General features: G+C 36.0%; 1 protein-coding gene across 3 annotated transcripts; it reads left to right on the top strand.

Moving 5' to 3' along the window:
- The first annotated feature begins 29,862 nt into the window (after nt 1-29,862).
- Nucleotides 29,863-58,622, top strand: LOC110605997 (uncharacterized protein At2g38710). 3 transcript variants are annotated; one of them, XR_006349437.1, is made up of 7 exons: nt 29,863-30,246; nt 34,478-34,611; nt 36,046-36,165; nt 37,989-38,103; nt 54,821-54,928; nt 55,326-55,464; nt 56,263-56,356. XR_006349437.1 is itself a non-coding variant. In XM_043953387.1 (7 exons), exons 2-7 carry the CDS (start codon nt 34,508-34,510, stop codon nt 58,313-58,315), a joined length of 747 nt encoding a protein of 248 aa, XP_043809322.1. In that variant the 5' UTR covers nt 29,868-30,246; nt 34,478-34,507; the 3' UTR covers nt 58,316-58,622. The 3 variants fall into 3 exon arrangements, 2 of the variants coding, with proteins under 2 accessions (XP_043809322.1, XP_021600395.1); XM_043953387.1 differs by lacking the exon at nt 55,326-55,464 and adding an exon at nt 58,110-58,622 and having other exon boundaries at nt 29,868-30,246; XM_021744703.2 differs by lacking the exons at nt 54,821-54,928; nt 55,326-55,464 and adding an exon at nt 58,110-58,622 and having other exon boundaries at nt 29,873-30,246.
- The last annotated feature ends 13,467 nt before the right edge of the window (nt 58,623-72,089 follow it).

Genomic DNA, 72,089 nt, shown 5'->3' with positions numbered 1-72,089 from the left:
AAATATTAAATAAACCAAAAATAACAATGTATGTTCACAAAACAACTAAAGTTTCAACCAAAACCAAAAAAATAAAAGAAAAGAAGAAGAGATGAAGAACCGAAGATGGAGAGCTTGGAGAAGGAATGCCGGCCGAACTTGAAGAGAAGGAGTGGGGAGAGAGGTTGCCGGTCCTTGAAGTGGTCTTTATATAGATTTTAGGTGCTGCCCAAGTTGAAGTCTTGGCTGCCCATATGCTGCCCATGCCGCCCATATCTTGCATTAATGAGGTGGAGCCACTCTTTTGAATTTTGAATTTTGAATGTGCAAGATTTGAGGTGGCATGTGTGTCTTCTTTGGCTTCTTTGACAAGCTGAATTTGAATTTCAAAATCTGAATGTGCATCTTGAAGATTTGGCTTCTTAAATAAGGAAGAGGATTCTTGAAGATCCTGAATTTCAAACTGCTTTGTTGACTGCATTTTCCTTATTTGCCACTTTCCTTATTCAGCACTTTCCTTAATAAGCTGAATCTTGATTTTGAATTTTGAATTCTCTTAAGGATTTGAAATTTGAATTTCAAATTGCTTTCCTTATTTGGCTCCTTTCAAGTTGCACTTGGCATGCTTGCTCTCCTTTGTTCCATTTAAGGCAGTTTTATGGGCATTTTCACCAAATTGTCTCTTTACACCATTTTCTGCAAAATAAGATCAAAACCACAAAATTAGGCAGAAAAAGTATAAATTCACATCAATAACGTCATGATAAAATGGTCTAAATTATGCTCTATCAAGGTTCTATGGTACGGACCCCTTCAGCTACAGGGAATACGTTCAATGGGGTATTGAGACCCCTCTGTTGCATTATCTGCCCTAGCCAGTGGGCAGTGTTTTGTAGCTGAAGCACCATGGTTTGGAGTTCTTGGCTGGATATGGTGGTTCTGGGTGCGTTCACTACCGAGCTCGGTGAGGGGTTAAGCAACATTGGTGGTTGGTCGGTAGGGGTTGTAAGACTAGAGAAAGAGAACTGCTACCCCTCTTGAGCAGAGCTCAGGTCGTTTGGGGTGTTAATGGTGTGATTTTTGTTATGGTTTGCCATTATGGATCTCAGTGAGTGTTTGCTAGAATGGAACTCCGATGACGAAAAGATCTCATTTGGTTTCCACAGATAGTGCTAATTGATGTTCTGAGATCTAGAAAGTAGGGTTTACAGTAAGAGTGTAAGCTTAGATGGAGAGGAAGACCCTCCTCCCCCTTTATTACTTCTCCTTTTGTCTGCTAGTGACGTCTAACGGCCTCTCTGCTACGGTGCCACCTGTCTCTGTCACTCAGGTCCGTATGTATGGGTGGGTCAGAGCCTCTCTCCACGACAGCCAGCCATTTAATTCTCCCGCGCGCGCATGTGGGCAGGGCTGCAAATTGATTGCGCCTACTACTCTTCCCATGTCACATCACTGGGCTGGATTGCTTCCCAGTGGACCTGGGCTCGCGAACGATCCAGCCTGCCCAGCGTGTTTGGACCGAGGCTTGAGATGTTGGACTGGTCAGTTGAAGAGAGACTTCATGGGCTTTGGGCCAGGATTATTCTCTTGGGCCCAGCCTTGCGCAGGGTAGGTGAGGCCTAGCAGTCATCACAGCGCTAGGGTTCATATTGACTTAAGGTCATCGGAGCCCTAGCAAGCCTACTATACATCCTGTTACACCTGATATTATAATCTCATATATGATCACATGAACAACAAAAATATAATCGTTACATAAATCCAAGACTCGACCTGTGCATGCATCATAACTGAAAACATAAAACCCACACTAGAGCCCTCATCAAATGCTCCTGTATGGTCAACATAACATGCCTCAAGCAAGAATCAAACATATCTTATACTTAAAAACTTTTACGTAAAATCCAAAAATTAATATATGTCCATAGTTATACTATTACAACAGACTATACCAGCAACTCAGCCGACTTCTTGAGCTAACTCTAATCCTGCAAACCTGGGGTTAGATGAAAGGGATAAGCTACAAGAGTCTAGTGAGCAAAACATAAAAAAACAGTTCAATAAAATATATGATCGTATGAATGCGTCACAATACAGATTCCAATAGTGCCCTGCACACGACGAGTGCTCCTCAGGACTTCCTCTTAAACATAATATAACATGATACGGATCCAATAGGGCAAATTTCTAACAATAGTGTGGAGCAAACTTATGTCATTTAAATGGATCTAAAAGGAGTTCAAAATCATATTCATATTATCCATATATATTTGGGGCGTGCTTCAACTCATATGGGACAGATTTGGTGCAACACTTGCAATCATAGGCTTAGTGATGCGGAACCCCAGCCTATTAGAGACTGAAACGACACATACCCTAGTAAAAAGAACTTAATTCAGAAAATAATTTCCCAATCTAAAGCACCCTTAATTAACATGCAATTAAGAACACTTATAATGGATTGATTTTAAGAGCAGCAAGAATAAGAAACATACAAGTTAGTATCAAACCTTATTCGTGATGCAATGTCAATAACCAAGATCTCTCTTAAGCTCTCAAAGAAGAATCGCATAAAGCAATTGTATTGAATAATTGATAATCTGTGTGTACAATAGAAAAAGAGATGCTTTATATAGCCTAAATTAAGACCCATGATCTTTGCCACTTCCCACTACTATACATGGACCCATGATCTTTGCCACTTCCCACAACTATGCATGGACCCATGATCTATGCCACTATCCACTACTAGATAACTACCCACTACTGGTTAACTACTAACTACTAAATGACTACCCACTATAAATACAAAATTTGAATTGTCAATAAGGACATATTTGGCCTAATTGACTTGGAATGGCCAGATTGTTCTTCAACTTCAAAATGAACTTGCAAAGCTTCAACATATTCCTTTATGAATCCTTGAAGTGCTTCCTTCAACCTCTTGGATCTCAGCCTTGTAATTGGTCCTTGAGGCAATGCTAGCTCATCATTTTTGGTGTTGTTAGTCGTGCTTACATCATCCCCTCCCTCTTGAAAAGGATTCGTCCTCGAATCTGTACCAAAATCAAAAGGAGACAAATCAGAAACATTAAAGGTAGCACTTACACCAAACTCACCTGGCAGATCAATTATGTATGCATTGTCATTGATTCGTTTCAGCACTTGATATGGTCCATCCCCTCGTGCATCGAGTTTTGATTTCCTTTGAGTTGGAAACCTTGCCTTTCGCATATGGATCCAAACCCAATCACCTGGTTTGAATACAACTTTCTTGCGACCCTTATTGGCCTGTTTCTCATACATTTTGTTGCACTTCTCAATATGCTCACGCGCTTTCACGTGTATTGATTTAACCATTTCAGCCTTCGCTTTTCCATCTAAATTAGACAACTCGTTCAAAGGTAAAGGCATTAAATCTAGTAGAGTTAATGGATTAAAACCATACACAACCTTAAAAGGTGAATAACCAGTAGAAGAATGGACTGCTCGATTATAAGCAAATTCAACATATGGCAAACATTCCTCCCAAGTTTTTAAGTTCCTAACCCACAATAGCACGAAGCATAGTTCCGAAAGTCCTATTAACAACTTCAGTTTGGCCATCTGTTTGTGGATGACAAGTAGTAGAAAATAAAAGTTTAGTACCCAATTTCCCCTACAAAACACGCTAGAAATGACTAAGGAACTTAGAATCTCTATCAGAAACAATAGTCCTAGGTATACCATGCAAACGGACTACTTTCCTGAAAAACAAATCAGCTATGTTCGTTGCATCATCAGTTTTATGACATGGAATAAAATGTGCCATCTTGCTAAAGCGATCTACAACAACAAACACTGAATCTCTACCTCTTTTTGTCCTAGGTAAACCTATTACAAAATCCATAGATATATCAGTCCAAGGTTCAGTAGGTACAGGTAAAGGAGTATACAACCCATGTGGCAAGGACTTAGATTTAGCCTGTTTACATGCAAAGCATTGAGCATAAATTTTCTCTACATATTTTCGCATGTTAGGCCAATAAAAGTGTTCATTCAACATGTCTAAAGTCTTTTGCACACCAAAATGTCCCATTAATCCTCCTGAATGTGATTCTCTAACAAGCAACTCACGCACTGAACATTAAGGTATGCATATTTGTTTCCCCCTAAAAAGAAACCCATCATGCAAATAAAACTTTTTAAATGCCCCATGTTCACATGCCTTAAATACATCAGAAAAATCAGTATCATTCTCATACATATCTTTCAAACAAATCCTAACAACTTAGAACTAAGCATGGAAGTCAATGCATAACGTCTAGATAATGCATCGGCAATCACATTCTCTTTACCTGGCTTGTATTTAATCACATAAGGAAAGATTTCGAGATATTCAACCCACTTACCATGCTGCTTATTCAACTTCCCTTGTCCCTTCAAGTGTTTGAGAGACTGATGGTCGGTATGAATCACAAACTCATTAGGCAGCAAGTAGTGTTCCCAAACTTCAAGAGCCCTAATCAGTGCATAGAACTCTTTGTCACAGGTGGAATAGTTCAATTGTGCGCCACCTAACTTTTCACTAAAATATGCTATGGGTCGGCCTTCCTGCATAAGAACAGCATCAATACCAATCCCAGAAGCATCAAATTCAATTTCAAAGGTTTTAGAAAAATCAGGTAACCTTAAAACAAAAGCAGTAGTAAGTTTTTCTTTCAATGTGTTAAATGCAAGTTCCTGTTCTTTACCCCACTTAAACCCAACAGCCTTTTTAATTATCTCATTTAGAGGTGCAGCAATAGTGCTGAAATCTCTAACAAACCTCCTATAGAAGCTTGCTAATCCATGGAAGGATCTCACCTCATTAGCATTCTTAGGTGTAGGCCATTCTTGGATAGCCTTAACCTTTTCAGTATCTACCTCAACTGCACGTGAACTAATAATAAATCCTAGGAATATGACACTATCACTACAAAATGTGCATTTCTTAAGATTAGCATACAGTTCATGTTCACGCAACTTCTGTAAAACAAGTTCAACATGCCTAATGTGGTCATCCATGTTTCGGCTATAAATCAATATATCATCAAAATACACAACCACAAACTTACCTAGGTAATCACACAAAACATGGTTCATCAATCTCATAAATGTGCTAGGTGCATTAGTTAAGCCAAAAGGCATGACTAACCATTCATATAAACCATATTTTGTCTTAAAGGCAGTTTTCCACTCATCACCTAACTTCATCCTAATTTGATGATAACCGCTTTTCAAATCAATTTTTGTAAAGAAAACAGCACCACATAATTCTTCAAGCATATCATCTAATCTAGGAATAGGATGGCGATACTTTACAGTGATTTTGTTGATCGCACGACAATCAACACACATGCGCATTGTTCCATCTTTCTTTGGAACCAACAAAACAGGTACTGCGCATGGACTAAGGCTCTCCCTAATATGTCCCTTAGCTAGCAACTCATCAACTTGCTTTTGCAATTCCTTCGTCTCCTCAGGATTGCTACGGTAAGCTGGACGGTTTGGAATCTGAGCTCCAGGAACAAAATCGATTTGATGTTCTATTCCCCTAATGGGTGGCAACCCAAATGGCACCTCCTCAGGAAATACATCCGCAAACTCCTGCAATAACTTAGAAAAAGAACTAGGCAATTCAACAGTAGGGTTAGTCTCAATCATAAAATTGGAACTAAAACGCAATATAATCAAAGCACTTTTCCCTAAGTATGCTTTCTTCAGGTCTCTAATGAAATACCACCTTTAGAAGATTGTTCTGATGTAGAGATAGAAGAGTATCCTGTTCAGGGAGAGTCTTTAGTAATATTGCGTACGTTAAATGTTTCTATTAAAGAAGAAGGACTTGAACAGCGTGAAAACATCTTTCACACTCGTTGTTTGGTAGGTGGTAAAGTCTGTAGAATGATAATAGATTCGGGTAGTCAAGTTAATTGTGCTAGTACTATTTTAGTTGATAAATTAGGACTAGAAACTATTAAACACCCTAATCCTTATAGACTTCAGCGGTTGAATGATAGTGGCGAAGCAAAGGTAACCAAGCAATGTAAAGTTTCATTTTCTATTGGCAAGTATGTAGATGAGGTTACTTGTGATATTGTACCCATGCAGGTTGGACATATTTTGTTGGGTAGACCATGGCAATTTGATAGGCGTGTCATTCATGATGGGTATAGTAATAGGTTTTCTTTTATGTTCCTTGGTGTAAAAAATATACTTGTACCATTATCTCCTAAAGATGTATATGCAGATCAAGTGAAATTACAACAATCTGCTAAATTGGGTAAGGGAGGTGAGACAAGTAAAAAGAATGAGAGAAAAGAGGCCAGTAGTGAAAAGAAGGTTTTCAATGGCCCAAAGGACAGTGACTGCACAGGAAAGGATAAAAATGAGAGATGTGCAGGAGAGAAAACGTTAGTGAGTGTGGAGGTAAAAAGAGAGCTGAGTGAGAAGAGTGAAGAATTCAGCAAGTCTTCCTTTTATTGTAAAGAGAGAGAGTTGAAGAAAGCATACTTAGGGAAGAGAGCTTTGATTATATTGCGTTTTAGTTCCAATTTTATGATTGAGACTAACCCTACTGTTGAATTGCCTAGTTTTTTTTCTAAGTTATTGCAGGACTTTGCGGATGTATTTCCTGAGGAGGTGCCATCTTGCCACCCATTAGGGGAATAGAACATCAAATCGATTTTGTTCCTGGAGCTCAGATTCCAAACCGTCCAGCTTACCGTAGCAATCCTGAGGAGACGAAGGAATTGCAAAAGCAAGTTGATGCGTTGCTAGCTAAGGGACATATCAGGGAGAACACCTGTTTTGTTGGTTCCAAAGAAAGACGGAACAATGCGCATGTGTGTTGATTGTCGTGCGATCAACAAAATCACTGTAAAGTATCGCCATCCTATTCCTAGATTAGATGATATGCTTGAAGAATTATGTGGTGCTGTTTTCTTTACAAAAATTGATTTGAAAAGCGGTTATCATCAAATTAGGATGAAGTTAGGTGATGAGTGGAAAACTGCCTTTAAGACAAAATATGGTTTATATGAATGGTTAGTCATGCCTTTTGGCTTAACTAATGCACCTAGCACATTTATGAGATTGATGAACCATGTTTTGCGTGATTACCTAGTTAAGTTTGTGGTTGTGTATTTTGATGATATATTGATTTATAGCCGAAACCTGGATGATCATATTAGGCAAGTTGAACTTGTTCTACAGAAGTTGCGTCAACATGAATTGTATGCTAATCTTAAGAAATGCACATTTTGTACTAATAGTGTCATATTTCTAGGATTTATTATTAGTTCACTTGGTGTGGAGGTAGATACGGAAAAGGTTAAGGCTATCCAAGAATGGCCTACACCTAAGAATGCTAATGAGGTGAGATCCTTTCATGGATTAGCAAGCTTCTATAGGAGGTTTGTTAGAGAATTTAGTACTATTGCTGAACCTCTAAATGAGATCATTAAAAAGGCTGTAGGATTTAAATGGGGTAAAGAACAGGAACTTGCATTTAACACATTAAAAGAAAAACTTACTAAAACCTTTGAAATCGAATGTGATGCTTGTGGGATTGGTATTGGTGCTGTTCTTATGCAGGAAGGCCGACCCATAGCATATTTTAGTGAGAAACTAGGTGGCGCACATTTGAACTATTCCACCTATGACAAAGAGTTCTACGCACTGATTAGGGCTCTTGAAGTTTGGGAACTCTACTTGCTGCCTAATGAGTTCGTGATTCATACCGACCATCAGTCTCTCAAACACTTGAAGGGACAAGGTAAGTTGAACAAGCGGCATGGTAAGTGGGTTGAATATCTCGAAATCTTTCCTTATGTGATTAAATACAAGCAAGGTAAAGAGAATGATGTTGTCGATGCATTATCTAGACGTTATGCATTGACTTCCATACTTAGTTCTAAGTTGTTAGGATTTGAGCATTTGAAAGATATGTATGAGAATGATACTGATTTTTCTGATGTATTTAAGGCATGTGAACATGGGGCATTTAAAAAGTTTTATTTGCATGATTGGTTTCTTCTTAGGGGGAAACAAATATGCATACCTAATTGTTCAGTGCGTGAGTTGCTTGTTAGAGAATCACATTCAGGAAGATTAATGGGACATTTTGGTTTGCAAAAGACTTTAGACATGTTGAATGAACACTTTTATTGGCCTAATATGAGAAAATATGTAGAGAAAATTTATGCTCAATGCTTTGCATGTAAACAGGCTAAATCTAAGTCCTTGCCACATGGGTTGTATACTCCTTTGCCTGTACCTACTGAAACTTGGACTGATATATCTATGGATTTTGTGATAGTTTTACCTAGGACAAAAAGAGGTATAGATTTTGTGTTTGTTGTTGTAGATCGCTTTAGTAAGATGGCACATTTTATTCCATCTCATAAAACTGATGATGCAACGAACATAGCTGATTTCTTTTTCAAGGAAGTAGTCCGTTTGCATTGTATACCTAGGACTATTATTTCTAATAGAGATTCTAAGTTCCTTAGTCATTTCTGGCGTGTTTTGTGGGGGAAATTGGGTACTAAACTTTTATTTTCTACTACTTGTCATCCACAAACAGATGGCTAAACTGAAGTTGTTAATAGGACTTTAGGAACTATGCTTCGTGCTATTGTAGGTAGGAAATTAAAAACTTGGGAAGAATGTTTGCCATATGTTGAATTTGCTTATAATCACGATGTCCATTCTTCTACTGGTTATTCACCTTTTGAGATTGTGTATGGTTTTAATCCATCAACTGTATTAGATTTAATGCCTTTACCTTTGAACGAGCTGTCTAATTTAGATGGAAAAGCGAAGGCTGAAATGGTTAAATCAATACACTTGAAAGCGCGTGAGCATATTGAGAAGCGCAACAAAATGTATGAGAAACAGGCCAATAAGGGTCGCAAGAAAGTTGTATTCAGACCAGGTGATTGGGTTTGGATCCATATGCGAAAGGAGAGGTTTCTGAATCAAAGGAAATCAAAACATGATGCACGAGGGGATGGACCATATCAAGTGCTGAAACGGATCAATGATAACGCATACATAATTGATCTGCCAGGTGAGTTTGGTGTAAGTGCTATCTTTAATGTTTCTGCTTTGTCTCCTTTTGATTTTGGTACAGATTCGAGGACGAATCCTTTTCAAGAGGATGGGGATGATGTAAGCACGACCAACAATACCAAAAATGATGAGCTAGCATTGGCTCAAGGACCAATTACAAGGCTGAGATCCAAGAGGTTGAAGGAAGCACTTCAAGGATTCATGAAGGAATATGTTGAAGCTTTACAAGTTGATTTTGAAGTTGAAGAACAATCTGGCCATTCCAAGTCAATTAGGCCAAATGTGTCCTTATTGACTGACGCGGAACCCTATGCCACAAGCCTCAAACCCACACGCACAAGTAGATACGGAATCCAAAGATCTGATAAACCCACCTCCTATGGCACCCCAAACTTAGAGAAGCTGAAACACTAATGATCGAAGGATTTAGATGAGAATCTGACAAACGCCACAACGAATAGTTGATAAGTTAGCCAAGATTCCTGGTGCAATTGATGAAAGCAAATCCTCACTCTCACTCAAAGCAATACACGCCAAAGGCATGAAAGAAATTCTGAAAAGTTTGATTAAAAGCTCCCTCTTACAATTGTTTCTTATCCTTATATAGTAAGGAGAAAAAGAAATAAAACCCTAAAACACTCTTCTTGGGCCTGACTTAAACACATAAGACCCAAGCCCAATCACACACTAAAATAACATATAAGTATTAAAATATAAGCCCACAACATGGCCCAACACTCTAAAACTTAAAAGATAGAATATGGCCAGAATACAAGCCCAAACAAAACTAAAATAAAACAAGTGTTTAAATAATAAAACTAGCAAGCCCATCATAACAAAGTTGAATCTTCACAAAAGCCTTACTTGATCTTCACTTTAGGCTTTCCTTTATGTAGTTTTAGCCCATAGGTTTGATTAGGCTCCCTCAGCCTATGATTGCAAATGTTGCACCAAATCTGTCCCATATGAGTTAAAGCACGCCCTAAATATATATAGATTATATGAATATGATTTTGAACTACTCTTGGATCCATTGGAATGATATAAGTTTGCTCCACACCATTGTTAGAAATTTGTCCTATTGGATCCGTATCATTGACAATACAAATTTTGTATTTATAGTGGGTAGTTATTTGGTAGTGGGTAGTTATCTAGTAGTGGATAGTGGCATAGATCATGGGTCCATGCATAGTTGTGGGAAGTGGCAAAGATCATGGGTCCATGTATAGTAGTAGGAAGTGGCATAGATCATGGGTCCATGTATAGTAGTGGAAAGTGGCAAAGATCATGGGTCTTAATTTAGGCTATATAAAGCATCTCTTTTTCTATATTGTACACACAGATTATCAATTATTCAATACAATTGCTTTATGCGATTCTTCTTTGAGAGCTTAAGAGAGATCTTGGTTCTTGACATTGCATCACGAATAAGGTTTGATACTAACTTTGTATGTTTGTTATTCTTGCTACTCTTAAAATCAATCCATTATAAGTGTTCTTAATTGCATGTTAATTAAGGGTGCTTTAGATTTGGGAATTATTTTCTGAATTAAGTTCTTTTTACTAGGGTATGTGTCGTTTCAGTCTCTAATAGGCTGGGGTTCCGCATCAATCTGACAAACGCCACAACGAATAGTTGATAAGTAATACACGCCAAGATTCCTGGTGCAATTGATGAAAGCAAATCCTCACTCTCACTCAAAGCAATACACACCAAAGGCATGAGAAGAATTCTGAAGTTTTGATTAAAAGCTGGCTCTTACATTTGTTTCTTATCCTTATATAGTAAAGAGAAAAACAAATAAAACCCTAAACACTCTTCTTGGGTCTGACTTAAACACCTAAGGCCCAAGCCCAATCACACACTAAAATAATGCATAAGCCCATCATATCAATGCTGAATAAATTAGACAGCGCTATCTCCAATACACACCTTAAGCAAGGTGAGTAGCTTAGGTGTGTCTTCAAGCTTCACGAGACATTAGCCAAAGGCAAGCTCAGTCAATTCTTGTGTTACTTGTTCTTGAATGTGTAAGTTCATAGCTACTTCAAGCTTCTTAGCTTTGCTCCTTGTCACTGGTCCAATAGGGAGCACCAATGGATCCTTGCTTCCTTGATTCTCATGTGATTGGATTTGCTGGTTCGTATCATTCCCTCCTTCCTCGAAAAGATTTGTCCTCAAATCTGGAACATAGTCAAAAGGAGACAAGTCAGACACATTAAAGGTAGCACTAACCCCATACTAACCTGGCAATTCTATTTCATAAGCATTGTCATTGATTCATTGATTCGCTCTAAGACTTAAAATGGACCATCACCACGAGCATCCAGCTTATTCTTCCTCTGATTTGGAAATCGTTCCTTTCGGAAGTGCACCCAAACCCAATCACCAGGAACAAACACCACTTTCTTCCGTCTCCTATTTGCCCTGTCAGCATACACCTTGTTCCTCTTTTCTATGTTAGACCTAGCCTTCGCTTGTAAGGACTTCACCAATTCTGCCTTTTTAGCACCATCTAAACTAGCAAGCTCATGTAAAGGTAAAGGAACAAGATCAAGTACAGTCAGTGGGTTAAAACCGTAAACAAGCTCAAATGGAGAAAACCCCGTAGAAGAATGTATGCTAAGGTTATATGCAAACTCAATGAAAGGCAAGCAATCTTCCCAAGTGTTCAAATTCTTACCCACTATAGCTCTGAGTAAGGTACCAAGAGTTCTATTCACCACCTCTGTTTGGCCATCTGTCTGTGGATGACAAGTAGTAGAATATAAGAGTTTAGTACCCAACTTACCCCACCATAATACTTTCCAAAAATGCGAAAGGTACTTTGTATCTCTATCTGACACAATTGTCCTTGGCACTCCATGAAGTCGAACCACTTCCCGGAAGAACAAGTCAGCGACATTGATGGCGTCATCAGTTTTATGGCAAGGAATGAAGTGAGCCATCTTGCTAAACCTGTCGACAACAACAAATATGCTATCTCTACCACGGTGAACTAGGAACAGGTAGAGGCATATAAAGACCATGAGGCATAGACTTAGACTTTGCCTGTCTACATGCAATACAAGAAGCACACACTTTCTCAACGTCTTTGCGCATAGAAGGCCAATAAAAATGCTCAAATAAGGTGTCATAATTCTTATGTACTCCAACATGCCCCATCAAACGACCGCAATGAGATTCAAGCACAAGCAAATCACGCATAGAGCATCTAGGTACACACAATTTCTTACCCTTAAACAAGTAACCATCACGCCTATAAAAAGAGTTAAAAGCGCCATGCTCACAAGCCACCAACACATTGCCGAAATCAACATCATTAATGTACAAGTCTTTAACATGCGCAAAACCAAGCAATTTAGAACTCACAGCATTAATTAAAGCATACCTCCTAGACAAAGCATCTGCAACCACATTGTCTTTCCCATGCTTATACTTAATCACATATGGAAATTGTTCAATAAACTCAACCCACTTACCATGCCTCTTATTGAACTTGGCTTGTCCATTCAAGTGTTTTAAGGACTCATGATCCGTATGTATCACAAACTCTTTGGGCAGGAGATAGTGTTGCCACACGTCCAGTGCTCTCACGAAGGCATACAACTCCTTTTCATAGGTTGAATAATTGAGATGTGCTCCGTTCAACTTCTCGCTGAAATAGGCTATTGGTTTCTTCTCTTGCATCAACACAGCCCCAATACCTACACCAGAAGCATCACACTCAATTTCAAAAGTTTTATCAAAGTTAGGTAAAGATAATATAGGAGCGGATATTAACTTCCCTTTTAAGCAGTCAAAAGCTTTCTGTTGCTCCTCTCCCCATTTGAACCCAACTTCCTTCTTAATAATTCCTGTGAGTGGTGCTGCAATCGTAGAGAAATCGTGCACAAACCTCCTGTAAAAGCTTGCAAGGCCATGAAAGCTCCTCACATCTGAAATAGATTTAAGAATGGGCCACACCTTTATAGCTTTCACCTTCTCTTCATCTACCTCAATTCCCTGTGCACTCACAACAAAACCAAGGAAAACAAGTCTATCTATACAAAATGTGCACTTCTTAAGTTTAGCATACAAGCTCTCTTGCCTCAAAACCTATAGAACCAACCTAACATGCTCAATATGTTCGTCGAGAGACCTGCTATAGATCAAGATATCATCAAAGTAAACAACTACAAATTTTCCTAAGTATGCACGCAACACATGATTCATTAGCCTCATAAACGTACTAGGTGCATTTAACAAACCAAAAGGCATAACTAACCATTCATACATACCATACTTTGTCTTAAATGCAGTTTTCCATTCATCACCAGGTTTAAGATCAATTTTTGTAAAGTACCTGGCACCGTGAAGCTCATCCAACATGTCATCTAGCCGAGGTATAGGATGCCTATACTTCACTATGATCTTGTTAACTGCTCTACAATCAACACACATTCGCCATGTGCCATCCTTCTTTGGAACAAGCAGCACAGGAACAGCACATGGACTTAAACTTTCTCTCACCAATCCCTTCTCCATAAGCTCGTCAATTTGCCTTTGCATTTCCTTTGTTTCCATTGGATTGCTTAGGTAAGCTGGTCTATTTGGAATGCTAGAACTAGGTATGAAATCTATATGATACTCAATCCCCCTTAACGGTGGGAATCCACTAGGTAGCTCATCCGGAAAGACATCAGTGAATTCCTGCATCATAGACTTAAAACTAGAACGCAAAGAAGAAAGGTTAATATCAGTGTCAGCAAATAAAATTTCCTTGTATCTTATAAGCAACATGGGCTGCCCTAAAGATATAGCACTCTTAGCCTCTCTCGCTCTCACATAAAATATCTGTTTTGCCTTTCCCTCTTACATCTTTTCTCTCACCAATGGGCCATTTATTGGTCTTGATTCTTTTCCAGCCTCTTTACCCTCAGACTCACACTTTTCTTTCATTTTTACCGCATAACTCAAGCTCTCACTCCCCTTTGTAGCCAAGGCCGAAGCCTCCCTCTCTCTCTCCAGCATCTTTATTTGATCAGCATATACCTCGAGGTGATAAAGGAGCGAGTATAACCTTCTGTCCTTCATAAGTAAAGGAGTACTTGTTATTGAACCCATCATGTTACACTTTTCTATCATATTGCCACGGTCTACCCAACAACATATGGCTTGCCTGCATAGGTACCACATCACACAAGATCTCATCCTTGTACCTACCAATAGAAAATGGTATAAGCACTTGGCGTGTAACCCTAACCTCACCACATTAAACCATTGCAATCTGTATGGCTTAGGGTGTTTAATAGAAGCCAAACCCAATTTCTCCACCATATACACACTAGCCACATTTGTTCAACTACCCCCATCAATAATGAGAGTACACACTTTTCCATTAACCAAACACCTAGTGTGAAATATGTTTTCCCGTTGTTCTAGGCTTTTTTCCTTAACCTGGATATTCAAAGCACGCCTAGCAACAAGCATCTCACCACGTTCAGCAAGCAACACATTATCAACAAACACATCCGAATCATCACAGTCATTATGAGCATCAATCAATTCAGTCATATTAGTATATATCTCATCATCACTATGATCAGAATCAGACACTACACCCCCCATCAGCAGTTGCTATCATAACTCTTTTATTAGGACATTGAGATGCAATATGTCCTTTTCCCAAACATTTAAAACATTTTATCTCTCTATTAGGGTTAGAAGAGTTAGAAGTACCGAACTGTTCCTTGTTATTCCCTTGAGAAGGTCCTTTGTTATTGGGGACCAAATCTTTGCCCCCTTGGATTGGGCTTTTGTAATCTTTCTTTTCTCCACTTCTATAGCCTGGAAATCCACCACCACTATTTGAGGACTTGTATGTGAGTTTAAGATTATTTCTGCCCTTGTGTCGCCTTTCTATTTTCATTGCTTTATCTACCATATGCTCCATGGTATTGTATTGGTATATGTCAAGTTCTTCAGCAATGTAGTGGTTAAGACCACCTAGAAATCTGGACATCAACATTTGCTCATCCTCCTCAATATGAGCCCTAGCCATCATCATCTCCATCTCCTTGTGGTATTCTTACACAGTCTTTCCTCCTTGCACCAGTCTTGCCAACCTGTTGTACAAATCTCTATAATAGTGCGAAGGAATAAATCTTTGGCGCATCAACTCTTTCAAGTAGTCCCATGGTGGAACTGCCCTTAAGCCCTGATTCCTCCGAGTGGATTTAAATTGATCCCACCAAAAAGAGGCATAACCCGTGAACTCAACGGCGGCGATATGAGACTTCTTCTCCTCGGTATAGTTATGACACTCAAATATTTGCTCAGTTTTTCTCTCCCATTCAATGTATTCTTCAGCATTGTTATTCCCTTTAAATTCAGGAACTTTCAGCTTTATGGAGCTCAAGTCACCATCAATTGTGTTGGTTTGTTATGTCTCGGTGTCATCATCATTTCTGCCAAGTCTAGCATCTCCACCTCTATTCCACCCTACGCCAGCTCAAGTCACCATCAATTCTTTTTCTTTTTTTTTTCTTCTTTTTGGTATTTTTTTTTATATGGATTAAAGTAAAACACTGGAAATACTATTCTAAGAGTGTTAGAATAGGAGCATACGAATTAGGGCAGAAAGCCCAAACCAAACCACTGAAGATAGTAATTCTGCCTAAACAAGGATTTAGGGCAAAATACGATTTGAAGAGCAACTAAACAATGTATTCGACTCTGATAGGTATTCCAAACGGAAAGATCATGAAAAATTGAAGAAAAGACACAAAGGATAGTTAAGAAATTATTACTAAGCCTAGCTCTGATACCAATTGACGTGGAACCCCAGACTATTAGAGACTGAAACGACACATACCCTAGTAAAAAGAACTTAGTTCAGAAAACAACTCCCCAATCTAAAGCACCCTTAATTAACATGCAATTAAGAACACTTATAACTGATTGATTTTAAAAGCAGCAAGAATAAGAAACATACAAGTTAGTATCAAACCTTATTCGTGATGCAATGTCAAGAACCAAGATCTCTCTTAAGCTCTCAAAAAAGAATCGCATAAAGCAATTGTATTGAATAATTTGATAATCTGTCTACAATATGGAAAAAGAGATGCTTTATATAACATAAATAAAGACTCATGACCTTTGCCACTTCCCACTACTATGCATGGACCCATGATCTATGCCACTACTCTGCATGGATCCATGATCTATGCCACTATCCACTACTGGATAACTACCCACTACTGTTTAACTACCCACTACTGGTTAACATCTAACTACTAAATAACTTCCCAATATAAATACAAAATTTGAATTATCAATAAGGACACATTTGGCCTAATTGACTTTGAATGGCCAGATTGTTCTTCAACTTCAAAATGAACTTGCAAAGATTCAACATATTCCTACATGAATCCTTGAAGCGCTTCCTTCAATCTCTTGGATCTAAACCTTGTAATTGGTCCTTGAGGCAATGCTAGCTCATCATTTTTGGTGTTGTTGGTCGTGCTTACATCATCCCCTCCCTCTTGAAAAGGATTCGTCCTCGAATCTGTACCAAAATCAAAAGGAGACAAATCAGAAACATTAAAGGTAGCACTTACACCAAACTCACCTGGCAGATCAATTATGTATGCATTGTCATTGATCCGTTTCAGCACTTGATATGGTCCATCCCCTCGTGCATCGAGTTTTGATTTCCTTTGAGTTGGAAACCTTTCCTTTCGCATATGGATCCAAACCCAATCACCTGGTTTGAATACAACTTTCTTGCGACCCTTATTGGCCTGTTTCTCATATATGCTGTTACGCTTCTCAATATGCTCACGCGCTTTCACGTGTATTGATTTAACCATTTCAGCCTTCGCTTTTCCATCTAAATTAGACAACTCGTTCAAAGGTAAAGGCATTAAATCTAGTACAGTTAATGGATTAAAACCATACACAACCTCAAAAGGTGAATAACCAGTAGAAGAATGGACTGCTCGATTATAAGCAAATTCAACATATGGCAAACATTCTTCCCAAGTTTTCAAGTTCCTACCCACAATAGCACGAAGCATAGTTCCTAAAGTCCTATTAACAACTTCAGTTTGGCCATCTGTTTGTGGATGACAAGTAGTAGAAAATAAAAGTTTAGTACCCAATTTCCCCCACAAAACACGCCAGAAATGACTAAGGAACTTAGAATCTCTATCAGAAACAATAGTCCTAGGTATACCATGCAAACGGACTACTTCCCTGAAAAACAAATCAGCTATGTTCGTTGCATCATCAGTTTTATGACATGGAATAAAATGTGCCATCTTGCTAAAGCGATCTACAACAACAAACACTGAATCTCTACCTCTTTTTGTCCTAGGTAAACCTATCACAAAATCCATAGATATATCAGTCCAAGGTTCAGTAGGTACAGGCAAAGGAGTATACAACCCATGTGGCAAGCACTTAGATTTAGCCTGTTTACATGCAAAGCATTGAGCACAAATTTTCTCTACATATTTTCGCATGTTAGGCCAATAAAAGTGTTCATTCAACATGTCTAAAGTTTTTTGCACACCAAAATATCCCATTAATCCTCCGGAATGTGATTCTCTAACAAGCAACTCACGCACTGAACAATTAGGTATGCATATTTGTTTCCCCCTAAAAAGAAACCCATCGTGCAAATAAAACTTTTTAAATGCCCCATGTTCACATGCCTTAAATACATCAGAAAAATTAGTATCATTCTCATACATATCTTTCAAATGCTCAAATCCTAAAAACTTAGAACTAAGCATGGAAGTCAATGCATAACGTCTAGATAATGCATCGGCAACCACATTCTCTTTACCTTGCTTGTATTTAATCACATAAGGAAAGATTTCGAGATATTCAACCCACTTACCATGCCGCTTGTTCAACTTACCTTGTCCCTTCAAGTGTTTGAGAGACTGATGGTCGGTATGAATCCCGAACTCATTAGGCAGCAAGTAGTGTTCCCAAACTTCAAGAGCCCGTAGAACTCTTTGTCATTGGTGGAATAGTTCAAATGTGCACCACCTAGCTTCTCACTGAAATATGCTATGGGTCGGCCTTTCTGCATAAGAACAGCACCAATACCAATCCCACAAGCATCACATTCGATTTCAAAGGTTTTAGAAAAATCAGATAACCTTAAAACAGGAGCAGTAGTAAGTTTTTCTTTTAATGTATTAAATGCAAGTTCTTGTTCTTTATCCTATTTAAATCCTACAGCCTTTTTAATGATCTCATTTAGAGGTGCAGCAATAGTGCTAAAATCTCTAACAAACCTCCTATAGAAGTTTGCTAATCCATGAAAGGATCTCACCTCATTAGCATTCTTAGGTGTAGGCTATTCTTGGATAGCCTTAACCTTTTCAGTATCTACCTCAACTCCACGTGAACTAATAATAAATCCTAGGAATATGACACTATCAGTACAAAATGTGCATTTCTTAAGATTAGCATACAGTTCATGTTCACGCAATTTCTGTAAAACAAGTTCAACATGCCTAATGTGGTCATCCATGTTTCGGCTATAAATCAATATATCATCAAAATACACAACCACAAACATACCTAGTTAATCACGCAAAACATAGTTCATCAATCTCATAAATGTGCTAGGTGCATTAGTTAAGCCAAAAGGCATCACTAACCGTTCATATAAACCATATTTTGTCTTAAAGGCAGTTTTCCACTCATCACCTAACTTCATCCTAATTTGATGATAACCGCTTTTCAAATCAATTTTTGTAAAGAAAACAGCACCACGTAATTCTTCAAGCATATCATCTAATCTAGGAATAGGATGGCGATACTTTACAGTGATTTTGTTGATCGCACGACAATCAATCTACATGCGCATTGTTCCGTCTTTCTTTGGAACCAACAAAACAGGTACTGCGCATGGACTAAGGCTCTCCCTGATATGTCCCTTAGCTAGCAACTCATCAACTTGCTTTTGCAATTCCTTCGTCTCCTTAGGATTGCTACGGTAAGCTGGACGGTTTGGAATCTGAGCTCCAGGAAAAAAATCGATTTGATGTTCTATTCCCCTAATGGGTGGCAACCCAGATAGCACCTCCTCAGGCAATACATCCGCAAAGTCCTGCAATAACTTAGAAAAAGAACTAGGCAATTCAACAGTAGGGTTAGTCTCAATCATAAAATTGGACCTAAACGCAATATAATCAAAGCTCTCTTCCCTAAGTATGCTTTCTTCAACTCTCTCTCTTTACAATAAAAGGAAGACTTGCTGAATTCCTAACTCTTCTCACTCAGCTCTCCTTTTACCTCCACACTTACTAACGTTTTCTCTCCTGCACATCTCTCATTTTTATCCTTTCCTGTGCAGTCACTCTCCTTTGGGCCATTCGAAACTTTCTTTTTACTACTGGCCTCTTTTCCCTCATTCTTTTTACTTATCTCACCTCCGTTACCCAATATAGCAGATTGTTGTAATTTCACTTGATCTGCATATACATCTTTAGGAGATAATGGTACAAGTACATGTTTTACACCGAGGAACATAAAAGAAAACCTATTACTATACCCATCATGAAGGACACGCCTATCAAATTGCCATGGTCTACCCAACAAAATATGTCCAGCCTGCATGGGTACAATATCACAAGTAACCTCATCTACATACTTGCCAATAGAAAATGAAACTTTACATTGCTTGGTTACCTTTGCTTCGCCACTATCATTCAACCACTGAAGTCTGTAAGGATTAGGGTGTTTAATAGTTTCTAGTCCTAATTTATCAACTAAAATAGTACTAGCACAATTAACTTGACTACCCGAATCTATTATCATGCTACAGACTTTACCACCTACCAAACAACAAGTGTGAAAGATGTTTTCACGCTGTTCAAGTCCTTCTTCTTTAATAGAAACATTTAGAGTACGCAATATTACTAAGGACTCTCCCTGAATAGGATACTCTTCTATCTCTACATCAGAACAATCTTCTAAAGGTGGTATTTCATCAGAATCAGAATCAGTTTCGGAGACTATCTCATCTCCCCTCACTATCATGGCACGTTTATTAACACACTCATTAGCATAATGCCCACACCCTTTACATTTAAAGCACTGAATATCTCTAGTTCTATTTGATTTAAGGGCTGATTCATTTTTACCATGAGAGTTGGATGTCTCTTTGGAAGGTAACATGCCTTTTTGAGTTAAAAATTTATCAAACCTTTTAGGATCAGGCTTGGTGTTCCATTTGGAACCCCATTTGCTGTTGAAGTTTTGAGCAGCCCTGTTGCTCCCCCATCTATTTCGGCCTCTTTGTCTTTCCACCTTAATTGCAATGTTCGCCAAGTCTTCCAAATCAACATATGGTTGCAAATCAACCACATCAGCAATCTCCTTGTTAAGACCACCAAAGAAACGAGCCATAGTCTGGTCTTCCTCCTCCACTATGTTTGCTTTGATCAGGAGCAACTCCATCTCCTTATGATACTCATCAACGGACTTTGATCCCTGAGTTAATCTTTGCAACTGATGATGGAGATCTCTATGGTAATAAGTAGGCACATATTTCTTCCTCATGATTCGCTTCATCTCGTCCCAACTAGCAATGGGTAACTCTCCATTCCTTCTCCTAGATTTCACAAGCTCATCCCACCATATTAGTGCATAATCTGAAAACTCAAGGGCAGCAAGTTTTACCTTTTTATCGTCGGAATAGTTTTGACAGTTAAAAACCATCTCCACTTTACGCTCCCACTCTAAATAGGCATCAACATCAGCCTTACCATTGAAGCTTGGAATCTTCATCTTTATGGAGTTCATACTGTTATCTACATATGGTACACAATCATTGAACCTTCTGGCTTGGAAAGGGGCTGATTGTGCCTCATTTTCCTCTTCATAGGATGGATCGTGTGCATCATCATCCCTTTGAATGGACTTGCCCTTTGAAGATCTAAGGTTGTCCTCAAGGTTATCCATTTTAGAATTTAGCTTCTGAAAGCTATCCATGAAAGCTTTATATATATCTTTAACATCAAATGTAGGATCAGAAGTATCACCAGTATTATGCCCAGACATTATAGAAAAAAATTCACAATTCTCTCAACTCACGTCTTTAATTTTCAAGCACTCACTTGGTATCTCAAAAGTGCAATTCAGAATAAAGACTCAATAAGCCAAGTTTGTATGATTCAAATAATAAGGAAAGCAAGGAAAGATCTAAGAAGAAAAGATAGGAAACAACACTAGATGCAAACTGACCAAAATGAACAATTAGATTGATTTAGCACACAAAAGTTAAATTTCGTGTACTAAGTGTAATTAGATGTTCAACAATGTGCAATTTGTCAAACTAAATGTAAGGAACCAACAGACAGAAAGACACCAAATTGACAAACTAAGAATCAAAAATTGACAAGACGGATGTGCTTAACACGAAGTTTTTCATAAGCATGCAATCCTAGGTTAACTGATATTAATATTGACTCAACAAAAACAATTCAAAGCAAGCAAACAAAATAGACACTTAAAACAGCAAGTATTAAGTACAACTGTTTTGTGAAAATACTACCCAAATTTGCCCTAAACCTACCCCAAACATGAAAAATTGAAGAAAAGACACAAAGGATAGTTAAGAAATTATTACTAAGCCTAGCTCTGATACCAATTGACGTGGAACCCCAGACTATTAGAGACTGAAACGACACATACCGTAGTAAAAAGAACTTAGTTCGGAAAACAACTCCCCAATCTAAAGCACCCTTAATTAACATGCAATTAAGAACACTTATAACTGATTGATTTTAAAAGCAGCAAGAATAAGAAACATACAAGTTAGTATCAAACCTTATTCGTGATGTAATGTCAAGAACCAAGATCTCTCTTAAGCTCTCAAAGAAGAATCGCATAAAGCAATTGTATTGAATAATTGATAATCTGTCTACAATATGGAAAAAGAGATGCTTCATATAACATAAATAAAGACCCATGACCTTTGCCACTTCCCACTTGATACGGATCGAATAGGACAAATTTCTAACAATGGTGTGGAGCAAACTTATATCATTCCAATGGATCCAAGAGTAGTTCAAAATCATATTCATATAATCCATCTATATTTAAGGCGTGCTTTAACTCATATGGGACAGATTTGGTGCAACATTTGCAATCATAGGCTGAGGGAGCCTAATCAAACCTATGGGCTAAAACTACATAAAGGAAAGCCTAAAGTGAAGATCAAGTAAGGCTTTTGTGAAGATTCAACTTTGTTATGATGGGCTTGCTAGTTTGATTATTTAAACACTTGTTTTATTTTAGTTTTGTTTGGGCTTGTATGCTGTCCATATTTTATCTTTTAAGTTTTAGAGTGTTGGGCCATGTTGTGGGCTTATATTTTAATACTTATATGTTATTTTAGTGTGTGATTGGGCTTGGGTCTTATGTGTTTAAGTCAGTGATACGAACCAGCAAGCACAAGCACATGAGAATCAAGGAAGCAAGGATCCATTGGTGCTCCCTAGTGGACCAGTGACAAGAAGCAAAGCTAAGAAGCTTGAAGCAGCTATGAACTTACACATTCAAGAACAAGTAACACAAGAATTGACTGAGCTCGCCTTTGGCAAATGTCTCGTGAAGCTTGAAGACACACCTAAGCTGCTCACCTTGCTTAAGGTGTGTAATGGAGATAGCGCTGTCCAATTTATTCAGCATTGATATGATGGGCTTGCTATATTTTTATGATTTAACACTTGTTTTATTTTAGTCTTGTTTGGGCTTGTATTCTGGCCATATTTTATGTTTTAAGTTTTAGAGTGTTGGGCCATGTTTTGGGCTTATGTTTTTATACTTATGTGTTATTTTAGTGTGTGATTGGGCTTGGGCCTTATGTGTTTAAGTCAGGCCCAAGAAGAGTGTCTTAGGGTTTTATTTCTTTTTCTCCTTACTATATAAGGATAAGAAATAATTGTAAGAGGAGCTTTTAATCAAACTTTTCAGAATTTCTTTCATGCCTTTGGCGTGTATTGCTTTGAGAGAGAGTGAGGATTTGCTTTCATCAATTGCACCAGGAATCTTGGCTAACTTATCAACTATTCGTTGTGGCGTTTGTCGGATTCTCATCTAAATCCTTCGATCATTGGTGTTTCAGCTTCTCTAAGTTTGGGGTGCCATAGGAGGTGGGTTTATCAGATCTTTGGATTCCGTACCTACTTGTGCGTGTGAGTTGAGGCTTGTGCCATAGGGTTCCGCGTTAGTCAGGCCCAAGAAGAGTGTCTTAGGGTTTTATTTCTTTTTCTCCTTACTATATAAGGATAAGAAACAATTGTAAGAGGCAGCTTTTAATCAAAATTTCAGAATTCTTTTCATGCCTTTGGCGTGTATTGCTTTGAGTGAGAGTGAGGATTTGCTTTCATCAATTGCACCAGGAATCTTGGCTAACTTATCAACTATTCGTTGTGGCGTTTGTCAGATTCTCATCTAAATCCTTCGATCATTGGTGTTTCAGCTTCTCTAAGTTTGGGGTGCCATAGGAGGTGGGTTTATCAAATCTTTGAATTCCATATCTACTTGTGCGTGTGGGTTTGAGGCTTGTGCCATAGGGTTCCGCGTCAGTTGGTATCAGAGCCAAAGTGAGGTAAATTCTTATTTATCTTAGGATCTAGGGGTTTTTGAGTTTTCCTTGTCTTTCTTGTTCTTTTCGGTGAAAGCTTGTGTGTCCATGGCTGCATCTTCTTGATTATTAGTTATAAAAAAAAAATCGAAATCCAAAAAAAAAAAAATCAAAAATCAAAAATCGTCTTTACCTTATTTATCTTGATCTGGCCGAAATTGTGGTATGTTTCCTTTTTCGTCCATATTGCCTTACCTATCTCAATTGATTGCTGTAATTTATGGGAATCAATTTTGAATTTTGAATTTGGTTGAATCCAGATTAGGAGATAAAAGAATTTCTGCCTATTTCCTAAAGTGCACATTTAAGGAAATTGCATCTAAATTGATTTGATGTCAAATCCTTCTTTTAACACCAGAATTTTCGTCCATGTTTCTGATCTGAAGAAATTTATATTTTTTTTCTGATTCTATTTGTGGTGTTTTGATAATTGCCTTTTTGGGTAGATTTAAGCAGATCCATATTTAATTTGCGTTGAAGTGAATTAAATTCAAACTTTTGTCCAGATTCGTCTTTATTTCAATTCAAAGTTTCTTTTTGGTTTAAGCTTGCTTTTACTTCCTTGACATTGCTGGAGTATTGTTTGCTTATATCTATACTCTAGGTAATATTTTTCAAGTAGCACAAAACCTAGTTCATGTGTTACTTTCCAAATTGTCAGTGTCTTCTTTCTAGTTTTTGCGCGCATCGTTCTTTCTTTAGGTTTTTTTTTTTGTTTCATTAAACGCACCTTGTGGTTAGTTGGTTGACCTTAGTTTCTGAAGTGCAATTGAAGAATCAGCAAAAGAGTGGTAAGTGTGCAAACACTTGAGTTCTTTCTTTTCTAACACAATATTTGCTAGTTCTCTTTGTTCTTTGTTGATTTAAGGTAGGATGAGTAAAGATCAGAATGTCTCACCAGCGTCCACTTCTACAAGAATACCTCAAAGAACTCATAATTGCAATAATGACTGTGATGATTCGGATGTGTTTGTTAATAATGTGTTGCTTGCTGCACATTATGAGATGCTTGTTGCTAGGCGTGCTCTGAATATGCAGGTTAAGGAAGAAAGCCTGAAACAACGGGAAAACATATTTCACACTAGGTGTTTGGTTAATGGAAAAGTGTGTACTGTCATTATTGATGGAGGTAGTTGTGCAAATGTGGCTAGTGTGTATATGGTGGAGAAATTGAGCTTGGCTTCTATTAAACACCCTAAGCCATACAGATTGCAATGGTTGAACGATTGTGGTGAGGTCAGAGTTACACGCCAGGTGGTTATACCATTTTCTATTGGTAGGTATAAGGATGAGATCTTGTGCGATGTGGTACCTATGCAGGCAAGTCATATATTGTTGGGTAGGCCGTGGCAATATGATAGAAAGGTGCAACATGATGGGCTCAATAACAAGTACTCCTTCACTCATGAAGGACAGAAGCTTATACTCGCTCCTTTATCACCTCAAGAGGTATATGCCGATCACATAAAAATGCTGGAGAGGGAGAGGGAGGCTTCGGCCTTGGCTACAAAGGAGAGTGAGAGCTTGAGTTCTGTGGAAAAAATGAGAGAAAAGAGTGAGTTTGAGGGTAACGAGGCTGGAAAAGAATCAAGACTACTTCAAGGAGGGAAGATGGAGAAAGAAAAGGAGAAAGAAGAGGCTAAAGTTCCAATCTCAACTTCCATAGAGATTGAAATTGAAAATTCCATTAATGAACTTATAGAAGAGGTTGTGAATGATGGTGGACATGGGGAGCACATGATTGATGAGGTGAAGGAGGTGAATAAGACTGTTTTGGAAGTTGTAGAGGAGAATGGGTCACATCCACATGATCTTTCTATGACTAATATTTTTATGTCTAGTTCATTTGTTCTTGATGTGCAGGTTGTTGATGAAAACATCCATGATGAAAGTTTTATACTATTTCCACCTATTCAAAAGGAGGTCTTTGAAGATACATGGGTGCCTAAAGCTTTCCTTCTTGACATAAATATCAGCAAGATTCGAGGACGAATCTTTTCTAAAGAAAGAGGGAATGATACGGATCCAATAGGACAAATTTCTAACAATGGTGTGGAGCAAACTTATATCATTCCAATGGATCCAAGAGTAGTTCAAAATCATATTCATATAATCCATATATATTTAGGGCGTGCTTTAACTCATATGGGACAGATTTGGTGCAACATTTGCAATCATAGGCTGAGGGAGCCTAATCAAACCTATGGGCTAAAACTACATAAAGGAAAGCCTAAAGTGAAGATCAAGTAAGGCTTTTGTGAAGATTCAACTTTGTTATGATGGGCTTGCTAGTTTTATTATTTAAACACTTGTTTTATTTTAGTTTTGTTTGGGCTTGTATTCTGGCCATATTTTATCTTTTAAGTTTTAGAGTGTTGGGCCATGTTGTGGGCTTATATTTTAATACTTATATGTTATTTTAGTGTGTGATTGGGCTTGGGTCTTATGTGTTTAATTCAGGCCCAAGAAGAGTGTCTTAGGGTTTTATTTCTTTTTCTCCTTACTATATAAGGATAAGAAACAATTGTAAGAGGGAGCTTTTAATCAAACTTTTCAGAATTTCTTTCATGCCTTTGGCGTGTATTGCTTTGAGTGAGAGTGAGGATTTGCTTTCATCAATTGCACCAGGAATCTTGGCTAACTTATCAACTATTCGTTGTGGCGTTTGTCGGATTCTCATCTAAATCCTTCGATCATTGGTGTTTCAGCTTCTCTAAGTTTGGGGTGCCATAGGAGGTGGGTTTATCAGATCTTTGGATTCCGTTATCTACTTGTGCGTGTGGGTTTGAGGCTTGTGCCATAGGGTTCCGCGTCACATAGGAGGTGGGTTTATCAAATTTTTGGATTCAGTATCTACTTGTGCGTGTGGGTTTGAGGCTTGTGCCATAGGGTTCGCGTCAGTTGGTATCAGAGCCAAAGTTAGGTAAATTCTGATTTATCTCAGGATCTAGAGTTTTTTTTTTTTTTAGTTTTCCTTTTCTTCCTTATTGATTTCAGTGAAAGCTTGCGTATTTATGACTGCACCTTCTTGATAAATTATCACATAATCTCTTTTGGAAGAAAAATTTGAAATCCAAAAAAAAAAAAATCGCCTTTGCAATATTTATCTTGATCTGGCCGAAATTGTGATATACTTCCTTTTTCATCTATATTTCCTTACCTATCTCAATTGATTGCTGTAGTTTATGGGAATCTATTTTGATTTTTGAATTGGGTTGAATCCAGATTAGAAGACAAAAGAAATCTGCCTATTCCTTAATGTGCACATTTAAGGCAACTGCATCTAAATCAATTTGGTGTCAAATCCTTCTTTTAATGCCCATTTTCGTCCATGATGCTGCACTGAGTGAAATTTAATTTTTTTATTTATTTATTCTATTTGTGGGTTTTGATACTTGCCTTTTTGGGTAGATTTAAATAGATCCATATTTAATTTGCGTCGAAGTGAATTAAATTCAAACTTTTGTCCAGGTTCGTTTTTATTTGAATTCAAAGTTTCCTTTTTGGTTTAAGCTTGCTTTTACTTCCTTGACATTGCTGGAGTATTGCTTGCTTGTGTCCATACTCTAGGTGATATTTTTTCAAAGTAGCATAAAACCTAGTTCGTGTGTTACTTTCCAAATTGTCAGTGTCTTCTTTCTAGTTTTTGCGCGCTTCCTCCTTTCTTTAGGTTTTCTTCTTTGTTTCATTAGACGCACCTTGTGGTTAGTTGGTTGACCTTAGTTTCTAAAGTGCAATTGAAGAATCAGCAAAAGAGTGGTAAGAGTGCAGACACTTGAGTGCTTTCTTTGCTAACACAATATTTGCTAGTTCTCTTTGTTCTTTGCTGTTTTAAGGTAGGATGAGTAAAGACAAGAATGTGGTGGATCATACTGATGGAAGTGAATCGAATATGGGTAACGATTATAAGCTCTTTAAGAAGTCAGTCAGTGGTGAGTTACAAAGGCTCAATAAGACCCTTGAGAGGTTGACAGAAACTATGGAGAGTTTGAATATCTCACAAGCTTCCACTTCTACAAGAATACCTCAAAAAACTCCTAATTGCAATAATGACTGTGATGATTCGGATGTGTTGGTTAATAATGTGTTGCTTGTTGCACATTGTGAGATGTTTGTTGCTTGGCGTGCTATGAATATGCAGGTTAAGGAAGAAAGCCTAGTACAACGGGAAAACATATTTCACACTAGGTGTTTGGTTAATGGAAAAGTGTATACTCTCATTATTGATGGAGGTAGTTGCACAAATGTGGCTAGTGTGTATATGGTGGAAAAATTGGGCTTGGCTTCTATTAAACACCCTAAGCCATATAGATTGCAATGGTTGAATGATTGTGGTGAGGTTAGGGTTACACGCCAGGTGGTTATACCATTTTCTATTGTTAGGTACAAGGATGAAATCTTATGTGATGTGGTACCTATGCAGGCAAGCCATATGTTGTTGGGTAGACCGTGGCAACATGATAGAAAGGTGCAACATGATGGGTTCAATAACAAGTACTCCTTCACTCATGAAGGACATAAACTTATACTCGCTCCTTTATCACCTCAAGAGGTATATGTTGATCAAATAAAGATGCTGGAGAGGGAGAGGGAGGCTTCGGCCTTGGCTATAAAGGGGAGTGAGAGCTTGAATGCTGCGAAAAATATGAGAGAAAAGGGTGAGTTTGAGGGTAAAAAGGCTGGAAAAGAATCAAGACTAGTTCAAGGAGGGAAGGTGGAGAGAGAAAAGGAGAAAGAAGAGGCTAAAGTTCCAATCTCAACTTCCATAGAGATTGAAATTGAAGAGGAAGTTGTAATGCATGAATCTAATGTAGTTGTTGTTGAGAATTCCATTAATGAACTTATAGAAGAGGTTGTGAATGATGAGGGACATGGGAAGCACGTGATTGATGAGGTGGAGGAGGCAAATGATACTGTTTTGGAAGTTGTAGAAGAGAATGGGTCACATCCACAAGATCTTTCTATGACTAATATTTTTATGCCTAGTTCATTTGTTCTTGATGTGCAGGTTGTTGAAGATTCAGCTCATAGGTTCGATTAGGCTTCCTAAGCCTATAATTGTAAGTGTTGCACCAAATTTATCCCATATGAGTTGAAGCACGCCACAAATATATAAAGATCATATGAATATGATTTTGAACTCCTTTTATATCCATTTTAATGACATAAGTTTGCTCCACTCCATTGTTAGAAATTTGCCCTATTGGATCCGTATTAGCTTTTACTCAAAACTTTTCAGAATTTCTTTCATGCCTTTGGCGTGTATTGCTTTGAGTGAGAGTGAGGATTTGCTTCCATCAATTGCACCATGAATCTTGTTATCAACTATTCGTTGTGGCGTTTGTCGGATTCTCATCTAAATACTTTGATCATTGGTGTTTCAGTTTCTCTAAGTTTGGGGTGCCATAGGAGGTGGGTTTATCAAATCTTTAGATTCCGTATCTACTTGTGCGTGTGGGTTTGAAACTTGTGCCATAGGGTTCCGCGTCAGCTTTGTGTAGTTTTAGCCCATAGGTTTGATTAGGATCCCTAAGCCTATGATTGCAAGTGTTGCACCAAATCTGTCCCATATGAGTTGAAGCACGCCCCAAATATATATGGATCATATGAATATGATTTTGAACTCCTTTTATATCCATTTGAATGACATAAGTTTGTTTCACACTATTATTAGAAATTTGCCCTATTTAATCCGTATCAAAAGTAGAATATATATAAAGTTCAAAATAAATATTTTTATATACCCTTCTTAATTTCAAGTAATTTTACTTACACTCGGTACTATTTGATAAGTTATTAATTAAAACGTTAAGTGATTGTCCATAAATATCAATCACTTTACTTTTTTTTTTTTTATCATTTTTTCAGAATGATAAATTATTTTTAGCCACGTCAACAACATATGCATATAGATAGTTGACTGCAAAAAAAAATATATGCAATGAAACAAAATATATAATATCTGTTAAAAAAATGACAGTGGACAAAGCGACGAATTAGCGATGAAAACTATATTGGCATTATTTCCAACCGGTGTATAATTAATTAATGACGGACTAAGTTGCTAATTAGCCACGGATTCTATTCCGTCATTACTGCATCGGAAAATATGTTTAAATTACCCCTTGAAATAGTACAGAACCCTAGATACCCTCTTTTATGTTTGCAGCCATCGTTCACAAGTCTCTCCCTACAACCACTCTATTCCAAGAAAACCCCATAGCCCCTCTCCTCCAACCACAGGCGACCCCCAGCAGCAGCGGCTACCTGTGACGAGCAACTCATCTAGCAACGCGACCAGGCTTGACCAGGCGCGAGCAGCCAGCGAGAGAGCAGCTTATCGCGCGACCAGACCAGCGAGGGAGCAGCTCATCACGAGACTAGGCGCAACCAGGTGATCCGTGCGATCAGGCGCGACCAAGCTCCTCCAGGCGCTCAACTTCCGACCAGCGACTAGGCGTTCCGATTGGCAACACGCGCGACCAACTCCTTCCACCTGCTACCAACAAAGGTTTCTTGCATTTTCAGATCTGAAATTTTTTATTGATAATGTTATAATTCTGGTTATTTAAAATGTGATGATAAATCAGATTTTTTAATTATTGATGATAAATATGTATGCTTTAGTTGATTATGGTTATATATGTTAATGGATTTTATAAGTTGATTATGATTATAAATCTGAAAATTTTTAAAATTTTATTATATAATGAATTTGTTAATGAATTCGTTAATGAATTCTTTAGTTCATTATATAATGATTATGTTATGAATTTTTTTGGGCTTTTGGTTCCACAGCAAAAGCAGTGGAGAATCAGTCAGATGTACCAACAGGCGACTTAGTTTCATGCTTTGCTAATTTGGAGCAGGGTTTTGATTATTGGGAAATTGGCTTTAGGTTAATTAAATGATTTACTTATAAAGTTAACCACATGATTAGACTTGTAATGGAATAACATTATTTCCTGCTTTTGCTTACCCTGCAAGTAGGAGAGAAAGCCTAATGATGATGCTTAATCATTTGAATTAGTTATTTTTCATGATCTCCTATTAGTTATGGTGTGCAAGCTTTCCATCTGTGATAAATGACTCAGTTGAATACTGAAGTTAAAATGTGCAACGTGTCTCAATTTGAAGTGGTAATTATAGGTTTTAGGGAAGTAGGCTGAAATGAAAATTTTTTTTCAATTTGTTTCAATCTGCATATTAGATGTTTTTCTTGGACGAGTTATATTTGTCGGGTAGTGAAGCCATTTTACTTACTGGACATGAGCTTGCTATCTTGGTAATTATTTAGGTCAACGTTACAATCATCTGTATCTAAGGTTTTTAATATAATACATGTATGAAAGTTTGAGTTTTGCTAAGCTAATTGGGAGTGTGGTCCCTGCTGTGGGGTATTTTCCTAGGTTTTAAAATTGGAGTTCGTGTGCTGCTGATGTTAGGAACTGATGCTAGGGGTTTAACTTTCTTTTTATATCAGCAGAAACCTTTAATTTGATATCTGTTTTTGACAAATGACAATATTAACTAAGAAGTTCAATGGAGTTATTGCTTTTAACAATTAATTTTCATTTATACGCAGCAAAATGCTCTTTCCCAAGAATAAAAGGCTTTAGCTTAACAAGACTTTTATGTGGTTGGTTGAGGTCTTGCAATAAACTTGGGTTGCATTGCTATCTTTTTCCTTTGTCCATGTGTTTAAAATATGTGTACATTTCTAATAGTTAACAGATTCGCAATTAGGTACTATCAATTTTGCCGGTGCCCTACTTGTTGCCATTCCTATTTCCTCGGATAAAAGGAAGAGTTATCAATTCTGTAATCATCATCCTTGTTTTCTTTTTAAACTTCCTAACTACTTCCGTCATTCACTCATTGAAAAGGCTTTTTACCACTATAATTGGTTTTGTTAATTTTCATAGCCTTCTTCATTCTTTTGGCAGAAAGATCATACCTGATAACATCCTTGCTTTATTTTAGAACCTTCAAAGTATCTTGTTATGCGTTGAGATGTTTTGCTCCAACTCTTTAATTTGTCGCATCATCTGGGCTGCAGTCATTGCTAAAGTTTGTTCTGGATTTATAACACTAGTCCCATTGCCATTAGTGTTGCCACTCACATTCAATGTAGTGACCGCAACTTATTCAGCAGCGATGATAAAAATTGTTGCAAAACACAAGAGCAGCATAAAATTATGAAACATAATGAAATTGAGAAAAAGGGAAATTCAATTCTAGATTTCCACAGATAAAACCAATGATGCAGCTCGCAGTTCTTCAACAGATTGGACCTGCGACCATAAGAGAAATTGGTGGTTGGGAGTGAAAAATCCTCCAATACTTAGTAATGGTTTTGAGAACAATCAGTAAAAGAATAGACTAAGAAAATATACCAAAGAGGTTGCAAGTAGGCACAAAGTAAGACTTCTTGAATAAAAGCCTGAGTTGTCTAGTAGTCCTAATTGAACAAGGAATAGAGATGATGCCAGACTTGGAGTTAGTTGTAATTGGACAAGGCAAGGTAGAGTTTAACTAAATTTGATTATCTCCATTTGATCTATCCAAATCAACAAGGTGTAGTTGAGGGCTTATTTCATTCACCTCTATAGGAGGTGACTAGCCCACATGGATGAGACAATGTTTCAGCGATGTGGCACATGTCCCACTACTTAAATTAAGGCTGTTTGGTTTCAGTTTTACTATTCTTGCTAAAAATCATAATCGAAACCAAAGTTTTGATTCTTTGATTTTTAGGAACCGTACTTGGAACCAAATTTCGATATGGTTCTAAGCAATTTTTGTACAGTTCCAATTCTTATTTTGGTTCTATTTAAATTTTAATTTTTTAGGAACCATACTTGGAACCAAATTTCGATATGGTTCTAAGAAATTTCTTATTTTGGTTCATTTTAAATTTTAATTTTAATTTCAATTTTAGTTCAAATCTTAATTGTTGCGCATAAAATTATAATATTCTTATATTATTTTAAAATAGCAAATAACTAACATCAAAACAATAATAAAAATAATAATACTAACATTTAATCAATAATAATAATAATATTAATATATGTATATACCATTCTCACTAAGAGTATAATATTTTATATGTAGTTAATAATTATAAAATTTTAATTAAATAGATGCATGTGTTATTAATATGTAAAGACATATTATATTACTAACGTGATTCACTCATATAATTAAAAATTAATATATTTATGGCTGAAATAATAAATACATATTATATATATATGTATATATATTAATTTAAATTCTATTACTATAGTTTTAATTAATAAGAATATTATATATCTGTTTGTATAGAATAAACTATAATTAACTAATTAAAATAAATAATATTGTAATCTTTAATAACTAATTAATTATAATATTTAGTTTTATAATATTGTTAATAATCATTTAATAGTTAAGAGAGAGAGTCGTATTTAAATTATATGAATAATTTATAAAAATAGTTAGATAATACTAAATATAAAACTAATAAACAAGATGTTATATATATATATATATATAATACAAGCATGCAATGAACTAATTTTTTATCAAGTAAAGTTTTGAATAGCTCACAAATAACTTATTTTTTATATACCTTTACTTATTTATGGTTTTCTACTAATGTGTTATTCAACACTTTATAAAACTAAGACTTAAACTCTTTAAATTGAATAATATAATTTTGATAATATAATTTATGAGATTATATTGAAATTGTATGAGATATAAAAATATTATTGAAACTATATAATAGAATCTTAATATCTCTAAAATTATTAAAAAACATATACATAAAATTGGTTCTTTGGAATGGTTCCGGTTAAGTATGGTTCTTGTGTGCTTTTGGTTTAGTTCTTGATAAAGAGCTAAAATCAGAACTAAATAATTAAATAAGTTTGGTATGGTTCAATTCCTATAATATTGCCTCTTTTTTTGGTTCTAGTACAGATCGGAATCCAAAAATCGTGCATGGCCCTAATTTAAATTACTCTTTATATGAATCACTTTTTCTGGATTATCTTTTGTTCGAATTATCCCAAAGAAAGATTTGAAGCAAATGCTAATTTAGACTTGGGAGATTATCCAATTTCTAATTCGGTATTTTATAAATATTAATCTCTCCGTCCCATAATTTTGTTTACCTTTCCTTTTTTTATTATTTCAAAATTATTCTCTATTTTTCTTTTTTTTACATTATAGTAACATATGAATTGACAATTATAACCTTATTTAATTCGTCATATTTTCAAAATCTCTTATTAAATGTTATTTTTCTAAGTAAATATTTAATCTTTTAATATTTAATAAAAGTAAATGTCTTTGAGATGGTATAATTGAAAACTTAATAAAAAAATTATCTTTTTTAATATGTGTAAAAAAGTAAAGCGAAAAAAAATTATGGATTGGAGGGAGTAATATTTATTAATATTACTAAAATTGTAGATTATATTTTATGTGTGTTTAATATTTTTATTGATGCATCAATAATTTTATATTTTTAAAAATTTCAAATATATTTATGCAAGTGCAATAAAAAAGTAAAAAAGAAAAAGTTATTTCTTTAGAGTTTCTTCAATTATTTAAAAACCAAGAGACTAAAGAACCATACTAAAAAGTCTTTCAACAACAGTCAAACAAGGCAATTACTCCATCTTTCTCTATAATTTACTGAATACCAATCTCGAGTAGAGCAATAATGTGTTGTGTTATGTTTCTTGTAGAGACTTGAATTCAGGAGAAGGAGAAAAGAAATGGTTTCTGCAAACAGGGAGATGGCAGTCTATTGCTTTGACACCCTCGTCGCTCACTACAATAGCGAGGAAGCTCCTCCTCCTGCATTTGATGAGGGCCAACAGTAATATCTCTCTGTATTTTATGCTTTTTAAGTGACTTTTTCTGAAATGGATGATTATAGTTTTTGGCACTTGCCCTCTACCTTAAATTTTTAGGGTTTATGAAATTCTTTTCTTCTTCTTTTTTTTTTTGGGTAAGAATCATGTAGGAGCTTTTTCTGCATTTGGTAAGCAATTTTGTGCTTCTTGAGTAATATCAATTTAATCCGTTTAACAATTAAATGTCATCAATAAATCAATCAATAAAATGTTGCATCTCATTCTTCTATACATGCATATTAAAATGGGATGTGGCAGTGGTTAGGGATTTTTCTTCATACTATGTTGGTTTTCAATAAACAAGTTTGCACATGTATTGTGCTTTCAACTTTTCCTCGTCATTTTTAATTTAGTGTTTTCATTTATCTTTGTTTACCTTCTCTTCTCTTGTTAGGGTTGTGATTTTATTGCTTATCAACTAAAATGACATGGCTCATGCATGGTCAATTCTGCTTATTCTCACGCTATTGACTTAAATTTATAAAATGACATAACGTTACGTTTTCCTATTATTAGCTCTCAGAGGTGCTCTTTGGGTGCCTGTACGCATAATTGATTTCTTAGTGCCTTCTTCTGGTAAAACTTGTGTACACAATAAAATTTGTACGTGTATGTGCATGATCTACAAGGATGATGTGGGTAGATTTAGTTGTTTTACATACTAGAATCTTTTGGGTTAATTTCATTAATGGTTTTTGAAACCATTTTTGGTCATTATTTAAATTTTTTATTTTAAAATAATTTAATTTCATTCCCTATCAATTGAAGTCATTTTGATTGGGCTTTGACTAGAAAAGGGCCAGGTCAACGTGTCATTCTATTTAGAATTATTTTTTATTTTTTTATTGTTATCCCACTAAGTTGATTGGATCCAAAAAGTCTGCCAAGCAATGGTCTCTTTCTCCTATCTCGTGCTGATTCCCCTCTCTTCCTTTGTGTATGAAACTTAGATTACAAATTAAATTTTTGAGATTTGGATCATAATAAAATATTAAATTAAACTTTATATTCCCAGATTAACTTTAGTATGTTTTTCGTGCTTTACATTATTCTTCATAAAACAAATAGCTCATTTGATTACAATTTTCTCTGGACCCATTAAGCCATCTTTCTTTCACCCCCTTCTTCGTCTCTCTAGATGAGCCCATTGAATCATCTCAATTGGATTTGAAAAATTCTAGTTGGAATGCATTTTTCATATTTTTGGCCATTCCCTTTCCAGATTTAAATATAAGTGTCCTTAATTGATTTTCAATGAAAATTTAAGCAATTTTTAGTTTGAGCAAGTAAAATTCAATGATCCATTAATTTAGTGATAACTTCAATCACCATGTCTGATGGTGAAATTAACTTGGGCCTCTTATTTTGCTGTTTTCATGACATTGATTTGGTTTCAGCCCCCTATTTGTCACTTGGAAGAAAGTGGTCAATGGTGGTGAGCCTCGTTTACGTGGATGCATTGGAACACTAGAAGCTCGACACTTGATTAATGGGTTTAGGGACTATGCTTTAACGAGGTATTACAACATTTTTCAATTTAACCATGAATCTGTACTATGATGTTTTCCATAATCTAATTTCCTCACTTGTCTCTCTCCCTTTCCTGAAGAGGAATACATTCATGTGTTTGTAGTTCTACTGCTTTGTATCTCTCTCTCTCTCTCTGTGTGTGTGTATACACCTGCATTTATTTGTTTGTTTATCTATCTATCCATCTCTATCTGGTTTTGTGTGCATGAATATGTAGAAGTTTGTTTGTGACTATATGTTTGGTAGTGCAATTAGCTTGCAGGATATATCTAGTTTTGCAACTATGCTACTTGATGTTTGTGCATTGAGCAATACGTGAAAATTCAGTTTAAAAAGCAGTATGGTAAAATTTGCAGAGGCCGAATACTAATACAAATGTGCAATAAAACTACTTGGGATGATTTTTATCAATGATCACTGAACTTTGAAGGCTGTTTCATTCTTATCGCTAAACTTTAATATGTTTCAATAAAATTACTTAAACTTTAATTTTGTTTCAAAGGCAATGACTTTAACCTATTATAACATGCTTCCAGGTTATCAAAATGAGAAATAATTGTTTTAGATATGTTTTTCATATTTCCTTATTTCTTTTTTTATTTTTTCATCACTATAATTTTCGTTCAAGAAAGGTTAAGATTGTTCTGTGTGTAAGATTTTTCACGGCGAGAAAACAATAAAGTCTTGCAATTAAAGTTCAATTGAGAAATAGAGCTTCAAATGAGCCAAATTTCTTGCAAGTTTCTGGAGTTTTTGGCTGGATAAAGATCACTTGGACTTGTTTGTGAAGGTTGAATCAATTTGATATGGCATTTAAAACTCATTATTATAATTAATAATTAATGGTAATCATGATGTGATTTTATGAAACTTGTGTGTTCATCCCATGAGTGGGCCTTGATTGGCATATGATTCTTATTGGCATCATAAATAGGTTTAATAAACACGTTAACAAACTTGACAATACTGGCTCATGGGAACATCCATGTTAATGATATTTGTCAAAAATGATGCAAATGCTTAAATTTGGAAAATGCTTGTCTCATGTTCTTTGGTTTATATACGGTTGTTCACTTTGATGGTTACATAATTTATGAATTCAAAGAAAGGAAATGACACTTGTCTCGTTTCATTTGTTATTTTGCAATTGTAATAAAGGCATTTTGCCCGCCAAAAGGGGAAGGTCAAATAGGCATACATCAAATTTTTTATTCGATTAGACCACAACTTTTAGTAATTTTAATTTTCTTGAATAATAGAAAAAAACACTTGTATTTAAAAAAAGTAAAATGAAAATAGTGATTTTTCCTATTCTTTCAAGAGGTAGGAAGAAAGAGATAGAGAGAGGATGAAAATGAGAATTATCACTTGATTTTCTTCTTATTCTTCTATTGGTGGCTTCTTACTCTGGGTACAGTGATTTTGAAATATTGTTGAAGCTCAACTCCTCTGTGCTTGGACCAAATGGCCATGGTCTGGATGACTAGAAACTCTTGGCAACTTTATTAGTTAACTATTCCTATTTACTAGTTAATATAGAGTCTGCTTGCTACTTAATTTGGCATCTCCCAGTCCCAAGTCCCAAGAAGTTTAAAACAAGTGAAATTATTTACTTATTTTTTGCTGAATGTTGAATTGACAATGATAATATTTGTTCCTCATGATCTTTTAGTTTATAATTAGAATGTCTAACTGCTTTCACATTTCGTTATTCTTTTTAATCATTCTAGATGCCTTTCACATAGTATCTTATGTTGCGTCAATTTTCCTTTTATTTTTTTATTTTTTTTATTTTTTTTATTACTTGTAGTGCTTTGAAGGATCGCAGATTTCCTCCAATACAACCTAAAGAATTGTCGTCTCTAGAATGTACAGTTTCCATTCTGACTGATTATGAAACTGCTAACAATTATCTTGATTGGGAGGTATGTGCTTTTTTGACATTTTAATTCTTGGGATACTTGTATCTCTATCATGAATTCGTATCAAGTTGTGTGTAATTGAAAGAGGCCTGTGACACAATAATGTGATGGTCACAGTTGAAAAACTTGAAAATTTTATAAAATAAATAGATATTTAAAAATATAATTATAATTACAATTAAAACTAAAACTAAGAGAATAACTAAATAATAAGTATAAATCAAATAAGGACATTAAATTCATCAATCTAAGACATCATTAACGTTAATCAATTCACTATCAAATAACTAGGTATGTTGATAGATACCTAGATATTATAGAATTAAACTTATTACCACCAAAAAGAGTGTAGGAAGTTCTTGAATATATTGACTTTGATTTTGAGAGCTTTGATAATAAGTAATTTAATGGCAATAAGAAATTAAATAAATTTAATATTATACAATAGTATGTAATTTGATAATATAATGGCATTAACAAGGATTTTATTGTTGTAAAAGTAATTCAAAATACTTAAAATCTTTGATCACTGTTGAATCCCACATCGGTTGTGGAAAGGGGTAATGTGCCCCTTATATGGGCCATAGGCACTCCTCCCCCTTGAGCTAGCTTTTGGGGTGAGTTAGGCCTGACCCAAATTTAATATGGTATCAGAGCCTCCCCATCCGATGTTGGGCCTCCCATAAATGTGTCATGCACACCAGTAAAATTCTGGGCGTGAAGGGGTGTGTTGAATCCCACGTCGGATGTGGAAAGGGGTAATGTGCCCCTTATATGGGTCATGGGCACTCTTCCTCCTTGAACTAGCTTTTGGGTGAGTTAGGCCTGGCCCAAATTTAATATGGTATCGGAGCCTCTCCATCCAATGTTGGGCGCCCCATAAATGTGCCACGCACCAGTAAAAATTCTAGGCGTGAGGGGGTGTGTTGAATCCCACATCGGTTGTGGAAAGGGGTAATGTGCCCCTTATATGGGCCATAGGCACTCCTCCCCCTTGAACTAGCTTTTGGGGTGAGTTAGGCCTGACCTAAATTTAATATGGTATCAGAACCTCCCCATTCGATGTTGGGCCTCCGATAAATGTGTCACGCACACCAGTAAAATTCTGGGCGTGAAGGGGTGTGTTGAATTCCACGTCAGATGTGGAAAGGGGTAATGTACCCCTTATATGGGTCATGGGCACTCTTCCTCCTTGAGCTAGCTTTTGGGTGAGTTAGGCCTTGCCCAAATTTAACATAGTATCAGAGCCTCTGCATCCGATGTTGGGCGCCCCATAAATGTGCCACGCACCGGTGAAAATTCTAGGCGTAAGGGGGTGTGTTGAATCCCACATCGGTTGTGGAAAGGGGTAATGTGCCCCTTATATGGGCCATAGGCACTCCTCCCCCTTGAGCTAGCTTTTGGGGTGAGTTAGGCCTGAACCAAATTTAACAATCACATTAAAAATAAATTACTTAATTTTTAATATGAAATAAAACATGCATGAGTGTTTGAGATCTCCAGTGTCGGCAATCAAAGTGAAATTGGGCAGCATAGCAACATAGAAAAGAGAGATTAGAAAACCTAAAAGAAGAAAGAAAGACATGAGGAGGAGGGGAAGAAGAATCCAAAAGAAAAAAAAAATAAAGAAAGGAGTAGAAGAAGAAGACGAAGAAGAAGAATAAAAAGTAATTGATCTGTAGGAGCACACAAAGTTAAGTACACGTTCTTTCTCCTCTGTTTTTTCAGGGCTGCTCCTCCTTCCTCTTTCTTGTTCTTCTTCTTTGTTTTCTTTTCTTTATTGGGAGTTGTTGTATCTGCATTTGGAGTGAGGAAAAAGCCAGCCAACTCTGAATAGGGTGTCTAGATTGCCGAGGTGAGGCTAGGTGCAAGGTGTGCCTGAGTGTGTCTGTGAATCATCGCTTGCCTGGGGAGTGTCAAGGAGCTGACCTCTGAGCCTCGTGCACCTGGAGCCTTGGGCGTGCCTGAGGCTCTTCTTTAATAGAGCCAATCAATCCAAATAACTTCACAATAAAGAATTGGAGGAGTAAAAATGGAGGCATTTGACAGAAATTTGATATTAATAAACTAGATCTGATACAAATGAATCTCAGTAACAAAAAAATAAAATCATCAATTCCCTTCCCACAGCTATGACTGCAACAACAGGCTTTTCCCCCACGCTTTATGCTGATAAAAAATAACAGAAGAATAATCAGGGCTGGTCATGCCAATTTCATGCAATTCTCTCTTATTTATAAGCCGGTTCTTGCCTAGGTGCGATCCTCCCATGTTGCTACTGTACCTTTGCCAAATCTTCTAGAATAAACCTGCCATTTAGGCATTTTCTCACGGCCTTGTTCTCCCTGCCCATCATTGTTGGCCTTTGAAGGGACAACCTTGTCCTCATGGTTGAAAAAAAGGAAATTGACCTTTGAAATAATTTAAATCAATCCAAATTGATTCCTCAGTAGGTATACTAATCCATTGGATCAATAGCTGTTCACAGGGAGCATTGTCTTTTATAATAGAACAATGTTTTAGAATTGCTTCAGGCAAAAATTGGATGGGATTAGTTATAGCCAATTCATGAGGAACTGTTGATGTATGCTGACCTTGAAGTTTCTGCTGCTGACTGAGTGAATCTTGGTATCAGCAGGTAGTTTCAATCGATATGCCACCAATCCAACATGTTCAGGAATTCGGAAAGGACCATAAAAACGAGTGGCTAATTTCGGAGAAATTCTGTCCTTGATAGTAAGCTTGCCTATAAGGACAAAGTTTACGAAGGACCTCATCCCCCACTTTGAAAACTAATTCCCGCCTATGTTTGTTAGCCTGGAAAGACATCTGAGCTTGTGCTTGACTGAGATTAAATTTCAATTGCTTCAATAATTTCATCTCGGTTTGCTAAAGCAATATAAACATAATCAACACAGTTTCACCAGGAAGGAATTGATGCAATGTAGGTGGAAGGCAGCCTCAAACAAGCTGAAATGGCGTATGTTTGGCAGCTCCTTGATAGGTGGTATTGTACCAATAGTCAGCCCAGTGTAAATATTCCATACAAATGCGAGACTGTTAAGAAACAAAGCAGCGAAGGTACTGTTCCAGAATTCTATTAAGGGCTTCCATTTGGCCATCAGTTTGAAGACGATAGGAAGATCTGAGTTGAGTTTGCTTTTCATCAAGTGAAAAATTTCTGATCAAAAATTGCTGATGAAAACAGGCTAATTATGGACAATGGACTATCATGTAGCTTAAAAATATTTTTGTTAAATAGCCCAGAAACTTGCTTGGTAGAGAAAGGATGCTTGAAAGGGAGAAAATGGCATACTTTGAAAGGCGATCCACCACAACCAAAACACAATCCATCCCTTGGGACTTTGGTAAACCTGAAATGAAATCCAATGAGATGTCCTCCCAAGTTTGGTTTGGAAATTGGAATAAGTGGAGTTGAACCTGCTGGAGTTAATGATCATACTTATTTTTCTGACAAACCTAACATTCTGTAACAAAAGTCTGGATGGTTGTCATCATCCCTGGCCAATAGAGACTAGAAGCAAGCTTGCGATAGGTCCTATAGGCCCTCAAATGACCCCTGAGGGCGTAGAATGAAAATCATGTATCAATTGAGGAATCCAGCTTGATGTAGGAGAAATAACAAAGTAGCCTTTATAGTATCGATGCCCATGAATGAGAGCAAATGGTGGCTTACTATTCGGATTCAAAGTCAACCCATGAACAATGGGCTTGAGATTACTGTCATGAGAGATCTCGGTGGCAACTGCATCAAGGTCAACCCAATATGGTCTCAACATGGCTGAGTTTATACTTTGTTAAAACAATAGCCCAAAAGCTTAATGTTACATATAAGAGTCTCGTAGTTAAGAAGGGGGGTTATATTTTGTTTGGATGTCTGGGGGTTGTTACAGATTTGTTAGGGAAGAAGGAATTTGTGAGAACAGTTAATTCTAGCTGTCTTTAGAAGAAATTGGCCTATAAAAGAAATGGAATAGCTCCAGGATTGTCATTCTGAAATTCTAATCAATAAAGATCTATTTTCTCCTCTTTAAATTCTTATTTCTCTTAATTTTCTCTGCTTCTACTTCCCTTCTTTTCTCTATTTCTTTTCTATTTCCTATTATTTTGTGATGGAGAATTTGGTTATGTGACAACTAGTATCAGAGCTGTTGGGTCAGCAGGTAAGTACCGGAAATTATTTCATTGGAGTTGCATGATCAGTATTAGTCTTCCCAAATACCAGGTTACTTCGGTTCCTTTCTCTTCCTCCCTCCTCCTCCTCCTTTTATGCGATTTCTTCTGTCTTTTCCTCTCTTCTTCTGTTCTTACTTTTCTGATTTACCCTCTTCCTCTCTTCTTCGCCTTCTCCCTCTTCCCTTTATTCAGATTTTTTGTTGTTCTCTCTTTCTTGGAATTCTTCCTCTTCCTACTTTCATTATTTTCCCCAAAAGTTCCCTCCTCGAGTGCCTATTTTGCTTCCCAAAAATCAGATTAGTCTTTCGTGATTGTTTTCTTGAGATTCTTGAATCATGGAAGTGATTCAAAGAACAGAGGATTAAAAGTGATTCAAGAAGTAGAAAGTTTAGATCAGAAAATGGAAAGATTTGAGCAATCAATTCAAGTGATAAAGAAGAAGATTGTTGTCTTTATTAGTGATGATCAATTTTTTAAAAGCCTAGTGAAGAACAATATGTCTCGTGCGAAATTTCTAATAAGAAAGACAAAGCCTTTGAGATAGAGTATGAGTTTTTGGTTGACATGTTTAATGTATGTGAGGCCTATGAGGAGAAGAATGGTGAAGATGTTGATGATCAGCAACTAGAGTCTGAAATGAGGACAATATTAGTTGAATATGAAGTGTTTGCACAACTCATTTCCAAAACTGAATATTTTGCTACTGAAATTCTTGGAAAAAAGAAAGATAAAGGTGTTACAACAGGCATGGGTGCTGGAAACTAAGTGGCAATATTTTGGGAGCCAATATGGTGAGTTCAGCTGTTGTCATTCTGGAATCCTTATGAAAGATAAATAGGAAATAGCAAGAAGAGAAAGGAAGAAGGTTATAACATCAGATTCTATTTGTGATCTTAATGGAACAAGCATGGAAAATTTGGAGAATGAAAAGGAAGTTTATTTAGTCCCTTCAGCTAAGCTTTATGGATCATTTCAGCTGGAGTTACGTTTCTTCCAAGCAAAGGAGGTTTTTTAGGATGACAGAACCATTGCAGTTTCAGTTTCAGATTTTGAGCATTCTTGGGAACAAGAATGCACTCATGGAGGGCGTAATACATATAAGAATCTAGTAGTAGTTAAGAAAAGGGAGTTATATTCTGTTTAGATGTCTGGGGGTTGTTAGTTGTTACAGATCTGTTAGGGAAGAGGGAATTGGTGGGAACAGTTACTTCTAGCTTTCATTAGAAGAATTTGGCCTATAAAAGAAATGGAATAGCTCCAGGATTGTCATTCTAAACTTCTAATCAATATAGATCTAATTTCTCCGCTTCTTCTCTCTTACTTCTCTACTCCTCCCCTTCTTTTCTCTATTTCTTCTCTAATTTCTATTATTCTGTGATGGAGAATCTGGGTATGTGACACTTGGATACCCAATTTTGCTGTGATGGTGGAATGATGTCTTGTTGGAGCAGATGTTTGAGACTCCAATGGTTTGTCTGAAGCAAAAAATTTCTGCCCCAACAAATAGGTGCACCTATGCTGTTTTGCCAAAACAAATGCCATAAGCTCCGCCTCATACGCTGAAAGTGAAAGCAAATGAGGAGACAGTTCTTGACTGAAGTATGCAATTGGTTGAAGACCCTGCATTAAAATGACACACACACCTTTACCAGAAGCATCACATTCTATAATAATTTCTTTCACAAAATCCAGAAGAGCAAGCACAGGAGCTGGAATAATAAAATTTCTTGGAGAATCAAAAGCAGAGTGAGCTTCCGGTGTTCAGTTGATTATTGTGATCGTCTTTTTCTAACAAGGAACCTAAGGATTGAGCAAGTTGGCCATAACTTGCAATGAAGCATAGCCGGTTAATTTCAGGAACCCATGAATTTCTCAAATGGACTTTGGAGTTGGCCACCTTAAGCAGTAGAAATCTTGCCAAGATAATCAATAGATGTCCTGCCAAAAACACACTTGTTAACACTGGCAATAAAGAAATTAGATTGAAGCATATCCACGGTCATACTAAGGTGCTGTAAATTATCCTCCTAAGTGCTGCAATAAACTAAAATATTGTCAATAAATATCAAAATGAGTTTGCCAAGGAATGATTAAAAGAGATCGTTCGTGGCTGATTAAAAGGTGGCTGGTGCATTTGTGAGCCCAAACAACATAACGATGAACTTGTAATGATCAGAATGAGTACAAAATGCTGTCTTGTCTGGCTCACCCACCCAAATTTGATGATAGCCTGATTTCAAATCAGATTTGGAAAAGTAAGCAAGCCATATGTTTCATCAAGAAGCTCTTATATTATCGTGTCAAGGATGGTGATTTTATTTAACTTTCGATATCATACAAATTCTCTAACACCTATCCTTCTTCTTCACCAATGAGACACTAATTGCAAATGGGATGGTATGAGGCCTAATAACACTAGCGTTTAATGTCTCCTCCACTAACCTTTCAATCTCTTTTTTCTGAGCAGGACTATAATGGTAAGGGCGATTGTTGATTGGAGTAGAGTGTGGAATAAGAGGAATAGTATGGTCAAGGGAATGGGATGGAGTCGATTCTGCGATCTCAAAAAAAAAAAAAAATAGGGGCAAATTTGGTGAGGTCTTGCTGCAATGTTGTAATGGAAGTAGAATTGTGGTGGGTTGAAACTTCAAATTGGAGCCAGAGAAGAGCAGTGAAGAGCACATCTGTAGTTTTTAATGGAGAAGTGAGACACTGGTGTTTTTTTTGTAAAGGTGCCAATTGGCAGATTAAGGAACCAATCAATCCAAATATCTTCACAAGCAAAGAAATGGAGAAGTGAATGGAGAAAATGGCAGAAGTTTGATGTTGATAAACTGGAATATGATAATGTTGAAAATGAAAAAAAGCTCTAGTACTATGTTAAAAAAATTAAGAGTTTTGATACCATGTTAAGAAATAAAAAAGCAAAATAAAAAACAAGATGATACTATGTTAGAATTTAGTACAAAAAATAGCTAACTAAAAATTATAAGCATCAAAAATAAAAAAAAATAGAGCGTGTGATTTTTGTATAAAATACTAAATATCTAGCAACATCATCGAATATCAAAAGTTGTAATTCAATTTTAACAAGAAAAATAACTTTAGATTTCATTAATAAAATAGAGTGCGAGAAACTGTTTTTTTCCCTTTTTCTTCTTCATCTTTCTAGCAATATACTATAAAAATACTCATTTTCTCTCTTTTTTACGGTAAGAATCTCTTCCTTTTCCATAAGCAAAGGAGAAGTCTTACAAAGCTAAAACTATCACCTAATACAACTCAAATAAGCAACCTAGTTTTAGCTACAAATAAGGAGATCCACTCCTTTAAAACCAACCTATCACATTTGAAATATTTTCATCTCATTAATTTTAACACTCCATGAGATTTTCACAAATGCAATCTTCAAATTTTTCAACCTCCTCAAAACAAACAAAGTCTTTCATAGATAATTTTACAAATTTCAGCTGTTTATGAACATGTACGTCTCTTCAAATAAATTTTCTATTGTTTATGAACATACAGGTCCTTTCAAGCAAATTTTCGACAGCTTATGAATGTGTTGGTTCCTTCAAACAATTATTCTATAATTTAAAGACATTTCGGTCTGTAACTCTATAGTTTATAGACTTGGCGGTCTCTTTAAAAAAAGTTTTATAGTTTATGGATTTGCGAGTCCCTCTACACAAATTTTTATAACAACCTCTCACTAAAAACACATAAGAAGAACCAACATTTCACAACTTTTCAACTTTGAAAGTGGAGGAAAATAACAAATTTGATAAAAACAAACTTTACTTCAACAAAACACAGCCACAAATGTTTTGAAAAAGATTCCTATCATTTAGGCTCTGATATGACTTTTGAAAATGAAAAATAAGCTTTGATAGCATGTTGAAAAATCAAAAGAAGCTTTAATACCATGTTAAGAAATAAAAAACAAGCTGATACTACTATTTGAATTTAGGCATGAAAAATATCTAGCTAAAAGATAAAATTGTTAACTAAAATTATGAACATCACAAACATAGAAATATATCAGAAGCTAGAATTTCAATTTTAATAAGGACATCATCAAAACTTCAAAATAGCACATCCAATAAGAAAAAAAGATGGTAGAAAATAACTTCAGATTTCATTAATAAATACATAGTACAAAAAACTTGTTTTTTCTTCTTTTTCTTCATCTTTCCAGTCGCTACATAAAATACTCACTTTATCTCTTTTTTACAATAACAATCTCTTTGTTTTTTATAAGCAAAGGAGAAGCCTTACAAAGCTAACAACTATCAACTAATACAACTCAAACAAGCAGCCTAATTTCAGTTACAAATAAGGAGATCTACTCCTTTAAAATCACTCCATCACATTTGAAATATTTTCTCAAAGAGAATGTCATCAATTCCAACAGATACAAATAAGTTCAATAACAGAAAAAAGCAATCATCAATTCCCTTTCCACAACTATGGCTGCAACAATAGGCTTTCCCCCAAGCTTTATGCTAGTAGAAAATACCATAAGAACAATCAGGATCATGCCAATCTCATGCAATTCTCTCTTATTTATAAGCTGGTTCCCTCCTAGGTGTGATTCTCCCTACTGCCACTTTGCCGTTGCCAAATCTTCTAGAATAAACCTGCCATTTGGGCCTTCTCTCATGGCCTTGTTCTCCCTGCCCATCATTGTTACACTTGAGCCTTCCATCTTTAATTTGTTACTACAAATCTCTCATTTTTAAACCATAAAAATCCTCATCTTTAAAATCAGTATGCAATTTAGTAGTAATGATTTGGAGAGTTTGCTACAATTGTTTCCATTATGATATGTGTTTTGGATGTAATTGTCAATTAGTGTATGGGTTTCACCTTTTCTTTCCAATTGCCTTCGCAAAAATGCTTGAGAAGGGATGAATGAGAAAAATATTAAATAGATTCTATAAAAGATTCTATTATATAAAAATTATATTATTTCTTTTTAAAAGTAAAATATTTATTCTTTTGAAGTTCTAAAATTTAAAATTTTAATGGATAACTAGATAGAAAAGGCCAAACTTTTTTCGCCAATTTTTTTGTATCAAGAATATAAACTGTTAGTATTGGAACAATTGTAGCCAAACCTTAAAATTTGTAGCAACTAAATGTAGATTTTAGAGTGCTAAAATATTCCTAGTTCATTTTGTGATCCATAATAAATTGCATTGACTGCGGATTGTCTTTTGGCTCTTTTTTTAGCTAAGTTCAAAATTTTTCAAATTGATTTTAGGGTACTTAAAAGCTGATATGTGATCCAAAATTAGAATGTTTATATATAACTGTAAATTAGAGAAAATATTTGGTGTTTTTGAATATGCCTATTTAAATTTTTATGGAGTAAGAGCAATGATTTAACTAGGCTCTCCATGTGTTTAAACTCATTTTGCGTAGAATAGGTGAACAATACCTACCCGTTGGAAGAGTTTTGCACCACTAGTGGATCATTGTATTGGTAGAGAACTAGGGAGCTTAGCATGCTAGTGAGGTTTGATCGGCCCATTGGTGGAGCATTGCTCAAGAGCACTTAGGGAAGCTCTTAGGCACTAATGCACTACTGATGTGTCTCATGCTTGGTGGTGAGTGTTGCTTGGATTGACCGGGTACTGCATAGGTAGTGTTGTGCCACGAGCCAGTTTAGAGGGACATTAGGGAGTAGCACATGTTAGTGAGGTTTTATAAGCCCATTGCTAGAGCGTTCTGCGTGAGCAACTGGAGGGATTGCCTATACGCCATTGATGTGCCATAGGCTCATTAGGCGTCTTGTGGAGTTGCACATGCTAGCAAGCAAGTGTTGTAGAGTTGCATGCCATTAAGTTTTAGCGCCTAACCATCTGCCTTCTCGAGAGTGCCTTCCATCTGCCACCTTTCGTCCATACATCACCTTGCCTGCACTGGGGTGGTGTTGTACCTTGCTAGGTGTTTAATTGTTCTCTCTTTAGTGTTCGGGAAGGTTTTATTTCCTTTTGTTTAGATTGCAGTAGTTTGTCATTCTGTGATTTTTGGTATTTGAAAATTAAAAAAAGGTAGAAAAGTAAAATAGTGACTGATGGGATTTCTGTGATGATTAAGATCATCAAACACAAGTTGAATAGCTCTAATTATTTTGAGTGGGGCAAGATGGTACGAGTTTACTATGCAACATAGACAAGGATGATTGTCGTACTAGTTATCCACTTTGTGATGATACAAATCAAACATGGTTGAGGGAGGATGCTCAGGTATTTTTGTATATTCGAGACTCTATTTAGAGGTAGCTAATTAGCTTAACCAATCATTATAATTTAAGAAGCTGATGGATTATGTAGATTTCCTATATTTTGGCAAGGGAAATTTTTCTCATATCTATGATTGTGAAAGGTTTTTATTGCTTTGAGAAACAATATATGCTTATCTTATAGATTTCAAAAGGGTTTACAGGGAATTCAATAACTTGTTACCCCTTAGTCTTTATGTAGTTCAACCGGCTCAACGTAAGTAAAGGTTGTTATGAGTTTTCTTACTAGTCTTTCTCCAAAATATGAGATTGTTAAATCTTAGTCTCTCTAGTTCTGAGATATTCTCTTTTCGTGATACTTTCACACGTGTAATTTGTACATAGAATTCTCAAGTCTCACATCTTGTCAAAAACCCTCTTATTAGTCATAATGCTAGTGGATCGAGAAATAGATCAAGAAACAAAGATTGGGTTAATGGTAATAGGAGTAATTAGCATAGTGGGAAGACCACTCCTAATTTTGATTTAGGAGGGAATTGTTTGTTATTATTGTCATGAACCTGGGCATATAAAACACATGTTTGAAACTTCAGAAAAATAATCAACGCCCTCAAATGGGTTATATGGTAGGTTAGCAGCCTACTGTTGCTTTATTGTTGAGAAAATTGTCTTGGTATTTGCAAATGAGTTTGCACAGTTCTTTCAATATCAAGCAACCCTACAGTCTACCAATTCTCCTGTCATTGCAGAGTTAGGTAATTCCACTGCATATCGTTCTTCTTCTTTGTCCAAGTGGATCATTAATTTTGCTGTAAAGATCATGTGAAAGGTAATTCTGATACTTTATCCAACTTTCAGTCGTGTGTAATTTCTTCTTCAATTACTTTAGCTAATGGATGTACTTATTGTGTCTTCGGCGCTGGAATTGCCAACCCAACATCATCATTTTTCTTATTTTCTGTTTTGTGTTTACCCAATTTTTTTATTTTAGGTTTTGTTTGTAAACTTACTCAAGCCCTGAATTTGTCTCTCATATTTTTGTGACTATTTTTTATTTTAGGGTCTTATGACAAAACAAATTATTGGTAGAGATTGTGAGTATGGGGGGTCTCTATCTATCTCTTGCTTTCTCTAATTCTTTCTCCTTTTGAAGTTCACCAGTTGGGACATCCTTCTTAATCTGCCCAACATCATCATAAACATTTAGCATCTCATGTCAATAAACAAGTTTTGTGCCCTTTTAAGTTAGTCTATCTTATGTTTTGGGTCCATATCTTATTGTTTTGAAATCAAGGATGTAAATGTTTTATTATCTTCATTGACAATTATTCTCATGTTACATTGTTATATTATATTTAACAAAGACTTTCTGGATTATTATTTTTTATCCTTTGTGTATTTTGTGTTAAAATTAAAACACAAATCAATACCTCTTATGTGTATATTTTCAGAATTACATGACATAAAATGACATCTTTCACTGGTCCTCTAGTGTTGATACTCTATCCCAAAATAGGGTTGCAAAAAAAAAAAATCGGCATCTCCTTTAGATAGCTCGAGCTTTACTCTTTCATATGGAAGTTTCTAATATATCCTCGGGTTGATGCTATGTGAACAACTTATTTTCTGATTAATCGCATGCCTTTATCTATTTGGGGAGGTGACATCCCATATACCATATAGCTCCTAAATTTTGTTTCCTATTGTACCTCATATATTTAATAGTACTTGTTTTGTGAGAGATATTCGACTATAGGTAACTAAGTTATATTCAAAGTCACTCAAATGTGTATTTCTTTGGATATTTTCATATTAAATAATGGTACATACGATTCTCCTACTTTAAGTCCTTGTATTGTGTTTTCAAATGTTACCTTTTTTGGGTTCGCTCCATTCTTTCTTCTCATCTGGTTATGCAAGTCAAGGGGAGGAAGATGTTTTTAAATTTACGTTGTCTATGCAATGTCTAGTCCACAAAATCTTTCGTCTCTGACGCGGAACCCTATGGCACAAGCCTCAAACCCACACGCACAAGTAGATACGGAATTCAAAGATTTGATAAACCCACCTCCTATGGCACCCCAAACTTAGAGAAGCTGAAACACCAATGATCGAAGGATTTAGATGAGAATCCGACAAATGCCACAACGAATAGTTGATAAGTTAGCCAAGATTCCTGGTGCAATTGATGAAAGCAAATCCTCACTCTCACTCAAAGCAATACACGCCAAAGGCATGAAAGAAATTCTGAAAAGTTTGATTAAAAGCTGCCTCTTACAATTGTTTCTTATCCTTATATAGTAAGGAGAAAAACAAATAAAACCCTAAACACTCTTCTTGGGTTTGACTTAAACACTTAAGGGCCAAGCCCAATCACACACTAAAATAACGCATAAGTATTAAAACATAAGCCCAAAACATGGCCCAACACTCTAAAACTTAAAAGATAAAATATACCCAGAATACAAGCCCAAACAAAACTAAAATAAAACAAGTGTTAAATCATAAAATATAGCAAGTCCATCATAACAAAGCTGAGTCTTCACAAAAGTCTTACTTGATCTTCACTTTAGGCTTCCCTTTGTGTAGTTTTAGCCCATGGGTTTGATTAGGCTCCTTAAGCCTGTGATTGCAAGTGTTGCACCAAATCTGTCCCATATGAGTTGAAGCACACCCCAAATATATATGGATCATATGAATATGATTTTGAACTCCTTTTAGATCCATTTGAATGACATAAGTTTGCTCCACACCATTATTAGAAATTTGCCCTATTGAATCCGTATCATTCTCTCCTTCTTTAGAAAAGATTTGTCCTCAAATCTTGCTGATATTTATGTCAAAAAGGGAAGTTTTAGGAACCCATGTGTCTTCAAAGACCTCCTTTTGAATAGGTGGAAATAGGATAAAACTTTCATCATGAATGTTTTCATCAACAACCTGCACATCAAGAACAAATGAACTAGGCATAAAAATATTAGTCATAGAAAGATCTTGTGGATGTGACCCATTCTCCTCTACAACTTCCAAAACAGTCTCATTCACCTCCTCCACCTCATCAATCACGTGCTCCCCATGTCCCTCATCATTCACAACCTCTTCTATAAGTTCATTGACGGAATTCTCAACAACAACTACATTAGATTCATGCATTACAACTTCCTCTTCAATTTCAATCTCTATGGAAGTTGAGATTGGAACTTTAGGCTCTTCTTTCTCCTTTTCTTTCTCCACCTTCCCTCCTTGAACTAGTCTTGATTCTTTCCCAACCTCTTTACCCTCAAACTCACTCTTTTCTCTCATCTTTTCCGCAGAATTCAAGCTCTCACTCTCCTTTGTGGCCAAGGCCGAAGCCTCCCTCTCCCTCTCCAGCATCTTTATTTGATCAACATATACCTCTTGAGGTGATAAAGGAGCGAGTATAAGCTTCTGTCCTTCATGAGTGAAGGAGTACTTGTTATTGAACCCATCATGTTGCACCTTTCTATCATGTTGCCATGGCCTACCCAACAACATATGGCTTGACTGCATAGGTACCACATCACACAATATCTCATCCTTGTACCTACCAATAGAAAATGGTATAACCACCTGGCGTGTAACCCTAACCTCACCACAATCATTCAACCATTGCAATCTGTATGGCTTAGGGTGTTCAATAGAAGCCAAACCCAATTTCTCCACCATATACACACTAGCCACATTTGTGCAACTACCTCTATCAATAATGAGAGTATACACTTTTCCATTAACCAAACACCTAGTGTGAAATATGTTTTCCCGTTGTTCTAGGCTTTCTTTCTTAACCTGCATATTCAGAGCACGCCTAGCAACAAGCATCTCACAATGTGCAGCAAGCAACACATTATTAACCAACACATCCGAATCATCACAGTCATTATTGCAATTAGGAGTTTTTTGAGGTATTCTTGTAGAAGTGGAAGCTTGTGAGACATTCAAACTCTCCATAGTTTCAGTCAACCTCTCAAGAGTCTTATTGAGCCTTTGTAACTCACCACTGACTGACTTCTTAAAGAGCTTATAATCATTACCCATATTCGATTCACTTCCATCAGTACGATCCACCACATTCTTGTCTTTACTCATCCTACCTTAAATCAACAAAGAACAAAAAGAACTGGCAAATATTGTGTTAAAGAAATACTCAAGTGTTTGCACTCTTACTATTCTTTTGCTGATTCTTCAATTGCACTTCAGAAACTAAGGTCAACCAACCAACCACAAGGTGCGTTTAATGAAACAAAGAAGAAATCCTAAAGAAAGAAGGAAGCGCGCAAAAACTAGAAAGAAGAAACTGACAGTTTGGAAAGTAACACATGAACTAGGTTTTGTGCTACTTGAAAAATATCACCTAGAGTATAGACACAAGCAAACAATATTCCAGCAATGTAAAGGAAGCAAAAGCAAGCTTAAACCAAAAAAGAAACTTAGAAATCAAATAAAAACGAACCTGAACAAAAAATATTGCATTTAATTCACTTCAACGCAAATTAAATATGGATCTACTTAAATCTACCCAAAAAAAGAAAGTATCAAAACCCCACAAATAGAATCAGAAAAGAAAAATGTAAATTTCTCTCAGATCAGAAACATGGACGAAAATTCTGGTGTTAAAAGAAGGATTTGACATCAAATCAATTTAGATGCAATTGCCCTAAATGTGCACTTTAGGAAATAGGCAGAATTTCTTTTATTTCCTAATCTGGATTCGACCAAATTCAAAATTCAAAATTCAAATTGATTCCCATAAATTACTGCAATTAATTAAGATAGGTGAGGCAATATAGATGAAAAAGGAAGCATATCATCAAGGTAAATAAGGCAAAGGCGATGTTTTTTTTTTTTTTGGATTTTGAATTTTTTTTTTTGATGATTAATAATCAAGAAGGTGCAGCCATGGCCACACAAGCTTTCATCGAAAACAAGGAAGAAAATGAAAATTCAAAAAAAATAAAAAATAAAAAAAACTCTAGATTCTAAGATAAATAAGAATTTGCCTCACTTTGGCTCTGATACCAACTGACGCGGAACCCTATGGCACAAGCCTCAAACCCACACGCACAAGTAGATACGGAATCTAAAGATTTGATAAACCCACCTCCTATGGCACCCCAAACTTAGAGAAGTTGAAACACCAATAATCGAAGGATTTAGATGAGAATCCGACAAACGCCACAACGAATAGTTGATAAGTTAGCCAAGATTCCTGGTGCAATTGATGAAAGCAAATCTTCACTCTCACTCAAAGCAATACACGCCAAAGGCATGAAAGAAATTCTGAAAAGTTTGATTAAAAGCTGCCTCTTACAATTGTTTCTTATCCTTATATAGTAAGGAGAAAAACAAATAAAACCCTAAACACTTTTCTTGGGTTTGACTTAAACATTTAAGGCCCAAGCCCAATCACACACTAAAATAACGCATAAGTATTAAAACATAAGCCCAAAACATGGCCCAACACTCTAAAACTTAAAAGATAAAATATACCCAGAATACAAGCCCAAACAAAGCTAAAATAAAACAAGTGTTAAATCATAAAATATAGCAAGTCCATCATAACAAAGCTGAGTCTTCACAAAAGTCTTACTTGATCTTCACTTTAGGCTTCTCTTTGTGTAGTTTTAGCCCATAGGTTTGATTAGGCTCCCTAAGCCTATGATTGCAAGTGTTGCACCAAATCTGTCCCATATGAGTTGAAGCACGCCCCAAATATATATAGATCATATGAATATGATTTTGAACTCCTTTTAGATCCATTTGAATGACATAAGTTTGCTCCACACCATTGTTAGAAATTTGCCCTATTGAATCCGTATCAGTCTCCATCAATCATTAATGCATGTTCAACCTTCTATCAATTCATTTTTATTTTAGGAGATCAATTACTCTCGACTCAAACCTTCCACCACCAGCTTCTTATCTCGATTTTTCTATTGTTCTTCATAAAGGCAAATGTAATTTTACTTGGCCTATTCCATCCTTTATGTCCTATACCTAATTGTCTTGTTGTTGTTGTTGTCTTCTCACTTCAATAGATTCTATTTCTACTCGTAAAACTATTGTGAAAGCTTTGTCTTATCTTGGCTAGTGTGCAACAATGAAAGACAAAATGGTCGCTTAGATGCTAATGATACTTGAAAACTAGTGCCTTTACTTTCAAGTGAGAAAGCTATAGATTATAGATGATATACAAGGTGAAAGTGAATCTAGATAGTTCTATAGATTGTCTAAAGGCCCGCCTTGTTCCTAAAGGCTATGCTACAAAGGTGTGGGGAAAATGGAGCAACACACAACTTCAAGCAAATCTGTCAGAGGCAATCGAGGAGGCACCCAAGGAGTCAACAAGCTCCTCCACCCAAGGTGCTACCTCCACCGAGATTCTTTCCTCATGAAATTTTAAGTATCAAGTGTCTGTTTTCTCACCTTCTCATCTTCTAGCACAACATCCAACTTTGTGACGTTAGATAATGCTCTCACTTCCTATTTTGCTTTTTGAATTATTGGTACGAATAGATACATGACATGTCCAAGTACTTTGTTAATTACTCATCATGTTCAAACCATGATAGTGTTCAAATGGTTAGATGGCTCTTTTATCCCTATTTATAAGACACTTTCTATTATTTGTGCTCCTCGAATTAAGCTTTCTTCAGTTTTTCATTTCCCTCGATTTTCTGTTAATCTTTTATCTGTTAATGCTCTTATCAAAGCAATTAAGTGTAAAATTGAATTCTTTCTTGATCATTGTGTTATTTAGGACCTTCATCCGGCAAGAAGATTGGCAATGGTAGGCTGTGTGATGAGTTATATATGTTGGAAGGGAATTCAGATCTGAGTTAGGCCTTTTTTTGGATAAATAAGGATGTCAACCGGAAAATAATACAGTGTCACATATGGTTAGGACATCTATCTTTTTTTATCTTAGAAAAACTATAGCCTAAGTTATTTTGTAGGACTCAATTTGGTTTCTTATTTTGTGATACTTAGTGAGTATGACAAGTATATTGGAAACTCTTATCCATTGAGCAATAATAAAAATTCAATTTCTTTTGTGATTATTTATTCTAATGTGTAAGGACCAACACAAACTGTCTCACTATTTGGTAGTCGTTGGATTGTTACTTTTATTGATTGTTGTACTCGGATTACTTAGATCTATTTGCTAAAGACCAAGAGCAATGTGTTTTATTGCTTTCAATTATTTCACAACATGATTTGCACAAGGCCCATCAAGATTGGAGAGTAGCTAGGAGATAGTTTTATAAAAGCCCTGAATGGAGCTTTAGTTGATTATATCTGTAACAAGCTGGATTGATTAATATCTCTTCTCCAGCTTCGGGATAGAATTACAGATACAGGAAGTTGTATGCTAGAAAACAATAGTTAGAGGATAGAGCTTGTATGGATTCCTAATTAGTTTGTTTTAATCCTAGGAAGTAATTGTCTATAAATTTGTGCATAATCTCTTGATAAAATACACTGAATTTTCTCCTATTCTGATAAACAAGTAAATAAGCCGGTTATCTTGGATGTTAATATAAGGAAATGTGGAGGAACCAGTTGTTATCACTAAACTTTCTTATATAAAAGAACGTATTTAACATCTTATACTTTGCAAATGCTTTGAAGTTCTACTTGAATAAATCTAATAACAATCATGATAATTTTCTATTCTTTTCCAATTTTGATTGTAGATTGGAAAGCATGGTTTAATTATTGAGTTCATTGATCCTAACAGCAATATGAGGCGAAGCGCCACATATTTACCTGAGGTGGCTGCCCATGAAGGTAAGCCTTGTTCCCACATTTGGGACTATTACTCATAGTTGTTGAAGTGGTGAATAAATTTTCATTGTTTCTTAAAACTCAGTATATATTTATCATTATAACAGTGAACCATTGTGGTCGGAATGACTTTGAACATGAAAAGAAGTTTATGATATCTCTCTTCTTGCTTTCTGCTCTTCCCCATCTTTTTGTTTCTTAATTGTTCTTTAACATGCATAGATGAGAGGACGAGAAGAGAGAAGGGGAAAACTGTTTTGGGCGGCTCACTAAGCATGCAAGCTATAGTTTAAAATTCCAATATTGTTGCAAGTCAAATTTTCTTATTGAAGTTGACAAGCATATGGTTTTAATGATTTTGTTGCAGTCGTAATTGAGGTTGAGTGATGTTTAATAGACAAACTAGAAGTAATTTTTAACTGATGAATGAAAAACGCTGGGTCTAAATTCTTGAACCTTTTCAGACTTGCGTTCTTGCTCAATCCTAACCCAATATGATATAAGGAAATTTTATATTATTAATTTTTGAGCTGGGCATTATACAAACAGTATTCTCCATCCTTGCCCGTATTAGAGGTTGTCGGCCACCACTAGGCTAGTCCAAGTAGGACAGCTTTTGGGTTTTTGGTGACTCAAGCTAGGCGGGATTGTGATGAGCTCTAATTGGAAATGAAATAATCCTATTTAATATAAATGTTTCAATTATTTTCACATTTTGTGTTGGTGATCAAGCATAAAATGCACTAGTTGGTAGTATCCTAAATTTTGGAATAGTTACATGTTTAGTACTAGTAGAAAATTCAATAAAGTATTAATGACCTTTTTGCTCTTTAAATTTACCTTTTAAGGATTAAAACAAGTTAATGATGTTTATAAGTGTAATAATCTAGTCTAACTCATCAGGAAATTGTTTTTTTTATTTTCTATTTGGTCCCGCAACTTGGGCAAAATTAAGAAGGAAAGAAAGAAAGAGGGGAAGAAGAAGAAAGCAGGGAGAAAATTAAGACAAAGAAATGCCACATCAAAATCCTAAAAATTGAAAAAAAAAAAAAAAAAAGGAAGAGCTGCAGATAATGGATTCTACCAGGTTCTATTGGGAGGATATGAACCAATGTTTCTTTATAATCTGTGTTTATTAGCTCATGAGTGATTTGTTCTTGGCATGTGGCCCCTGATACCTGATTTTTCCGCAATATTTTACTCGGTCCTTAATGCAAGTTATTAAAGAAATTGCAATTACAAAAATTTTGGGCAAGATGTCAAGCATTTCATTCATGCAGGTGAGCACTTGGACTTGCGTATATATTGGGCATAATATGCCTTCCACTCCATGCATTAGTGCTTTAACCAATGATAAAAGTTTATATTTACCTTTGACTCGCAAAGATTGTCTTTCCTGTCTCAAATTGTAGGCCACTTTTCCTTCTCATATGTTTCAAATTTTAAACCATTCTCTTTGAAATAGTAATTTATTCATTAGCTTCTTAATTATACTTATTAATATGCATTAGAAAAGTAAAATTTATTAATTTTAAGAATAATTTTACTAATGGAACAATATGAATAGAATGTATCAGAAAAATAATATAAAATTTATTATTTTCGTATTAATTGCATTTTCTTAATTCATATGAAAATAACTATCCGCTTATGGGATGAAGAGAGTATTAAATTTGATTAAGTTGGTATGTTTATAATTAAGTTTGTTAAGTTAAATTGAGTTTGTATGTTTATAATTTTGTAATATTTGGTTCAGGTTGGACAAAAGTGGAAGCAATCGACTCGCTAATGCATAAAGCGGGTTACACTGGCCATATCACCGAGTCACTTCGGAAGTCTATACAGTTGACACGTTATCAGAGCACGTTATTTACTATGACCTATAGTGACTATGTCTCATATGTGAAGGCAACCAGGGGTGCAGCTCCGTCTATTAATGGGGTTAAGCCCAGCAATCATTGATATTTAAACAAGCTTTTGCTTAATTAGCAAGCTTTGTTTGCCATTATCAAAGAATTATTTCAAAAAGACACCGGGGTTGGAATAGATTTGTTCGTGTTCCAACGCAAACTGCTTCAATGTCTGGTATGAACATTCTATGTCATTCTTCAAATTCATTTGATTTTGAAGAAGCAAAAAAAGGAACCCACCGAATGGTGGAACCCATATTTATGTGTATTATGTAATATTCGTATTGGAAGGCTCACTGAAAATTTGAAATTTACCAATGTGTTTGTTTATGGTGACTTTCTATTGCTTTTTATTGCCAGATTGATACTTGGTTATCATTTTTTTTTTCTAAAAAAAAAAAAAAAAACTAGTAAGTCACCGTGTTTGATGCCATGATGCTCTTTGACTATTTCTCTCGAGTTTTTTACAATTATATACATTTTCGTCATTAAAGTTTTTTCTATTGTTATTAAATATTTTTAAAAAGCTAGAATTAAATAATATATTGTTAAAAATAGGATAAAATTATAAAGTATAATATGATTGAAGGATTAAATAGTAGGTTTTTTTTATTTTTTTTTTCGCCCCTCCGCTTCATGATGTGTTGCAGTCTTTTTTCATTTTCATAATACCAGTCTAACAGTAGAGATGATAAGCTAATTGTTGGTCCATTCAATATGAGGTCTATCTATCTGTTTTCCTCTCTCAGCATGTCTTCTTCTTCTTGGTGGATTTGATTCAAACCAATTAGTAAAGAAAATTGCAAACCTCATATTCAACTTTTTAGGCGAAAATTTGAACTTTGGCTGCATTAATTATGGTATTTATTAATTGGATTTGAGTTTAAATTTAATTAAAACGTAACGAAAAATGTACCTTGGTAATAATCCAAATCTATATTTAGATCTAAGAGATAAAAAATGAGAATCGGGTATTGCAATTGTTCCGATTTAATCGTTTAATTTGCCTTTTTCAAATGTCAAATAATTGGCAGGTACCTAAATAGATTTAAAACTTTTTCTCATCGGCTCATAATTGATGATTTCTTTTTATTTAAATCATATTATCCTTCAATATTTTTTAATTATAAAATTTTCAACTAAAAATATTATATTCTGAAATCTCAAAAAATAAGGAGAAGATGCAATATCAATCTGTTAACCTTCAAATGACTAATGAAAAAATGATTGGTCGATTAAAAGTCAAATTGAAATTTACTAGTATACAAATACCTTAATGCAAATTAATTCTCAATGTAATAGAGATTCAAGATAAAGCCAAATGTTGAAGAGGAGTATAAAACTCAAGATGTTTTTCATTTAGAAAATAATTGTTCATCTCATTTTTTGAGAGGGTAGTTATATTTTTTTAAATTCTTTAAATATGAACAATCAAATTAGATCTTAAACTTGAATCTTACATCAAAATAAATAAGTTTAATATTTAAAACGGTCTAAAATTAAACTATTTAAATAAGTTTAAGGGTTATATATATATATATATATATATATATATAAAAGAAACTAAAATCCATACTATCAAAACAAGTTCAAATAACTAATTTAAGTCTTATTACATAAGGAATATCTTAATTAACTAAAATACAGATCATACATAAAAAAATATACTTAATGGGCTACTCAAAACTTTACTCTTTCAACTTAAAATAATCGATTAAATATAAATTGAATCCTTTTATATATTCAGCCCAGTGTAGAATCGTAAATAAATCAAATTATTCATAAGTTATTCAAGATTCAACTTAATAAAAAGTCAATCGAATTCGATTAATTTTTTAAATGAGTCAAGCTCGAACTCTATTTTTAAGTTCGTTTATTTGAATTTTATAGTATTTGAATCGTTAAATTTCATAAACTCAATTCGTTTTTAGATTTATGAATAAATTCGCAAGCGGTTTCATTGAGCAAACTCAGAAACATATTTAATAATAGGTTCTTATCTATAAAACTCATCGATCGACTATTTTTTAAAGATTTATATTATTTTTATATTTTATAAATTTGTAGTTATATTTATTTAAATTTTATTTTTTAAATAATAATGTATTATTTTAAATTATAATATAATCATTATAAAATAATATATTTATAGAATATGATTATTTATAATTTAAATCTAAATTGTAGTATGAAAACTTAATATTATTATGATATAGAACATAAATTTAAAGTATCAAATAATAAATGTATTCTAAAAATAAAATAATAATTGTTATATAATATTATAAAGACTCTCTTAATCATAATATAAGTAGTAATTATCAATTTCTAATATATATTTACATTATTTTTATATATTTTTTAATATAAAACTTCAAAAGATCAAGTTATAATAAATTATATAATTATTACTATTACTCTATATATTTCTCTTCTTTCTTTAAATCATTTTTTATGAGCTTTAATTTTAAAGAAATTAAGAGTCAAGTTTTATTTAATTTAATTTTTAAATACTAAATACTTTATTAATTTTCAAAATGTATAAAACATTTATTTAGAATGTTTTAAAATCATTTATTCATATAAATTTAAATTAAGATATTTTAATGAAAAAATATTTTATTTATTTAAAATATCTTAAAATCATAAGATACTCTTACCTTCAAATATTTTCTAAAAAAAAAACTTTAAAAGTATGTTAAAAAGAAAGTATTAATAAATGTTAAATAAAATACATTTTGATAAATTATAAAATTGCAATAATTAATTATATATAATATATTAAGAAAAAATTATTAATATAAAATAAACTAAATAAATATTTTTTAAAAAATAAATTAAATATATTTTTATAGAAGTTTTCCTTCTCCATAAAAAGATAATTCCTCTCTCTCCTTATCATGATTACATGTCCTATGCATGTTATGATACTTGTGGATTTTTAGAGTTTAAAATATTTTAATTATAGTAAAAAATATATTTAGTTAAATTTATTTTTAAATAATTTTTTAAATTGAATTTATAATTTGAATTTAATTTTTTAAATCGAGCTCAAATATAAATTTACTGTGAGCTGAGCTCAAATAGAATTTAAATTCATTTAATATTTTATGAGTCGAATTCCACCTTAGAATTCGATTTAAATTCAAATTTGAGATTTTTTCTTATAAATAAATTTGAGTTTTATACGATTTAATAAATGAATTCGTTTCTTCTAATATTTATCAATATAAATTTGAAGCCATTTTTTAAATTTTTTAGCTTTCAATTTTATAATTAATTTTTAAAATAATACTAACTCTTCTTTTACTCCTCTTTTTTACTACTCATATTTGTATCCACATCATTAATAAATTTAAATATATATTAATAAATTATTTATATTTATAAATAAATATAAATATTATTAAATATAATTAATGTTATTTATCTTTTTATAATAAAAGCTCAAGATATATATATTAAAAAAACAAATTGTATTTTATTAACCATCATATTTTTAAATCTTGTATATATTATTATTCATTTTAGTACTATTACTTTTAATAATAAAAAATAAAGTAATTAATGGATTTAAATGTATTAATTTTTAATAATATTGTGGCTTCATAGTTAAGCTAACAATTAATTTATATTTTTAATTGGAAATTTGCAATATAAATATATAAATAACGTTTTAATTTTTTTTAAGTTTTATAATTTTATAAAGAAATATAATTATACTTTCTTAAATTACTTATGGTATATTACATACATAAAAAGAATAACTTTTGGTTAATACTACTAATAATAAAATATAAAAATAATTGAAATTTTAAATAAAATATGTATTTAGCCTATTTAAATATTTTATAATTTACCATTTTCAAATAATTTTAAAATATTATAACACATAAATTTTATTATGTAAAATAATTAATAATGAAAAATTATATATGCTGAAAAATTAATCAAATTCTTTAGGTTATAAATAAGGAAATTTAATTTATTATTGAACATCAATATTTTTTAGGTAAAATGAAAAATATGGAATTATTAATTTAAATATTCTTATTGAATTAGTATAAATTTAAGCAATAAACTATTTATTATACCTACAACTCATACTATAATAGGATAAATAGATATTAATAATAATTTTAATAAAAGATATTTTTATTTTTAAAATAAAAAATTATATTTCACTATTATATTCTATTTATCTATATTTTTTATAATTACATACTATACTATACATAAAAGTAAAAGAAGAGATTACTTAAAATACCATTAGCTATGGGTTGTATTGAATAAAGTAATAGTTTTAATTGTTTGATATCCTATATGCATTTGATTTATTAAATTAATAATTTTTAATTGGTTTAAACAAATTTTATTTTTTATTATGTCTCTAAAATACACACGGGCGTGCACACACACACATATATATATATATATATTTTATTTTTCAATACTATTCTTAAATAATTATTTATATTTTTAATTTTTATAAATTAATTTTATTTTTGACAAAAAAATATATTTTTTTTTATGTTGAATGATATTAACTATCTATTATATCTATAATATATAAAATATATTAATGTGGGAAGAAGGAAGAATAATGAATTTGTCAAAAATATTCCACTCAAATATAAAATTATAAATTTATTTTTTTATTTTATTTTAAAAAATAAAATTTTTAAAAATTATATTAGTATTTAACAAAAATATTAAAAAGTTATATTGACATTTAATTCTAAAAATTAAAATTTTAATTATAATTTAAAATAACATTAAAATTTTCTGCAACTTTTTTTACTATTATACAGCGCTAAAATTTTTTATGCAAGTTATAGGATGAAATTTTCGTCCAAATAATTGTTTAATAAGAATAAAATCTTTATGAATAACGATATTTTATTATATTAATAAATACTAATAATTGATTATAAAAATTGTCATATCTTTCAATTATAAATAACTAACTTTAAAGTTAAATATTTTATGTAAAATAAACATATAAAATTATTAATTTTAAAATTTAATATATTAAGATAAACTTAACAATTAATACTGATGACTGCCGGGTTTCACCATCCCGTTACAAGGCCGGGCTCATAATGACAGTCTCCATCTGAAAGCCTCTAAGTCTCCAGAATGAGCCGGCTTAGTCCGTTCGGCCTTAAGATCAGACCTCTCTTGGGCCTTAATCTCAATCTCTCCTTCCAGCCCGGTCAAGAGAGGAAGAGGTAATCAGCCCATTCGCCTAGTAGGTCCGTCTGTGGTAACGAAGGAGATCTTTTCATCGCCGGAGTTCCGTTCTTAAAAAACACCCACTGAGATCCGCAATGGCCAACCATAACGAGAACAACATTGCTAATACCCCCAACGACCTGAGCTCTGCCCAAAAGGGGCAATAGTTCTCTTTTTCCAGTCCCACAACTCCCAATAGCCAAACACCAATCCCTTTTAATCCCTCACCGAGCTTGGTGGGGTATGTGCCCGGAACCACCCTATCTAACCAGAACCTCCAAACCATGGCCCTCCAACTACAAAACACCGCCCACTGGCTGGGGCAGATGATGCAGCAAATGGGCCTCAATACCCCAGTGAATGTGTTGTCTGTAGTAGAAGAACCCCGAACCAACGAACCCCAGCCTATCTTTAACCACCCCCAAACAAACAGCAGAGAAACCGGAGAAAGGGGTAGAAGAGCCGAGGAAGAAGAAGAACTTGAAGCCAGAATTCATGGAAGAAGGGTGAGGGAGTTGATAGAAAATGACGAGGCAGACAGTTATTCTACCAGGACAACCGGGAGGACGGAAGGTGAAGTGTGGGAGGAGGAATATCGTCTGGAGAAGAGACCCAGACAAGAGGAAGAATGTGTGGATCAGAAACTGCAGAGAATGAGGGAACAACTCCTAACCGAACTGGGGGCGAAGGACCCCAAACAGGCCCTCTTACCCGCATCCTCGCCCTTCTCGAAATGGGTACAGCAGGAAACTATCCCCAAGAAGTTCATGATGCCACCTATGGTGGCATATGACGGAGCTGGAAATCCAAGGGACCATGTCCCTAACTACAAGACCTTCATGGAGCTGCAGACCTTATCAGATGCCTTGATGTGCAAGGTATTCCCTACAACGCTCACAGGGCCAGCACGAGCGTGGTTCAACAGCCTGGAGGCCTGAAGCATCCGGAGTTTTGGAGATTTAGCCAATATCTTCATCAGCCGATTAGGCAGGATGATGCCTTAGTGACGAGCAGATTTGCAAAAGAGTCAACAGATAGGGGAAAAGCCCCAGAAGAAAGGAGGCCGGAAAGGCATGAGAAGAAGCAAAGCAAGAGACCTGAGGCATACAGACATCCCTGGGACTAAAGGGACCAGAGAGCACTCCCCCCTCAGGTTCCAGAACAAAGATCATTTCCTCCGCGAGTACCAGAGACCTTGACCCCTCTCAACGCCTCCAGAGCCGAGGTGCTCATGGCAGTCCAGAATAGAGAACTTCTCCAATGGCCTAAACCAATGAGAGTTGAAGCGAGTCAGTGAGACCCTGACAAATACTGCTAGTACCATCGTACACACGGACATGACACTAATAATTGCTATCAGCTGATTAATGAAATCGAGAGGCTAATAAAAAGGGGGCACCTCAGGAATTTTGTGAAAAAACCAGAGGGAGAAAGGCCTCAGCAGAATCTTACAACAGAAAGACCCAAGAGGGCGGCTGCAGGACCAGTGAATGATGGCTCCAGTGGAACCATCAATATGATCGTTTGAGGGACAGGGGGTCGGATGAGCAGGAGAGGAAAGAAGAGAGGACGGGACGGGGAAGGTAGCAGTGCCGAGGTCATGCAAGTATCAGAGCATTCCCCAATGGTCATCTCTTTCTCCTCAGAAGACGCTCAGGGCATTCAGATGCCACACGAAGACGCCCTTATCATTGAAGCTATCATCCACAACTACCAGGTCAGGAAGGTTCTTGTTGACAATGGAAGCAAGGTGAACCTATTGCCATACAAGGTCTTCCAACAAATGAAAATATTTGAAGAGCAGATGGTACGAGATCAGGCCCCAGTGAAGGGAATCGGAGGAGTACCGGTACCTGTGGAGGGAAAAGTGAAACTGGCTCTGACCCTCGGGGAAGCTCCTACAGCGCGAACTCACTATGCGATGTTCTTGATAGTGAAACTTCCCCTGTACTACAATGCCATATTGGGACGGCTAGTCCTGTATGATTTCGAGGTGGTGACCAGTATCAGGTACTTGGCCATGAAATTCCCAACGGAAGTAGGAGTGGGAGTGGTAAAAGGAAGTCAGGAGGAGGCAAGAGCAGTATACTTGGCCACGGTATAGGAGCCAAGCTCGGCAAGGGAAGGGTTCGACTCCGAAGTCCTAGAAGTCCGAGACGAGAAGAAGGAGGCTAGAACGGAGCCAGTTGGAGAGTTGGAAACCTTCTCCCTATCAGAGTCAGAGGCAGGTAAGGTCTTCAGTATCAATGCTGGCTTATCCGACGAACAGAAAACCGAAGCCATGGCTCTAATATGAGATCATGCATCAAGTTTCACTTGGAAGCCGTTTGACATGCCTGGGATAGACCCGGAGGTGATGACTCACAAGTTGAACGTCTTCCCAGAAGCCAGGCCGGTGAAGCAGAAGAAGAGGGTGGTAGGAAGAGAAAAGCAGCAGGTCACTAGGGAGGAGGTACAAAAGCTGGAGAAAGCAAGGTTTATTAGAGAAGTTATGTACCCGCAATGGCTAGCAAATCCTATATTAGTCAAAAAAGCCAATGGCAAATATAGGATGTGTATAGATTTTACTGACCTCAACCAGACATGCCCCAAAGATTGTTATCCCCTCCCTGATATTAATAAAATGGTCGATTCTATGGCTGGTTTTGATTACATGTCGTCTCTGGATGCAATGTCTGGCTACCACGAAATCCCAATGGACAGGTCGGATGAGGAGAAGACCTCGTTCATAACAGAAGATGGGACCTATTGTTATTAGGCTATACCCTTTGGGCTAAAGAACGCCGGTGCCACATACCAAAGACTAATGAATAAAATTTTCAAAGAACAGATCGGTAGGAATGTCGAAGTGTACATGGACGACATGGTTGTGAAAAGCCCAACTTTCCAGCAACACTTGGTAGATCTGAGGGAGGTATTTGAGGTGCTAGAGCGATACATAATGAGGCTGAATCCGGCAAAGTACGCTTTCTTCATTAGAGGAGGAAAGTTCCTGGGGTACATGGTGAGTGGGAAAGGCATTGAGCCCAACCCCGAGAAGGTAGACGCCATACTGAAAATGCCTAAGCCGACCTCTGTAAGGGACGTCCAAAGGCTTACTGGAAGGGTGGTAGCGCTCAACCGATTCATGTCGAAGTCGGCCGAAAGATGCTTGCCATTCTTCAAGAAGCTAAGGAAACTTCCGAACTTTGAATGGACCAAAGACTGTCAAGAAGCCTTCAAAGAGCTCAAGTGCTATCTTAGCTCGTCGCATGTGCTTAGTAGTCCGTTGGAAGGGGAAGAGTTTCTGATCTACTTGGCAGCCTCAGAGCAAGCTGTTAGCGCCGTGCTGTTGAGAGTGGAAGAAGGAGAGTAGAAACCAGCGTTCTACGTCAGCAAGGTACTCAAAGATGCTGAAATAAGATATTTAAACATGAAAAAAATAGCGTATGCTTTGTTGCTGGCAGTCAGGAAGTTTAGGGTTTACCTAGAAAGTCACCAAGGAGTAGTAATGACAGATCAGCCACTGAAGAAGATCCTTCACAAACCGGAGACTTCAGGTCGGATGCTTGCTTGGTCCATTGAGATTAGCCCTTACTGCTTAGAATACCGACCTCGAACCACCATAAAATCTCAAGCCCTTGCTGACTTCATAGCGGAGTGCTCTTTCAACGAAAAACAAACAGAACCGGGTGAACCATCTTCGGAAGCATTGGAAGGCGAGAGAGAAGGGCGCCCCCACAAGAGTTCAGATGGAAGTTGTACGTGGATGGGGTATCCGGGACTGGAGGCAGTGGTGCAGGAATAATGTTGAAAGGCCCTGAAGGATTCAAAGTTTGCTACGCTCTGTGCCTAGAATTTAGTGCCTCTAACAATGTAGCAGAATACGAGGCCCTAATAAATGGGATGTTGATCGCGATGGAAGTGGGGGTGACGGACCTCGAGGTAAATAGCGACTCCCAGCTAGTGGTCAATCAGATAACGGGGGCATATCAGGCAAGAAACCCGACCATGCAGAACTACTTGACAAGGGTGAAGGCCATAGAAACTGAGCTCGGAAGATAGGGAATCATGGTAAAATATTAGAGAATACCTCGGGAAGAAAATGAGGAGGCAGACATGCTAAGTAGATTGACTAGGGAAGAGCTGGAGCAGCTCCCAGATGAGGTGTATGTATAATACATTAACATCCCTGCCTTTGAAAAAGCAAACACCATGATGGAAGTCAGAGAAAGCCAGAACTGGATGACCCCATACCTAGAATATTTAGAGAGGGGAAAGCTTCCGGAAGACAAAACCGAGGCAAAGAGAATTGCAGCCCGAGCCGCTAACTACTAAGCAGTGAGAGGGACCTTATACCGAAGAGGAAAGTCTAGTCCCTGGCTTCGATGTGTAAGCCCGGAGGAGGCTGCGAGGGTGATAGAGGAAATACACTAAGGAATATGTGGAGCTCATGAAGGAGCTGGGACCTTGGCAAACAAAATATTCAGACAAGGGTACTACTGGCCCACCGTCAAAAGGGAGGCCGAGGAGTTCGTTCGTAGGTGTGATGTGTGCCAGAGGTTTGCCAATGCCATTAATATACCAGCCACCCCTCAGTCCAGTATATCTAGCCCATGGCCGTTCTCACAGTGGGGCATAGATATCCTGGGGCCTTTTCCCAAGACCACGGGACAGATGAAGTTTGTAGTAGTGGCTGTGGAGTACTTCTCAAAATAGCTAGAGGTAGAGGCAATCCCCACAATTACAGCTAAAAAGATGATAGATTTTGACGCGGAACCCTATGGCACAAGCCTCAAACCCACACGCACAAGTAGATATAGAATCCAAAGATTTGATAAACCCACCTCCTATGGCACCCCACACTTAGAGAAGCTGAAACACCAATGATCGAAGGATTTAGATGAGAATCTGACAAACGCCACAACGAATAGTTGATAAGTAAGTCAAGATTCCTGATGCGATTGATGAAAGCAAATCCTCACTCTCACTCAAAGCAATACATGCCAAAGGCATGAAAATAATTCTGAAATTTTGATTAAAAGCTGCCTCTTACAATTGTTTCTTATCCTTATATAGTAAGGAGAAAAACAAATAAAACCCTAAGACACTCTTCTTGGACCTGACTTAAACACATAAGGTCCAAGCCCAATCACACACTAAAATAACACATAAGTATTAAAACATAAGCCCAAAACATGGCCCAACACTCTAAAACTTAAAAGATAAAGTATGGCCAGAATACAAGCCCAAACAAAGCTAAAATAAAACAAGTGTTAAATAATAAAAATATAGCAAGCCCATCATAACAAAGCTGAATCTTCACAAAAGTCTTACTTGATCTTCACTTTAGGCTTCACTTTAGGCTTCCCTTTGTGTAGTTTTAGCCCGTAGGTTTGATTAGGCTCCCTAAGCCTATGATTGCAAGTGTTGCACCAAATATGTCCCATATGAGTTGAAGCACGCCCCAAATATATATAGATCATATGAATATGATTTTGAACTCCTTTTAGATCCATTTGAATGACATAAGTTTGCTCCACACCATTGTTAGAAATTTGCCTTATTGGATCTGTATCAGATTTTGTCTGGGGCAATATTATATGCAGGTTTGGGATACCAAAAGTGCTCATATCGGATAATGGCAGACAGTTTGACTGTAAGACCTTCAAGGAATTCACAGCGAACATAGGCATATGGCACAAATTCTCCTCGGTGGCCCACCCTCAAACCAACGGCCAAACAGAGGTCACTAACAGAGCTATCCTCTAGGAATTGAAGAAGCGACTGGATGGAGCAAAGGCAAATTGGGCAGATGAACTCAATAGCATCCTGTGGGCACTCCGAACTACCCCTAGGGCGTCCACCAAAGAGACACCTTTTGCACTCGCGTTTGGCACGGAAGCTGTAGTTCCGGTTGAGCTGCAAGTCCCTACTCATAGGGTCCAATTCAATAGCGAGAGCACTAACGATGACAAGTTGAGAAGTAACTTAGATGCCCTGGAAGAAGTCAGAGAAGAAGCTTAAGTCTGCACGGCCGCATACCAACAGAGGGCAGCTCATTACTACAATCAACGAATCAGAGAAAGAAGTCTGAAGGTAGGAGACCTAGCATTGAGAAACTTGGAAGCCACGGGTAAAAGAGCTGCCGTGGGAAAGCTGGCATCGATCTGGGAGGGCCTGTTCAGAATAGTCAAAGTGGTCAAACCAGGGGTGTATCTGTAATACCCGGCTAGACCCCGGCATTGGAATTCCCACTTTTTGGCGGAATCTCAGATGTTGGAACCCTCTAGAAGGGTAGAATATGGTTTTCTAAAGTGTTTTCATGTGTTTTTATGGTTTTAATAAAGAAAGAAATTGAGTTTTGAAAGAAAAAGACCAAGGAAGAAAACCTAGGTTCGGCCGCCGAACATGGGGAGTTTGCGGAAGCACCTTTGGCCCCCGAAGGTGGTCTGGCCAGCCACCTATAAAAGGCCTCTTGTCCGAAAATGGGCGAGTTGTAATACCCGGCTAGACTCCGGTATCAGAATTCCTACCGTCCGGTGGAAATCTCGGATGTCGGAGACCTCTAGAAGGGTAAAACCATGTTTTCATAAAATGTTTTAATGTGTTTTATGGTTTTAAGCAAGATGGAAATGAGTTTTTGCATGAAAATAACCTTGGAGGAAAACCCAGGTTCGGCCGCCGAACCTCAAGTTCGGCCGCCGAACATGCAGGCATTTCGGGTGTGCCTTAGGCCCCCGAAGGCATAAGTGAGGGAAGTCCAGGTTCGGCCGCCGAACCTCAAGTTCGGCTGCCGAACATGGCATGCATGCGGAGGCACATTCGGCCCCCGAACGTGGCCTGGCCAGCCACTATAAAAGGGTCCCTTAGCCGAAAACGGGCGAGCTTTTTCCCCATTGTCGGCCAAGGTGAGCTCTCCGCTGTCCCTCACCAATCTTTGAGTTCTTCCTTCAAATCTTTCACGATTTTCACAAGTTTTCATCTTGTTTTGAAGATTTTCAAGTTTTGAGCAAGTTTTGAGCTTGGAGACCCAAGGAAGTTGAAAATCTCCCATCTCCAAGATTAGGTCGTCTCTCTCTCGATCTTCAAGAGGTAAGAGCCGATCTTAAGCTCATTGCATGTTTTAAGTAAGTTTTATGAAGATCTATGGGGTAGAATGCATGTTTAGCTTATGGTTAGGTTTATGAGTTTATGTTGTGTTTTTGAGCAATGTGGCTTGCAAATGCATGTTTGATGTGTTGTAGATGGGGTTTTAGATAGTTTGAAGCCCCTAGGGGCTTGTATGCTTGAGTTTGTGTGTTGTAGAATAGGATTATGCATGTTTATAAGGTTTGGGAGGCATTGGAGGCAAGAGGAGCCAAGTTTCTGCCCTTTGGCAGAAACCAGGTTCGGCAGCCGAAGGACTTTCGGCCGCCGAACATGGCTGGGGAGGCAGCCTTTCGGCTGCCGAAGCCTGCCCCCGAAAGGAGACTTTCGTCTCTGTCTGGGAGTTTCGGCAGCCGAAAGTGCCGCCGTACATGAGTTTCGCCCCTGTCTGGAAGGTTCGACCGCCGAAGGTGCCGCCGAACCTGCCTGACTTTCGGCTCTGGAGGGACTTTCGGCCGCCGAACCTGCCGCCGAAAGTGCCCTGTCCAGCCTTCCTTTGCATGTTCTTGCATGATTATTTTGAGGCTTTTTAGGGGGTTTTTGGGGGACATTTTTAGAATTATGTTCTACTTGTTTGGTCCCTCATTTGAGTCCACCTGTGTAGGTTCGGACCTGAGGAACCGAGGACCCCAGCAGTGAATCAGCTGCTTCAGTCATTGTCAGAGCTAGCCAAGAGGTGAGTAGAATAAACCTTTATGATTTAAAGCAAATAAATTACAAAGTTTTTAGCATGTTCATGCATCATGAATGCCATGTGATGAATTATGTTGTTTGCATTAGAAGTCACGAATATGTTGCATTGCATTTATGATGTTAATGTGGATTGGTTATTGGATGATCCTTTAGTCCTCATATGGTATGATGATGTTACGGCATGATATGGTATGGAAGTCCAGGTTGTACCCATTCTACGTCCCTGGCACTATGTAAGAGAAAGTCCAGGTTGTACCCATTCTACGTCCCTGGCACATTGGAATGTTATGATATGTTATGTTAAGAGAAAGACCGGTTGTACCCATTCTACGTCCCGACACTTTGGAATGTAGAGGACTATTGGTGACAATACCATCCGAGATGTGATTTGTTGTGATGTGTTGCATTACATGATGGCATGAGATTTTAAATGTTGTTTTTCATTATTCTGCTCACTGGGCTCTTGTAGCTCACCCCTTTTCCCTAATCCCCCAGGGTTGCAGGTACAGGCTAGACAGAGAAGTCAAGGAGAGTAAAGTCATGTATTTGTAATAGATAGAAAGTGGACATGATAAATTGTAAGATGATGTAAAGTTGAATAGTCATGCTATGTATAATGATATTGAGGATTAGAAGTTGTGCTTGACTCTATGGGTTTTGTTATCCCCTTTTATTACATGATCTCAGATGTTTATTGATGTTTATGTGAACCAACTCAACGCATGTTATGTCGCCCATTGAGGCTTTGATGAGATCCCACAGAGGGGTCA

Source organism: Manihot esculenta, chromosome 18 (genome assembly GCF_001659605.2).
Source record: "Manihot esculenta cultivar AM560-2 chromosome 18, M.esculenta_v8, whole genome shotgun sequence".
Taxonomy (NCBI): domain Eukaryota; kingdom Viridiplantae; phylum Streptophyta; class Magnoliopsida; order Malpighiales; family Euphorbiaceae; genus Manihot; species Manihot esculenta.
The sequence above is the reverse complement of the archived record's forward strand: the minus strand, read 5'-3'. Positions and strand labels throughout refer to the sequence as shown.

Bases quoted from the DNA above. Each gene is read 5' to 3' on its own strand.
- LOC110605997 (XM_043953387.1), top strand. From the start codon at position 34,508: ATGGTTTCTGCAAACAGGGAGATGGCAGTCTATTGCTTTGACACCCTC. The intron at 38,104-54,820 runs GTATGTGCTTTT...TTGTTCCTAAAG, and splicing joins ACAATTATCTTGATTGGGAG to GCTATGCTACAAAGGTGTGG. The intron at 54,929-56,262 runs GTGCTACCTCCA...TTTTGATTGTAG, and splicing joins AACAAGCTCCTCCACCCAAG to ATTGGAAAGCATGGTTTAAT.